This window comes from Enhydra lutris, unplaced genomic scaffold (assembly GCF_002288905.1).
Source record: "Enhydra lutris kenyoni isolate GAN:26980312 unplaced genomic scaffold, ASM228890v2 scaffoldscaffold6, whole genome shotgun sequence".
In the NCBI taxonomy this organism is placed as follows: domain Eukaryota; kingdom Metazoa; phylum Chordata; class Mammalia; order Carnivora; family Mustelidae; genus Enhydra; species Enhydra lutris.
In genome coordinates, this window is record NW_019154090.1 from 25,557,507 (window position 1) to 25,627,993 (window position 70,487).

The following is a 70,487-nucleotide window of genomic DNA, read 5'->3' on the forward strand; positions in this document are numbered from 1 at the left end:
AGTGTTATAGGTCATGCGGCTGAGGAATCTTATCTGAGAAAGAGCTCTGAGGGAAAGCAGGCTACTGGGTGAAGGGAAATGTGTTCTGGGCAATGGGGAATAAGGTCCTGGAACACAGGGAACTGAGAGGAGACCCTTGTGGCTGGAGCATGCAGGGTGAAGAAGATAGGGACCAGATCATGAAACCTTAAGAAATGAAGTCATTGGAGATTTTTCAGCAGACAGGATAGTAATGTGATCGGATATAAATAAAGCATTTTGCATAGTGTCTAGCACAATGGTAGCTGATAGAAGGCAAAAAGCCCTCCCTTCATTTGGAATAGTCTTGTATCTATAGACATAGGTAAAATTTCTGTATCTCTAGATAACATTTTATCCCAATTTCTACAGACATCAAGTGAATCAATGCTCAAGTTATTATCATTATTATTTTTTAAAAGATTTTATTTATTTATTTGACAGAGAGAGACACAGCCAGAAAGAGAGGGAATATAAGCAGGGAGAGTGGGAGAGGAAGAACGAGCAGGGAGTGTGATGCAAGGGCTGGATCCCAGGACCCTGGGATCATGACCTGAGCCAAAGGCAGACCCTTAATAACTGAGCCACCCAGGTGCCCCTATTATCATTAGTATTCATAGTGATAATAATATTACTCCTAATTTGCTTCCCCTGAATTGCCTAAGGAGATAATTTTTAAGACTTATTTATTTGAGAGAGAGAGAGAGAGAGTGGGTACACGGACGGGTGTGGAGAGGGGCAGGGGAGAGGGAGAAGCAGACACCCCACTGAGCGGAGAGCTGGACACAGGGCTAGATCTCAGAACCCTGAGATCATGACCAGAGCTGAAATCAAGAGTCAGAGGTTTAACCAACTGAGCCACCCAGGCACCCCCCTGGAGATCATTTTTAAAAGGAAGAAGACATGGTTAAGAAAACACAGCCTTGGGGCACCTGGGTGGCTCAGTGGCTTAAGCCTCCGCCTTCAGCTCAGGTCATGATCTCGGGGTCCTGGGATCGAGCCCCGCATCGGGTTCTCTGCTCAGTGGGGAGCCTGCTTCTCCCTCTCTCTCTGCTTGCCTCTCTGCCTACTTGTGATCTCTCTCTCTCTCTGTTCAATAAATAAATAAATAAAATCTTTAAAAAAAAAAAAGAAAAAGAAAACACAGCCTTGGGGCACGTGGGTGGCTCAGTCAGAAGAACATGGGACTCTTTTTTTTTTTTTAAGATTTTATTTATTTATTTGACAGAGATCACAAGCAGACTGGGGGTGGGGGGGAAGCAGGTGTGTGAAGAGTGTGTGACTCTTGATCTCAGGGTCGAGAGCTGGAGCCTCATGTTGGGATGGAGAGATTACTTAAATAGATAAAAAACTTAAATATATATATATATATATATATATATATATATATATATAGATATATATAAATATATATATATGGAGGGATATTCAAGAGTAAGACATGCTAATGCTGTCTGTTTAAGGCTCAGGATGAGGAAAGCAATCCATAGTTTAGACCCGGGACCCAAGTCAGAAGCCAAAGAGAGATCATAGACTACTTTGCAGTAAAGGCTCTTCTCACAAGGGCCACTCTGAGGGCAGTAGGCAGTAGTGCTGTGTTCTTTCCTTTTCTTTTTTTAAAGAGTGCCCAGTACCCCTCCTCCCTATCTTGTGATGTTCGTGCAGTGAGACATTCATCCATACTTGATGGGTTTCTACTTTTTTGGAAGTTCTTTGAATAAGGCTTGCATCAGCCGCTTGCCACCTCGGAGAACAGCCTCCTCGCCTGTCTGAGTTTTACTTTCTCCAGATGTGATCTGCTGAGTGTGCAAAGGGATGCCACATGCCCTCATTTGTCCTCATGCACATTGGCACGGACTGGAGTCTAGAGATCTCCCTGAAGAAACATCAACTGGGACAGAGGTGGTTACAGCAACAGCAACCAGCAACCAGGACGTGCTCACCTTTTAAACATTTTAGGCCCCAGCACTCATTCTGGTGCCATCTTCGGGGCCTCCAGGAAACCTCTTGCCCACCTCTCAAGTTCCAGGGTACCCACCCGAAGTTCTCGTCTGTTACGCGCAGGCAGATACCTAAAGGATCTTAGGTGATAGAGTCACAGTCCCCCTACTCCAGTACCCTCCAGCCTTCTTGAAACCTTCACAGAGGTTACTCTCAGTGCCCAAACCCAAAATCCTGGAGGTAGGGTGGAGGTCACATTATGTTCATGTGTGTAACGTTTATTCCTTTGCTTGGTCGACCCACATGTACAAAATGTCCATGTCAACATGTATGACTCTGCCATTCTTTGTAACCGCTGCATAGAATCTCACAGTATGAATGGGCTGTAATTTATTGCACAATTGATCTTGTTAGTAGACAATTCATTGGTTTACAGGTTTTCCCATTACAATCGGGGTTACCAAGAACATTCCTCTACATTCCTCCTCGTATGTATATACATTCCTAATTTTTACAATTAACATTCAATTGTATGAGACAAGTACATAATAATTTATTAATTACTCGTATAATTTTCCGATATTTTATTGTGGAAAATATTCTAACATTCAGCCAGGTTAAAAGAATTTATGAGGAACCCCTTAACCTACCACCCAGACTTTGCTGTTAACATTTTATCCATCCATCCATCCATCCATCCGTCTGTCCGTCCGTCTGATCTTCTGAAGCATGTCAAAGGAAATTGCAGACATCAGTACACTTCCCTCTGAACATTTCAACATGCATATCGTGAACTAGAGTTTAATATTTGTTTGTACTTTTTGGTCTTTGAGGTAAAATTTACTACATAAAAGACACAAACAAATCTTAAGTGTACACTTAAGTGTACACAAATCTTAAGTGTTACACATTCATAGGCACATACACCGAGGTGCTCATGTATCCAAACCCCTGTCAAGATATAGAACATCGGGGGGCGCCTGGGTGGCTCAGTGGGTTAAGCCTCTGCCTTTGGCTCAGGTCATGATCTCAGGGTCCTGGAATCGAGCCCTGTGTCGGGCTCTCTGCTCAGCGGAGAGCCTGCTTTAGCCTCTCTCTCTCTGCCTGCCTCTCTATATACTTGTGATCTCTCTGTCAAATAAATAAATAAAATCTTAAAAAAAAAAGATATAGAACATCGGGGTGCCAGGGTGGCTCAGTTGGTTAAAGGTCTGCCTTTGGCTCAAGTCATGATACCAGGGTCATGGGATCAAGGCCCATGTTGGACTCCTCGCTCAACAGGGAGTCTGCTTCTCCCTCTCCCTCTGCCCACCCCTGCCTCTGTTTGTGCTCTCTTACTCTATCTCAAACAAGTCTTAAAAAAAAAAAAAGATATAGAACATCATCATCACCCTGGAAAGTTCTTTTGTCCCTTCCAGGCAATCTCTGCCCCAACTACTACAGAGATAATTAGTGTTCTAATTGTTTCCACCACTGACTGCCTATTCTAGACCTTTATGTTTTTTAATGGGGGGGGGGCACACTCCCCACGTACACATTTTTTTCTTCCTTCTTTTATTTTAGTGGGAGAGAAAAAAAACCTCACTTCCTCTCCAATGCCTAAAGGGATTTTTTTTTTAAAGATTTTATTTATTTATTTGACAGAGAGAGAGATCACAAGTAGGCAGAGAGTCAGGCAGAGAGAGAGGGTGAAGCAGGCTCTCCGCTCAGCAGGGATGCTGAGGCAGATGCGGGGCTTGATCCCAGGACCCTGAGATCATGACCCAAGTCGAAGGCAGCAACCTAACCCACTGAGCCACCCAGGCGCCCCAGGGATTTTTTTTTTTTTTTTTAAGATTTTATTTTTTTGACAGAGGCAGCGAGAAAGGGAATACAAGCAGGGGGAGTGGGAGAGGGAGAAGCAGGCTTCCCTCCAGGCAGGGAACCTGATGAGGGGCTCAATCCCAGGATTGAGGACCAGGATCCCAGGACCCCGGGATCATGAGAGCCGAAGGCAGAAGCTCAACAACCGAGCCACCCAAGTGCCCCAAGGGATGTATTTCTTTCTGATCAGGTAAATTCTAATCCTCCTTTGAGTTCCAATAAGCAATTAACTTCTCATTCCCTGGGACACATATATTTAGGCTCTGAGCTACCTGAGTTCAGGGACCACATTTATCCCCACAGTAGGTGCTCAATAAACATTTGTTCCCTTGAAACCCTGGTTTATTATCTATCTTTCTCTCACTTTCAGACAAACCAAAAAACATTGGTAAGCCTTCCTTTATTTTTGGAAGCTTAGGTGTGACTCCTGAGGGAGGTACAATGGTAAAGGGAAGGTCAACAGCCAGACCTCATTCTTCCATCAGCCTGCTGAGTGACCCTGTGCAAATATTTTTCTCCAGGCTGGGCACTGGCTTCTAGCACTATCAAATGAGGAAGATGGTACAGCGTGGAACGGGGCCAAAACCCTTGGTGTCGTTTTCACTCCCTTCTCTCATGCAGGATCTATCAGCACATCTGACAGTTTTTCCTTCAACTCTGATCCCAAATCTGACCCTTACCACCCTTTGGTTGCTGGTGCCCAGTGCAAGCCACCGTCCTTACTCCACTAGACTCTTGTACCAACCCCACTTACAGGGCTCCCAGCTTCCAACCTTCCCCACTTCTGTCTCCTCTTCCAGAGCAGACTGGTCTTTGTTCAAAGCCCTCCTATGGTTCCCCATCTCACTCAGGGCAAAATCCAAAGTCCTTCTAATGACCCACAAGGGCCCCGATGACCTTGACCCAATCCCACCTTCTACTGTTTCAGCAATCACCACCGTGACCTCTGCTTGTCCTTGAACATGCCAAGCACATTCTGACCTTGTGGTTGTGACCTGTGGTTCCTTTCCCCTCTACCTGGAATTCTTCCCCCCATTCTCATGGCTCCTTTCTTCACTTCCTTCAGGTCTTTGTTCAGAAGACACTTTAGGGGCGCCTGGGTGGCTCAGTGGGTTAAAGCCTCTGCCTTCAGCTCAGGTCATGATCTCAGGGTCCTGGGATCAAGCCCTGCATCGGGCTCTCTGCTCAGCGGGGAGCCTGCTTCCCCGCCGCCTCTCTGCCTACTTGTGATCTCTATCAAATAAATAAATAAAATCTTAAAAAAAAAAAAAAAAGAAGACACTTTTATTAGAGATTTTCTTTCCTCACCTGCCTGTCAAAGAGCAAGTGTCCACCCTCCTCCTCCAGCACTCCCCATCTTCACTTACCATCATCCTATGTGCTATGTATTTACTCATTTATTCCTCCTGCCTGACTAGAATGTAAGCTCCATGGACAGCTCACCTATGTTTTGACTGCTGCTGTATTTTGTTCACTGTCCACCTACAATAGGGCCTAGCTCATAACAGTAAATATTTGTTGGTGAGTCAGGGAACATGGGCTTGGGACTTAGCTCTAGCGATGATCCTTTCTAAGGCTTGGATTCCTCCCTTAAAAAAAGCTCCCAATCTTTTCCTTCCTTCCTAAAAATTCAACTTTTCCTGTGAAATGGTTAAATGGTACAGGAAACACATGATATAGAGAGCTGCCTGGCTGACAGTACAGAGGCCCTGTGGCTTAGGGCACTCAGCCCTGACACCTGAGTGACCGGCCACAAGGTTCCCTGGCTCTTTTAGTACCTGCCTCAGAAGTTTCCGGAAGGTTACACAAAAGCCACGTGGAAAGTGCTTCACACAGTCTCTGACACAGTAATAGTAACTGTTGTTGAGGGACTAGAGAAGGATTCTACTTCCTGGATTTGCTCTGGATCTGGACTCTGCCTCCTCTTTTGTTTTGGGATAAACAGACCTGTCCTTATCTCCTCTGGGCAGTCCCTCTCCCACCAGGCTTCAGGAAGTCCTTAGATACAGCCTGCAGATAACCCTGCCTGCAGGCTGGGCTTGGGAAAGTGGTTGCTCAGTCATGCTGACCTGGGGAGTAGTGAGAAAAGGTAGGGTAACAAGCCCGAGAGACCCCACAGCTTCCCCTTGATTATTATGTTGATGCCCATGGCCAGTCAGAGGTGGACTACTTAGTCTGCTTAACTTCCGTTCACCTTTCAGGTCTACCCACAGCTGGCTTACCCCCACCAGACGCTTGCCCCACACTGAACCTGCTCACCACCTCCTCCTCCTTCCTAGCTTGGTACTGCCCTTCAGCGACTCTTCCAATCCAGTGTGTCTGCCCCGTTAGATTGTGAGCTACATGGGGGCAAAGCTGTAATCTGTCTTGTTCACCGCTGTGGCCTCAGCACCTAGCACAGAGCCTGGCGTCTAGAAGGCTGTCAAAGAGTATGGACGGCGGGAGGACCAAATGGACTTTTCCACCTTGTAGATAAGCAAGTGGTCTAGAAGAGAAAGTTCCCTTGGCAGCTCCTCCCAGGTTACACCCAGGTCGCATCTCAGCACCCTGTGGCGATTTGCATGGCCCTCCTAAAGCCCGGCTAGGCCAGGCATTCATTTTATAATTGTCCTGAGGAGGAAAAACAAAACAGACAATAGAGATCCGAGGCCTCATTTTCTCAGGCAAAGAGATTCCTACCTTGAATTTGAAATAAGAGGTGAGATTTCCCCAAAGGTGGAGGTATTATCGCCCCCACCCTCAAAACTGGGAACGGCCCAAAGGGCCCTTTAAAAAACAAATTTCTAGAGGAGACAGTTTAAAAGTCCATTGGAGCTTAGACCGAGAATCTTAGAAAGGTTTAACCTCTACCCTAGGAATTCCACTTCCAGAATTTATGTCAAAGAAAAATCTTGAGATTGAGGGAGATTTTTGAACACCTAATCAGGTGCTTCACTGCCTCCCATACAAAAATCAGAGAATTGGGATTCTCCTAGGAGTCCAACAGAGGGCTGTTGACATGAATGTGCAGATACAAGGACAGAAAACTAAAAGGAATTGACTCCTCTCCCCATGGCTTCCAGCAAACTCAGAGCCAATTTGAAAACCAATCAATAATCTCTCCACCGCTCCATATGTTGGTGAGTTTGCACCCTACCTGGTCCTGATTTTTTTTTCTTAATCCTCCTACTTCAAGTGGTTCATTTCTTCAGCGGGTAACAGCCTCCCAATAGGGAAGTTTTTGTCCAGTTCACTGCTCTGTCCCAGCACCCAGCATGATGCTCAGTAAAGACATGTTGCATGAATGGACAAATATATCCACAGGGTTGACTTCTTGGGCAATTTGGCAACTCCTACCCAAATGAAAGGTACCAACCCGGCAATTCCGTTCTAAGACCCAGTAACGCCATCCATAAGATACCTGTGTACGTGGATACCTGTGTATGTGAAAAGGCAAGTAGCTAAATGGTGTCAATGCATACAGAAGTCCATGGTTCGAAGCAAAAATGTTAACAGAGTAGGAAGCGTAGGCCACTCTAGAACGATACCGAGAGCACATTTGAGAAGTTCCAATCTCAGTCTGGCTCCTAACCAGTGTGCGACCTCAAATAGAACCTTTCCTCTATCTGCCCCATCCCCTCCTCCCACAAAAAAACAAGGATAAGAGTTAAGACCTCCTGAGGGGCTTACTGAGAGGATTAAGGAAGAAAAATGCATGTAAATGCCCAGTACTTCTAGAGTTAGTACTCAGATATATTAAAATAGAAATTTATTTCCCTTGTGACAGGATGGGAACAAAGATCATTTAACTTCTTTTGACCCCTTTAAAAATATGTAAGTAAACTCAAATTTACGAAAGAGTTGCAAGAAAACCCATATACTCTATCCATAGTCAATAATTGTTAACCTTTATCATGTTTGTGCTATTTACCACTTTTTTTTTTCTTGAACTATTTTATCCCCCTTTACCTTAAATACTTTCAGCATGTAATTCTAAAGAACAAAGACATTCTCCTACATAAGCAAAGTACAATTATCAAATTCAGGAAAGCGAACATTGATACAATATTATTATCTAGTTTACAGTCATGTTCAAATTTCATCAACTGTCCCAGTAATGGGTACCTGGGTGGCTCAGTCAGTTGAGTGTCTGCCTTTGGCTCAAGTTGTGATCCTGGGTTCCTGGGATCAAGCCCTGCTTGGCAGGAGAGTCTGCTTCTCTCTCCCTCTGCCTCTCCCCATCCATGCTCACTCTCTCTGCTCTCTCTCGCTCTCTCAAATAAATAAATAAAATATTTTTTTAAAAATTGCCCCAATAATGTCCTTTTTAAAAAATTGTGGTTAAAGAGGCGCCTCAGTGGCTCAGTGGGTTAAAGCCTCTGCCTTCAGCTCAGGTCATGATCTCAGGGTCCTGGGATTGAGCCCTGCATGGGGCTCTCTGCTCAGCAGGGAGCCTGCTTCCTCCTCTCTCTCTGCCTGCCTCTCTGCCTACTTGTGATCTCTGTCTGTCAAATAAATAAAATCTTTTAAAAAAATTGTGGTTAAAAAAAAATAAAACCCACATAATATTTACTGTCTTAACCATTTCCAAGCATACAGTTCAGTAGTGTTAAGCATATTCACGTTGTTGTGCCAGTAATATATTCTATGGCAATTGTTTCCCTCCATCCAAGACCACACACTGCATTTAGTTATCTTGTCTTAGTTTCTTTTAATCTGGAATAATTCCCCAGCCTTCTTTTGTTGATGACTTTTATGACATAGGTATTTTGAAAAGTGTAGGCCAAGTGTAATTTTGCCTTTGTCTATGTGCTTTTATACCAAAGGAGCTAGTATTGAAGGTATGATGAGGGTAATAATGGAAACAGGAGAATGTCCATAGTATTATCCACCTCCCCACCGCCCCACCCCGTGTTTGGTGGGAGGTGGATCTGGAATCTATTCCTTCTGTTATAATGCCCTGGGGCAACACACCGGATCCTGGGGGGGGGGGGTTGATGGAAACATTCTGCATCTCATCTCAATCTCAGTATACCATCTATGCCACTATCTTGCTTTGCAAGATGAGATCTGTATATTGAGGTATCTATTATTTCTTACTACTGTACACGAATCTACAATTATCTCAAAATTAAACACTGAATTTTTTTAAATGCTTTTGGCATTTCAGAGCATGAAGGGTCAACCTTTCTCCGGGGAAGAACCTGGCCCCTTCGTGAAATTCCCAGCGGGAATCCTCGTGCTTGAGAAAGGACTTCTTAATGAGCTCCTTTCACTTGCAGGGGTGGGGGGAGGTGGGCCTCCTTTGCCCTCCACAGGGACATTTTAAAGTGAATGAAGGGAGCAAGGTCCCTCATTAAGGCTGAAATGGGAGCTGCTGGGAGCGGGGCTTCTCTAGAAAGGAGGCCTGGCCCCAGGTCTGCATTTCCTGCGACAAAGTTATCGCATTAAGAGTAATCACCGCTCCTTCCTTCATCGTAGAATGGACTGTGAAGAAAAACATTGGGAAGACCGTTTTTTTACCTATTGTTTTTGTTAACTGCTAAGTTCTTAATAAAATTGAAAAACTGTAGAGACTTCAATAGGCAACCATGGGGATGAGTTATGGGCATTATACTTTCACTCAGTAGAATAGTATGCAGGGTCTTAGAAAAATGTTTGCATAGCATTGATAGTTGAAGCCAAGAATGGCGTTTCCTGAAATTTTGAGGTTTCTTTTAGAGGACTTGGGATTGTCCTCAAGGTTGAGGAGTGCTGATTTGGAAGGAGAGCAGGGTTGTTCTTAAGAGCCTCATCTGGGGAAATGAACCTGCCACCAGACCCCCTCTTCAGGGTGAAATGCTAATTTCTGGTTGTTCTCTGAGAGATCAGTCATGGTCCCTACCTAGGAAGGTTGGCCATTCTATTGCAATTTATAAGCCAAATAGTCTGAACATAACATTCCTTAACCCTTCTACGAATTTCTCGTAAAGAAATAATCAGATGTGTGTGTGGGGGGGGGATGTGTACAAGGATGCTTATTGCCATATTCTTTCTATAAGAATGAAAAATTGGAATAATAATAAGCATTTATTGAGCACTAACCATGGGCCAGTTGCTGTGTTAAGTGGTTTATGAGCATTGTCTCATTTCATCCTTTCAAGTGGGTTCTATCATTGTCTCCGTTTTTACAAATGAAAAAAGAAATGGAGGCACAAAAAGCTAAGTAATTTGCCCAAGACAACATTATTAGTAAGTGAGAGAGACAGATGTGCAAATGACAGCAATAACACAATGTGATAAACATTAAAACAGAAATAATATAAGCGACAATAGGTGGACGGTGCCAAGTATTATCATTATACCTGTTGTCTGTTCGGAAGCTTCAGATAAAGCCTAGCACGTGGTGAGCATCTAAAAATGGTTGTTATTATACACTTCAAACTCGAATGTGCCCAGGAGTCACCTTGTTAAAAATGCAGATCTTGAATCAGCAGGTCTGGGTGGGTGGATGGTACGCGTAGTCTACATTTCTAACTAATTCCCAGATGGTGTCCATGTCCTTCAAGGACCACACTCTATCAGAGATTAAATAGGTTGGGGAAGGAGGAAAGCCCTGAATATGCCAAAACAAATCACAGAAGCCCCAAGGACCTGTGACATGGAAGAAAACTAGAAGGCTAGATAGTCGCTGTGTTACTACCGTGTTGGACAGCAGCTTCTAGTCAATTTCTTTCTCTTTCCCTCTTTTCTGTCACATGGACTAATTCAGTTCCACAAATATTTATTGTGTGCCTCAGCACCAGTCACTATGGGAGCAAAAATGAAGGAAAATCCAGTGGTTTCCTCAAGGAATTTTTTTTTTTAACAGAAAAGTTGTTCTTTCTTTTCTCTCTCTCTCTCTCTCTCTCTCTCCTTTTTTAAGATTTTATTTATTCGACAGAGAGATCACAAGTAGGCAGGCAGAGAGAGAGGGGGAAGCAGACTCCCCGCTGAGCAGAGAGCCCAATTTCAGGATCCTGGGATCATGATCTCGGCCAAAGGCAGAGGCTTAACCCACTGAGCCACCCAGGTGCCCCAAGAAATTTTTTTAAAGAAGTTTTTTTTTTTTTTAAGTTAAAAATAATTTAAAGGGGCGCCTGGGTGGCTCAGTGGGTTAAAGCCTCTGCCTTCGGCTTGGGTCATGATCCCAGGGTCCTGGAATTGAACCCCACGCGCGGGCGGGTCGGGTTCTCTGCTCAGCAGGGAGCCTGCTTCCTCCCCTCTCTCTCTGCCTGCCTCTCTGCCTACTTGTGATCTCTCTCTCTCTCTGTCAAATAAATAAATAAAATCTTTTTAAAAAAATCTTTAAAAAAAATAAAGAAACACACTTAAAAGGAGTGCATCTCATTTAAGTTATACCTCAACAAAGTTAATTTAACATTTAAAGATATAGATAAAGAAACACAACGCCCCAGCAGGAATCTTTCTTAAAAGGTTGAAAATATTTTAAAATAAAAATTCCTGGATGGTGTGTCAAGGGGCCTGAATTCAGTCACTGTCAGTAACTTGAAGGTTTACTCTCTTCCAGATACCTTGGACTTGGAGAAGTGTGCTGCATGCATTTTCAAAGCACTTTGTACTTCTTGACATCAGTTAATAATTTCACACACACGTGTGAATTTCACAAGTCTCTTTCACACATCTGCTATCCTGACTAAATTCGGATTTCTCCGGGGCCAGGCACTGCATCAGTTGTCACTGTGGTGTCCAATGCCTGTCCTGGTATCCACTCTCTGGTAGATACTTGATATTATCTGTTGAATGAGTGCATGAATGAAATAATCACTAAAGGGAAGGCACTTGGCCTCTAGGTCGAAGACATTTTGTTCATACCCTTCCAGATGGATTTTTAGTGAAGGATGGAGAAGAAAGCCCACACACCATGTTTCTGCCCTTCCCCTCCCAACTTTCAAGCCTGAGTGCAGGGGTCAGTGAAGAAGCTCTTGGATTTGGGGGTCATGTCCTAGATTCCAGGGAGCACCTCTCAGTTTTCTCATCTGTTCATTGGGGATTAGGGTAATAGTTACCCCTGGCTGTGAGAGGTCCTTGGGAAGAGACAACATAGGGGTTCAAGTGTTTCAGGTTAAAGTGATTAACACTATCTTAGTCATCTCCCTTCGTGGACCTGAGCACCACCCTCCCTGGCACTATTAGTCCTTGCACTTCTTGGGGTCACTTTACTCCACTCCAGGGGTTCTCAAAGTGTGGTCCCTAGGATCTTGTTGGAAATGTAAATTCTCAAGGCTTTACCCTATACCCCTCTGGATCAGATACTCTGGGGGTGGGGCCCAGCCATCTGCACAGCAAGTCCTCCAGAAGATTCTGACGCAAGCCCAAGTTTGAGTAGTTACCGCTCTGCTCTGATGTAAGCTGTCCTGGGGCGGGACACTGGGCCTGCATCATTCACTTCTCTATCTCCTGGGCCTGGCAGAGTAGGCGTACAAGAAGTATCTGCTGAATGCATCAGAACTATGTTAATACCTGGTAGCCACTGAAGGAGGACCTCCTGTGGGTCAGGCCACACTCTAAACGTTTCGGGAGGATTACTCAGTTAAGCAGCTATCCCTGGGTTCATTTTACAGAGAGTGAAACCGAGGTTCAGGAAGGCCAAGCTCTGTGTTGTGGGATCTCTCAGAGGGAATCCCACATTCGGCAGCTCGGCTCCTCGGGGCTCTCCAGCGGTCGCGGGGGGGCGCGCGTCTGTGGCGCGGCGAGTGCATCCCGTCCCGCCCCGCCCCGCTGTCCGCGCCTGTCCCGCATCGGCGCGTGTCCGCGAGGCCGTCCCGCCCCACCGGGGCCCGCGCGTGTCCGCGGCTCCGCGAGGGCGCCCCGCCCCGCCCGGGGGAGGAGCGCGGCGGCGGCGGCGGCGGCCACCGTGGCGAAAGTGCGGCTGCGGAAGCGCGGCGAGGCAGGCGGCCGCGACGAGGAAGCTGAGAGGCGGCGGGCCCTGCGGGGCCGGACGGACGCCATGGGCCGGCTGCACTGCACGCAGGACCCCGTGCCCGAGGCCGTGGGCGGCGACATGCAGCAGCTGAATCAGCTGGGCGCGCAGGTGGGTCGGGCGGCCGGGGCGCGGGCCGGCGTGGGTCCCGAGGGCTGAGGGAGGGGAGGGGTATGGGCCGAGGGCCGCCTGGGGGCGAGGAGAGTGGGACGGGCTAGGCAGGGGAGCGTCCGGTGTGCCGAGTGGCCAGAGGGAGATTCAGGGACAGGCTAAGGAGGAATCCGGGGTCTGAGGCGAGTTTGGGAGGCCGAGGAATCTCTAGAGGCCTACGGGGCAAGCTGAGGGGGCCCGGGGCAGGGGTGGGGGGGGGCCGCTCAGAGGTGGGACTTCCGGGAGTCCTGGGAACGAGGAGAATATGTGGGGTTTTAGCGGAGGAACTTAGGTGCGTCTTGATAAGGCTGAAGGGAGTTTGGGGAACTGAGGAATTTGGTGGGCTAGGAAGGGACTGAGATGTTCAGTAGGGTGGCGGGTGAGGGAGACTGAGGGGGGTCTTGGCATCCAGCGGGGTCAGGGGAGCCTGGAGTGGAGGGGCAGTTAATCTGTGGTCACATACGGGGTTGGGTAATGGCCTGAGGCTCCGATTAGGGGGACTGTCTGGCAGTCCTCAAAGAAAAAAGCCATATTACTCTACACTGTGGAGGACCCCTCCCCCGCCCCCAACACACAGCCCTTGGTAATAGTGGAGCTGGAAAAGCTGTTTTTGCTTGTTGAAGCAGCAAATGCCAGCCAGCCAACTTCTGCTCCTCTGCCGGTTGACGTGCCCTGTTCAAAGCACCAAGGCAGCCAAACTAAAAAAATAGGTTAAAATGACACTTCTCACCACCATTGCAAAGGTACATCTATTTCCCCCACTGGGTTGTAACTTCCAAGGAGGTGGGGGGTCTCTCTCCTTCATCTCAACATCCCTCACAACTTACTGTTTTCTCATAAAGTAACACAAATTATAATGCCAGACATACTCTGAAACCCCTTTGTCCAACATAAATTGTAAGCCACATGTCTAATTTTACATTTCTGGTAGTCTCATTTAAAAATTAAAAAGAGAGTTGCAGGGCTGTGACCCTTGATTTCGGGATTGTGAGTTCAAATCCCACCTTGGGTGTAGAGATTACTTACTTGAAAATAACATCTTTAAAAAGTAAAAAAAATAGGGCGCCTGGGTGGCTCAGTCAGTTAAGGATCTGCCGTCCACTCAGGTCAGGATCTCAGGGTCCTGGGATTGAGTCCTGTGTTGAGCTCCCTGGCAAGGGGAGTGTTTCTCTCTTTCCCTCTCCCACTCCCACCCCTGCTTGTGTGTGCTTTCTCTTTCTCAAATAGATAAAAATAAATAAGTAAAAATGAAAAGTAAATAAATAAAGGGGGTGCCGGAGTGGCTCAGTCTGTTGAGCGTCTGATCTCAGGGTCCTGGGATTGAGTCCCCAAATTGTCAGACTCCCTAGGGAGCTAGAATAGGGAGTCCGCTTCTCCCTCTGCCTCTCCCCCCATTCGTGCTCTCTCTCTAATAAATAAAAATCTTTTTAAACAAAGTAGAAATGAAACAAAATTTTTTTTAGGGGCGCCTGGGTGGCTGAGTCGTTAAGCATCTGCCTTCAGCTCAGGTCACGATCTCAGGGTCCTGGGATTGAGCCAGGCATCAGGCTTCCTGCCCAGGAAGCTTGCTTCTCCCTCTCCCACTCCCCCTGCTTGTTTCCCTCTCTCGTTGTGTCTCTCTCTGTCAAATAAATAAATAAAATCTTTTTAAAAATGTTTTTTAATCCACTATATCAAAATATTACTATTTCAACATGTAATCCATATAAAAATATCAATGAGATACTTTACCTTTTGATACTAATTTTTTTTTAAGATTTTATTTATTTATTTGACAGAGAGACACAGTGAGAGAGGGTACATAAGCAGGAGGAGTGTGAGAGGGAGAAGCAGGCTCCCCACCAAGCAGAGAGCCCGATGCGGGGCTTGATCCCAGGACACTGGGATCATGACCTGAGACGAAGGCAGACGCTTAACTACTGAGCCATCCAGGTGTCCCTAATTTTTTTTTTTAAGATTTTATTTATTTGTTTGACAGATCACAAGTAGGCAGAGAGGCAGACAGGCGGAGAGGGGAAAGCAGATTCCCCGCTGAGCAGAGAGCCCGATGCAGGGTCCCAGGACCCTGTGATCAGGACCTGAGGGGAAGGCAGAGGCTTTAACCCACTGAGCCGCCCAGGTGCTTTAATACTCATTTTTCTGATTCTGGTGTGCACTTTACATCTCAAATTAGACTAGCCTTTTTCAAGTATTTAATAGCTGCATGTGGCTAGTGGCCACTGTTTATCATACAGCACTTCTAAGTGCCCCCCCTTTTTTAAAGATTTTATTTACTTATTTGAAACAGAGAACGAATGGGGGAAGGGAGAGGGAGGAGCAGGCTCCCCGAAGAGCAGGGATCCCAGGACCCTAGAATCATGACCTGAGCTGAAGGCAGACACTTAACTGACTGAGCCACCCAGGCACCCCTAAGTGCTTTTATGTATATTACTAAGCCATTGAGTCCTTAGAACCACCATAGGAGGTAGGTACTGTTATTATCCCCATTTTACAGATTAAGGGGACTGAGTCACAGAGCAGTCAAAAAGAGCCGTCAGTTTATTGAGCATGTACCATGTGGCAGGCACTGTTTTCAGTGCTTTATGTATAGCACCCCTACAAGGTAGGTGCTGTTATTATTCCCATTTTACAGGTAAGAAAAATGGTTCCAGGAAAGAAATTTACCTGTTTAAGGTAAGGCAGCCAGGAGGTTGCAGAGCCAGGAATTCAGGACCAGATGTTTGACTTTAGATTCTGGGGAATGAAACAAACAGAACAGAGCTTTGTAGATGATCTCCCCAACTAGGTAGCTTAGCTTTCACTTGTTATGTGGCAGAATTTTCTGGAAGGTTTCCATTTGGAGAATAAAAAAGATTCTGCTGCTAAAAACCTTTTTTGAAGCTGCAGGATGGTAGGTTTCCTAAGTTTACCTCCAACTTGGTATTTATAGAAAAAACATAAACCACATTCTTTAAAATCAGAGCTTGCCCTCATATTCTAACTTTTTTTTTTTTTTTTTTAGATTTTATTTATTTATTTGACAGACGGACAGATCACAAGTAGGTAGAGAAGGTAGAGAGGCAGGCAGAGAGAGACGGGGAAGCAGGCTCCCTGCTGAGCAGAGAGCCAGATGCAGGGCTTGATTCCAGGACCCTGAGACCATAACCTGAGCCAAGGGCAGAGGCTTAACCCACTGAGCCACCCAGGCGGCCCCCATATTCTAACTTTAAAACACACTCCAGGGGTGCCTGGGTGACTCAGTAGGTTGGGTGTCTGACTCTTGATGTTAGGTCAGGTCTTGATCTCAGGGTTATGAGTTAGGGCTGTATGGGGCTCCACATTGGACACAGAACCCGTTTAAAAACAAAACCAAAAAAACCCCACTCTGGAGCCTTACCTTTTTTTTTTTTTTTTTTTTTTTTTTTTTTAAGTTTTTGGCAGCCGGGGGCAGGGGGGGGTGTGTGGGGTGTGTGTGTGTGTGTGTGTGTGTGTGTGTGTGTGTGTGTGTGATTTGTTTTTTTGTTTTTTCTTTGTGTTTCTCCACACCCAGTGTTGGGGGCGGGGAGCTCAGACTCAAAACCCTGGTATCAGGAGTTGTATGCTCTTAAGGCTGAGCCAGCCAGCTGCCCCTTTACCTTTGTTTTTAACACACAAAGCTTTTTCCTGATGAGCGGGAGTCTTTCCCCCTGCCTTTTTGGATGATCAGATTTTTCCAAGTACCCACTCTATTGGTTGAGTTTATTTTGAAGTTTGAGGCCTAGGCATCTGGGAGGAAAAGAATCATTGTATCAGTGTGGGTATCCAACATTTATTGCTCACTCAATGGATATTTTTCAGAATGCCTACTCTACACCAGATAGCCACTGAACCCAGTGAGATTTACAAAGGCATGATGGACACAGCCTTTTATGCTGGGGAAGTTGTGATCTGCTAGGTCAGGTCAGAAACAGAGATCCAACACAGTACTAAGTGCACCTAGATGTGTTCTCTGATGCCTGTGGCCAGTTCTACGTAATGAGCATCTTTGAGAATAGGATTAAAAAAATAATTTTTAGAATGGTTATGAGAGAGGAAATTCAGAAAAATATGAAGAAGAAAACAAATGGTCTATGGTCTTCTCACCTACCTGTAAATGAAAGCAACACATACAGTTAGAAAATTCAAGCAGTATTCAAAGGTATAAATTTTTTTTTAAAGATTCTATTTATTTGAGATAGAGAGTGAGAGCGAGCGAGCACAAGCCTGGGGTCAGAGGGAAAGGGAGAAACAGGCTTCCCACTGAGCATGGAGGCTGAAGTGGCGCTCCATCCCAGCTCTCTGGAATCATGACCTGAGCCACGCAGGCGCCCCCAAAGGTATAAGATTAAAATAGAATACCTATTTCTCTTGTCTGCAGAAAGTCATTTTAATAGTTTCTTTTGTATCTTTGTAGAAAAAAACTCTGCATCTGCCTTTATATATATGGGTATCTGTTAAAATCTTCTTTTACACAAAAGGGATTGTGTGATACTCCTTGAAATGGATCTACCATAATTTATTTTACCTGCCCTATATATATATATATATATATTTTTTTTTTTTTTTTAAAGATTTTGTTTATTTATTTGAGAGGGAGAATGAGAGAGAGAGTATGAGAAGAGGGAGTGTCAGAGGGAGAAGCAGACTCTCTGCCAAGCAGGGAGCCTGATGTGGGACTCCATCCCGGGACTCCAGGATCATGACCTGAGCTAAAGGCAGTCGCTCAACCAACTGAGCCACCCAGGAGCCCTTACGCACCCTATATTAATAGACACTTAAGTTGCTTTCAGTTTTTTGTTTTTATAAGCAATGCTGTCAGTGAATTGCTTTGTGTAAATGTGTCTGGGTTTACTTTTTGGAACATATCTGAAGGGTATACTTCCTGCAATGGAATTACTAGGTCAAGAGATACGAGCATTTAAAAATTAGATAGGACTATCAAATTGCCCTCTGGAAAAGTCCCAGTTTAATCCTCTCATCGACAGTGCAAGCATGTCTGTTTCCTGGTACTTTCACCAGCACGGGTCTTCTCAAACTTATATTTTTGAAGATCTGATAAGTTAAAAAGGGGTATTTCCTTATTTTGCTGATTTGCATTTCTCATCTGGAATGATCTTGAACATCTTTCCATATATTTACTGGTAAGAATAGTTAAGATTTGGGGCGCCTGGGTGGCTCAGTGGGTTAAAGCCTCTGCCTTCAGCTCAGGTCATGATCCCAGGGTCCTGGGATCGAGCCCCGCATCGGGCTCTCTGCTCAGCAGGGAGCCCGCTTCCTCCTCTCTCTCTGCCTGCTTCTCTGTGATCTCCGTCTGTCAAATAAAAAAATAAAATCTTTAAAAAAAAAAAAAAAAAAAAAAAGAATAGTTAAGATTTGATTTCATGGATGATGATGAGCAGGTGAGCATTCCAGAAGGAGACAGCTATGCAGATACAAAGGCAAAGAATGGGAAAGGTGTTTAGGGAAGATTTATTCAACAAATGCTTAACTGTGCACTCTGATAACTAAGGCTCTGTGAGCATTCTAAGGCAGGTACATAGAACTTCTCTGCTAAGACAAGTCTGTGTTTCTTATCAAGATTTAGAATTCTAAGTGCCCTCAGGCAGGGTTCCAAGAGGGAGCCTCAGAAGTTAAGAATCTGGGTAGGTCACTTCTTGTTGGGAGGGTGGTGGTGTCTTGAAAGCAGGACACTGAAGGATAAAGGGGTTCTGGAAAAGTGGAGATAGGGATGGGGCTTGGCATGTCCTGCAGACCAGATTAGGTTGAGGCCTCACAGGGAGATTCAGCCTGAATGCTAGGCTGAGGTCTGGAAATGGAAAAGCCACTGGAAGGCTTCTCAACTGCTCCATTTTTCTTTTTTTAAGATTTTATTTATTTATTTGAGAGAGACAGAATGTACACAAGCAGGGGGAAGGGCAGAGGGAGAGGCAGGCTCCCCACTGAGCAGAGAGCCTGAGCAGGACTTGATCCCTGGACCCTGAGATCATGACCTGAGCTGAAGGCAGACCTTTAACGACTGAGCCACTCAGGCATCCCAGCTGCTCCATTTCTTAAAAGGCTCAGGATGACACAGAAAATACAATTAGCCAAAGATTTGACAGTCAACAGATTGCAGGGGGAAATAAAGGAAAACTCATAGTCTGAAGACACAGTGTGTAACTAGTCCCTGACTTTTCTTGTTTTTACTATATAGAATCAGCAGCTATGCAAGGCTAATACCCAGTATCATAAGTACTGCAGAAAGACAACCCCTGGTTCAGCCTTGGTTAAAGTTTTTCCAGGGAATATCCATTAAGTTTTGAGGGAGTAGACACTTCTGTGCCATTGGCAGGTGTGAGTATAAATCCATGCAACTTCTTTGCAGGACAGTTTGGCAACATTTTCTCAGATTTTAAAATGCATATATCATCTCACCTAAGATACATTTTGAAAATGTATTTTAGGGCACCTGGGTGGCTCGGTTGGTTAAGCAACTGCCTTCAGCTCAGGTCACGAACCTGGAATCCTTGGGATTGAGTCCTGCATCAGGCTCTCTGCTTGAAGGGGATCCTGCTTCTGTCCCTCTGACCTCTCCCCTCTAATGCGCTCTCTCTCCCATTCTTGTGCTCTCTCTCAAATAAATTAAAAAAATCTTAAAAAAAAAAATGTATAGACACATGTCACAAAGAAATATGTGGGAGGATATTCATTGCAGTATTTAGAATAACAACAAAGTAGGCACACACGCTAAGTCTATATAGTTGAATGCTGTGCAGTTGTTAAAAGAATTGGCTGGAGAGGTACCTGGTTGGCTGGGTTGGAGGAGCGTGCCACTCTTGATCTCAGGGCTGTTAGTTCGAGCCCCAAGTTGGGTGTAGAAATTACTTTAAAAAAAAAAAAAAAAACAAAAAAAAACTGCGTAGAGGGATGCCTGGATGACTCAGTTGGTTAAATGCCTGCCTTTGGCTTAGGTCATGATCCCAGGATCATGATACCAGGGTCCTGAGATTGAGTCCTGCATCAGGCTCCTTGCTTAGCCCACTCCTCGGGCGTGCTCTTTCTCTCTCTCTGACAAATAAATAAAATCTCTTTTTTTAGGATTTTATTTATTTGGTAGACAGAGATCACAAGTAGGCAGAGAGAGGGGAAGGGAAGCAGGCTCCCTGCTGAGCAGAGAGCCTGATGTGGGGCTGGATCCAGCCCAAGGCAGAGGCTTTAACCCACTGAGCCACCCAGGGGCCCCAAATAAGTAAAATCTTAAAAAAAAAAACAAAAAAAATTGGGTAGAATTGTATCTACTGACCAGATGAATCTCTAAGATAAAATTGGATGAAAAAAGTCAAGGTGCTGGGTACAGGTTCACTATCATCATCTCATTTCTATTTAAAAGAAATTAAATTCAAATGCAATTCTGGGACGGCCAGAGGTGTTAGCAATAACTACCTGTGGGCAGTGGGACTGAGTTGGGGGGTGTCAGGGAGAGTAATTTTATTTTATTACTAAAAAAATGAAAACAAACTTAAAAATAATAAAATCTTAAAAGAATAAACTGTTCTAGGATAGTAGATAATAAAGTATAACTTTACTGTTTTGTCATATATATAATAAGATGTTTGTTGGGGAAGAAACCCAGAAAATATGGATAGAAGAAAATAAATCACCTAAAATCTCACTACACAGAAATAACTGCTTCAAAAGACAAGATAGAGGGGCACCTGGGTGGCTCAGTGGGTTAAGCCTCTGCCTTCAGCTCAGGTCATGATCTCAGGGTCCTGGGATGGAGCCCCACATCGGGCTCTCTGCTCAGTGGGGAGCCTGCTTCTCTCTCTCTCTCTCTCTGCCTGCCTCTCCTCTCTGTCTGCTTGTGATCTCTGTGTCAAATAAAGAAATAAAGTCTTTAAAAAAAAAAAAAAGGCCAGATAGAGAAAAAGCTTGTATAGTATGTTAACATTTGTGTGGGGTGAAAAAAGGAGAAATCATATTATTTGGATTGGCTTGTGTTTGAATAATAAATATGTGGAAATATAAACAAAAAGAAAAGAGCAACTGCTGTTAATCTTCCAGTGATCTCCCTTTCAGGTCGTGTGTGTGTGTGTGTACACACACGTGTACTTGGACCCTTGAGATGTATATGTGCATGTGTGTGCATATACTCACAGTCTCAGTGTATATCTCCCAAGTGTTCCAATAAAATACACAAGTTTTTCAGACAGTATAGTAGCACTGATATATTGACACTGAATAGTGGGTGTCGTGAATATTCGAACTTGAAAATGATCAAACAGGTATCAATACCTATGTGTTCTCTCTTAAGGGTCTGTAGTTGGATGGGATGTGGGAACATTGACCTAGGAGTAGAATGTTACTGATGTTCTGTCATTCTCTTCACAGCAGTTCTCGGCCTTGACAGAAGTGCTTTTCCACTTCCTAACTGAGCCAAAAGAGGTAAAGTACCTTATGATAGGGAGAGTTCTGAGTGTGGGTCTGTAGCCCTGAGATGCTAAGCAAGTGAAGGCCCGGTTTGTTTCCTTTCTTCAGGTGGAAAGGTTTCTGTCTCAGCTCTCTGAGTTTGCCACCACCAATCAGATCAGTCTTGGCCCTCTCAGAAGCATCGTGAAAAGCCTCCTTCTAGTTCCAAATGGTGAGTAGCCTCTCTGGCAGCTGAGGCTGGAGATGTTAACTTGAATTCTTCAGTCCACAGGGTCTTCAAGCTGCTCTGGCACTGAGCCAGCGCACTCAGTAGAGAACCAGATAGGGGCGGGACTGGAAGTCTAGGAAGGGAAGAAGCCGGGTATACAGAACTGCAGTAAAATGAAATAGAGATACAGCTCAGAGTGCAGTCTGCATCCCAGCTTCTGTCCCCAGACTGCTGTCTGGTCCTCTGCACTGTAAGTACAGAAATTAAGAGTAAGCATTTAGAAGCTTTTATAGCAATTTGGCCGAAATCTTTTGAATATACTGATTTTTCAAATGGGGCTTTTATTTTTTTAAAAGATTTTATTTTTGGGGCACCTGGGTGGCTCAGTCATTATTCATCTGACTTTGGCTCAGGTCATGATTCCGGGTTGGGGGGGGGGCTTGGGATAGAGCTGGATCTGGCTTCCAGCTGAGCGGGAAGCCTACTTCTCCCTCTCCCACTTTCCCTGCTTGTGTTCCTCTCTTGCTGTGTCTCTGTCAAATAAATAAATAAAATCTTATAAAAAAAAAAAAAGATTTTATTTTTAAGTAGTCTCTACACCCAATGTGGGACTCAAACTCATAACCCTGAAATCAGGAGTCACATGTTCTACTGACTAAACCAGCCAGGCACCTCCCGGGCGCGCATGTGCATGCATGTGTTTCATGTGGTAAGATACACATAATGTAGGGGCGCCTGGGTGGCTCAGTGGGTTAAAGCCTCTGCCTTCGGCTCAGGTCATGATCCCAGAGTCCTGGGATCGAGCCCCGCATCGGGCTATCTGCTCGACAGGGAGCCTGCTTCTTCCTTTCTCTCTGCCTGCCTCTCTGCCTACTTGTGATCTCTGTCTGTTAAATAAATAAATAAAAGTCTAAAAAAAGAGAGAAGGATACAAAATATTAAAAAAAAGATATGCATAATGTAAAATTGACCACTTTAACCATCTGGGACTTATATTTTATATGCATTTTTCTAAATTTTCATTGTACTTCACAAAAATATCAGTCCACGATGGATTGAAAATAAAAAAGGTCTTTCACTGCAGATGGTTTCGGAGGTAATTAGCTTAGAGCAATCAGGAAAATCTCTAGTCATGAGGGAAGTGATCATGAAGGTTTAGCTGTAGGGATATCCATCATAGCACTGTTTTGATGATATAGAAAAATTATAAATAAATTGCCCAGAAGTTAGAGATTAGTATAATGCATGGAGGTCTGTTTTTACAGGGGAACATCATGGTGGTCAAAATTCATGGTTCTGAGTTAGGTAGATGTGGGTCTGTCACTTAGGTACCCAGTGTCTCCCAGCCCTTGGCAACAACCCCTCCTAACATTTTCCTGCCAATCTGAGCATTTTCATGGTAAATGGAGGGGGCTCATTTTCAAGATTGAGATAATGTAAATGATATGCATAACATAGTACCTCAGTAAAAGGTTGCTCTTACTTTTCAAATTCTGTAATTTAAAAAGTGCTAATGAGGAAAATGTAATGATACAGAAAATTGTTCACAATATACTGTTTAATAAAAATAATGGTTTACGGGCTCCTGGATGGCTCAGTGGGTTAAAGCATCTGCTTTCAACTCAGGTCATGATTCCAGGGTCCTGGGATAGAGCCCTGCATCGGTCTCTCTGCTCAGCAGGGAGCCTGCTTCCTGCCTCTCTGCCTACTTGTGATCTCTGTCTATCCAATAAATAAATAAAATCTTTTAAAAAATAGTTTATAAAACTATGTACCACAGTCCTATTTTTGTAAAAAAAAAAAAAAAAAAGAATGTTAACTGTGGTTATATCTGGGTGGAGGGACTGCGGGTGGTCTTATTTGCTTGTTTTTGACTGTTTGACTCTATATTATCTACAGAGTTGATAGATTTCGCAGTTTAATCAAAAGTTAATTTTATGTAAAGAGAGAAGCGACATTTGAGGCCAGTCTCAAAGAATGAATCAATGTTGACCGGGTTGAGAGGAGGTAAAACAGCGCTTTGCACATTTTACAAATTAGCAATGGACTGATCTTCCCAAGCTTGCAGCCCAGTGATGTAGTGAAAGTTGGGTGTTTAATTTATTTGTTCCTGTTGTGCTCCTTCCCATATCTTACTGCAGGTCTTTTCCTTTTGCTTGTCCTTTGCTCCTGAGGTTCTGCGGGTTCAAATCAGAGCATCCTGAGGTTTCCAACTCTGAAATTTCTCATCATCTGTTCATAGGGCTTTTGTATTTGTTGCCTTTGTGGTGGATTAAAGGCATGTGAACCAAAGGCTGGATGAGAATGTACAGTCTTTCCTAACATGGGGATACATTCTCATTGCAATACATTTTCAGTTGCAAATTGATTCAATACATTTTCATTGCAAACCTGTAACAGTGCAGAATCAGAAGTGAAAAATCCCCTTCTACTCTCACGCAACTCTTTTTTTTTTTTTTTTAAAGATTTTATTTATTTATTTGACAGAGAGAGATTACATGCAGGCAGAGAGGCAGAGAGAGAGGGAGAAGCAGGCTCAGAGAGCCCGACGTGGGGCTCAATCCCAGGACTCTGAGATCATGGCCTGAGCCAAAGGCAGAGGCTTAACCCACTGAGCCACCCAAGCACCCCCTCATGCTACTCTTGTCTCCAGACACCATCGCAGTTTAATTTTGGTATATATCTTTTTTTTTTTTAAGATTTTATTTATTTATTTGACAGAGATACAGCAAGACAGAGAACACAAACTGGGGGTATTTGAGAGAGGGAGAAGCAGGCTTCCCGCTGAGCAGGGAGGCCAATGCAGGGCTCCATTCCTGGACCCTGGGATTAGGACCTGAGCCGAACGAAGGCAGGTGCTTAACCGACTAAGCCACCCAGGTGCCCCTGTATCCTTTTATATTTTCTTGTCCACTGGCAGACATGCACATATGCACACGTGTAGTCTTGTTTTTCATGAATGGTAGGAAACCATGAAAGTGCTCTTGAACTTGTATTTTTTCCTACGTGGTATGTTGCAGAGATTTCTCCACGTTGACTTCATTCTTCTGAGGGCTGTAACGTGCCAGGCACTGGATGTCTCTTCAGCTAGTCCTCTTTCGTCCTGTTGCTGCACATCTTTGTGACCTTTCACTCTCAAACAGTGCGGCAGTGACTGCCGTCGGGACATTGAGCATGCCCCAGTGTGAGCGTTTCTGTAGGGTAGGGCCTGGGAGTGTGGTACCAGAGTAGTCTCATTCTGGCCTGTGGGGATAGGTTTGTCTGTGAGTGGAAACCTGTCTACTGGGGTACCTGGGTGGCTCAGTGGGTTAAGCCTCTTCCTTCAGCTCAGGTCATGATCTCAGGGTCCTGGAATTAAGCCCCACACCAGACTCTCTGCTCAGTGGGGAGCCTGCTTCCCCCTCTCCCTCTGCCTGCCTCTCTGCCTACTTGTGATCTCTCCCTCTCTCTCTCTCTCTCTGTCAGATCAATCAATCAATCAATCTTTAAAAAAGGAAAAGAAACCTCTCTACCAAACAGTTGTGTGGACACTGATTTTTTCAAAGAGATTTCTGTCTTCTGGTGTCCCTGCCTCCCTGCTTTCCCATCTTCGTTAGATCCGCTCCCCACCCCCTCAGTCCTGTCAGACTGCCTTCAGTCCTCCCCAACCTGGGAGCTTCTGCCCATGTTGCCTCAGAAAGCCTTCCTGACTTCAGTCCACGGTGACCTCCCTTCCTGTCAGCTCCTGAGAGATGGTTTTTATCCACAGTTCTCATTTTGGACTGTAATTGTTCACAGCTTTCTATTGTTCATGCTGTTTTACATGTGACTATTTTGTGACTTTAACAGAGAGCTTTTCCTCTGAAGTCACAGGAGGATCTTGTACTTCTTTCCTGAGCCAAGGTTGCAAGTAAAGCGATGACATAAAGCAGATGCTTAGTACATGCTGCATGAGTTGAGCTGAACTTAGGAGATCCTGTGCCCCTCCCAGGGGATGTTGGGTGTATATTTTTCAGGCAAGATTGATTGTCATTGTTTATAGCAGGTATTTACTGTTGGTGCAGAGAACCCTGAAGAACTAGCATACCATTCAAGAGGTGGGCTTTGCAGCACGTTAGTCACATTATCTATATAGCTTTTAAACCTTGGTCAGATCAGCCTCAGTTTCTTTCTTTCTTTCTTTTTTTTTTTTTTTTTTTTAAGATTTATTTACTTATTTATTTGACAGAGAGAGATCACAAGTAGGCAGAGGCAGGCCGGGGGTGGAGGGGGAACAGGCTCCCTGCTGAGCAGAGAGCCCTATGCGGGGCTCCATCCCAGGACCCCGATATCATGACCTGAGCCTAAGGCAGAGGTTTAACCCACTGAGCCACCCAGGCGCCCTCAGCCTCAGTTTCTTATCTGAAAAACAGTAATAAGAGCAGTATGGTTGTGGCATTAGGAATGCATGAGTTAATATATGCAAAGTACTTAATACAGTTTGGCTAAACTTTAGCTTTATATATATATATATCTTTTTTTTTTTTTACGTAAAGATTTATTTATTTATTGGGATAGCTTTATATATTGATAGTTCAGTTAGTTTCAGTCCTGTGCCTTCTCGGATTATGAGAACTAAGCATCTGAGGGTGTAGCTTATAAAGCACTTATTCTCTTCTTCCACCCAAAACAAGTTCTTAGTTCTTCCTACCATATTGTGGCAGTAACATCTCCATGTCGGCTCCCCTGGTTCCCGCCTGGCCTGGAGTACCTGCTGCAGCACATCCAGGATCTTGTTGCACCTCACAGCTGCTCACTTTGCATGGTGAGGTCCTAATCCTCAGCGTGGCATTCAAGCCTTTCCCAGTCTCATCTGAAGTGTAAGGGCTTCCAGGTCCTCATCCTCTTCCTTGTCCCTCATCCTGGGCCTGCCTTATAGGAAGGCCTCCCCGGAGAAGTACAGCTTGTTAGTGCTGGGGGAGCCACAGCCCTCCAGATCAGTTTTCCCCAAATTAGTATTTTTTTTTTTAAGATTTTATTTATTTTTTTGAGAGAGGGAGCAAGTAAGAGAGAGCATGAGAGGGGAGAAGATCAGAGGGAGAAGCAGACTCCCCGAGGGGTCCCCGAGGGGCTGGGAACCTGATGTGGGACTTGATCGCCTGACCCGGGATTATGACCTGAGCGGAAGGCAGTCCAATAACCAACTGAGCCACCCAGGTGCCCCCCCCCCCAAATTGGTATTTTCATCCAGAAAAGGCTTCTGTGGTCAGCCAGAAGCCAGAAATACTGCCCCCCCACCCCCAGCCTTGGAATCTTGGAGAGACATACACATTAACATATCTCAGGCTCTGAAAAGTCCCACAGTAAAGAAACTTGCTTACCCAGTATCTGAGAAACAGTTAACCATGGAACCTGTCCTCTCTTCCCATCCCCTTTCCCCTCCCCCTCTTTCTTTTTGCAGGGAGAGGGTCAGGTAAATTTTTGTAGTGTTGCTCTAGTTTAATCTTTGTCTTACAGATAAAGAGAGCTCTAGAGAAGGGAAGTGGCTTGTTTAGGATCTTACAGTGGGGAAGCTGGGGCCAGTACCTCCCATGGTTGGCATAAAGCCCAGTGGCTTTTGTTTTTGTTTTTTAATGTTTTTCTTTTACTATTTAGTATGTAATTCTTAAAAACACCTGACTTCAGTGGTTACCAGCCCATAGCCAGATTGTTGTTTCATCTACACCCCACCCGCTTCTCACTGCTCTCCAAACTGGATTAGTTTAAAGTGCATCTCAGAAGTCACATCTCAGGAGGTCATACCATTTTATTTCTGAATACCTAGTCATTATCTCCAAAAGATAAAGGGCTCCTTTTCCCCCTTATCAAGCTACAATGCCATTATCATATCTGAAATTAAAATATGCAGTCAGTGTTCAGATGTCCCCATTGTCTCATGCATTTTGTTTGTCTGTAGTGGGTTGCTGTCATCGGGATCCAGGGAGGGCCCCCACATTGCACTTGGTTCCTGGATGGCCCTTGTGTGCTTACTTGTCACCATGGCTACTTAACAGCTTTGAGATCTTGAGCCAAGTTACTGAACCTCTCTGAGAATCAGTGTCCTCAGAAAACAGCTTATAATAGAAGTTCTTACATCACTGTAAGAATAAAGGACGATACTCAATGTGAAATGCTTCAGGGAGTGCCAGTGCACTGCTGCTAATACTATGATTGTCTTCTAGATACAGATAACTCCTGGATTACAGATAACTCGGCTTTAGGGCTACTGTTTAAGCCTGGCTTTATTTTATTACTTAGCAAGATCTCTAGCCCTTGTGGGTAACTGTTATTTAAGAAAAGGTGATAATGCCCCTTCTCCTCTCCGAAGGGAGTTCTTTCTGACTGGGCAAAAACAGGGTAATCAGCAATGAACAGTAGTCACAAATGGTATTTAATCAACTGTTGAGCAGAGTTCCCTAGCACTCCAACCTCACCCCACTCTGCTGCTTTTCTCTGTGGCACTTTTCAGCCATGCTCTGTATGGCTTCCTTACTTGTTACATTATTGTTGCAGTCTTTCGCTTCCCAATAGAAGGTGAGCCTCACGAGGGCAGACATTGTGTGTCCATGGATGTTTCCCAGCAGTAGCATAGTTCTGGCACTGGCAGGTCCTCAGTAAATGCTCGTGCAGTGACTGTGACTTCTGTCTTTCCATGAGCCTTTCCATGAGCCCAGAGAAGTGGATTCAGCTGGTCAGCCTTCAGCTATGTTCCTGACATTTTATCTTTACTACTGATGTTGCTAAAGAGCTCCGCAGGTATATTTGAGCGTGCTCTCAAGAGCGCATCTGGGGGGACTTCTTGGCAGGGCAGTTGGTGACTGTGGCTTTGCCACATTTTCTCCCCAAAAGCTTAATCTTTGGGACGCCTGGGTGGCTCAGTTGGTTAAGCAGCTGCCTTCGGCTCGGGTCATGATCCCGGTGTCCTGGGATCGAGTCCCACATCGGGCTCCTTGCTCATCAGGGAGCCTGCTTCTCCCTCTGCCTCTGCCTGCCATTCTGTCTGCCTGTGCTTGCTCTCTCTCCCTCTCTCTCTCTCTGACAAATAAATAAATAAAATCTTTAAAAAAAAAAAAAAAAAAAAAAAAAGCTTAATCTTTCTTACCTTTGGTTTCCTGGTAAATTAAAGGTTTTGTTAGTAATCCCCACTTCAGAGTACTTTGGTATCATCAAGTAAAATATTGGATTTGAGCTAGATACACACTAAGGAGCTATACATTTCGTAGTCATGAATTAATTGAATTGGCTAGGAAGTGGCTATCTTGGAGGGCCTTTATGGCCAAGGTTTCCTGGTGTCTTTTCTTTTTCATTTTGCTATGGCTTCCTTGCTCAGTCTGATTTTGGCGATAAAAGATTTCCTCCCTTTGTTTACGTGGTTTATTTTGCAGGGGACAAACAGCCTTTAGGATTGTTTTTCAGGAGTGAGCTGGGGGTGGGGAGTTGGGCTCAGGGTATTACGCTAGGGCCCTCCCTGGATGGTGGTGGATGTCTCCTTATTCTTTAATTAGTCCACTTCTGGAAGACTAAGAAGTGGAAAATTTTAAGGCGGTTGCCCAATTGTGACTCTAGGCTGTAGCCCGAGGTTAAACATTGAGAAGCCCAGATTGCTGGCAACACTTTGTTTTCAGGAATTGGACCTCGCAAGCAGAACAAAGCAGCCCCCACAGGGGAGTGCTCTTAGGGCTTGTGAGGGGAAGCTTTGTCTGCCCCTCTGGAAGTGACTTCGGAATTGTAGAAGCCAGCTGTTACTCCATCTTCGTTTACCTCCTGAAAACTGATTTTCTTTGGCAGCTCTGTCCAGTAGAACTAACTAAATAGGTGGAAATGGTTTCCAGTCCACATTGCCCAGTACCATGGCCACCAGACCCGTGTGGCCATTGAGGACGTGAAACAGTGCGTCTGAGGAGCAGAATTTTAAATTTTTTTTTTTTTTCAGAATTTTAAATTTTGTTTAATTTTAATTAATTAAAATTTAAGGGGGTGCTAGGAGAAAATAAAATTTAAATGACCCCCCCCCCCCATCTTTAGTGGTTCTGGATGGCACAGCGCAGCACTAGGCTGTTGCCCTTATTGCCCAGCCTGACATTGAGCTCCCGGGCTTGGCTCCAGGACTCTGTGGCCTTTTTTCCTTGCTCACATAGGGTATCCTCAGCCCCAAGCCCATAAAGTCCTTCTTTTTTTTTTTTTTTTTTAAGATTTTATTTATTTATTTGACAGACAGAGATCACAAGTAGGCAGAGAGGCAGGCAGAGAGAGAGGAAGGGAAGCAGGCTCCCCGCTGAGCAGAGAGCCCCATGTGGGGCTCGATCCCAGAACCCTGAGATCATGACCTGAGCCGAAGGCAGAGGCTTTAACCCCCTGAGCCACCCAGGTGCCCCCATAAAGTCCTTCTTGCTTTCTAAGTTCTTTCATGCTTTCGGAGGGGTAAACACTTGCTTTGTACAAGAAACAAAGCATGCTGTCCCATTCTCCAGTTGCTTCCTCTGTGCTTTTTTTTCCCAGCCGGATTGAGATTTTCCTGGAGCTAGCCCCGTCTTTTGTGTATCCCCTCTGTCCTCTCTGTCGTATCGGTTGTTCTATTAATACTTACTGCCAGTTGATTAACTGATACGTCCTTTTTAATTGATTTCTCCCATTTCCCAGGTGCGTTGAAGAAGAGTCTCACAGCGGATCAGGTCCGGACTGATCTCATAACTCTTGGTAGGTCATTGCCAAGGTTGCTCAGGGCGACAGGCCTGGCAGCTCTTCATTTTGTTGAAGTCTCTCTCTGTTCTCTTATAGGTCTTAGTGAGGAGAAAGCCACTTACTTTTCTGAAAAGGTATCATAATTCCTCTTAATCAGAGTTAATTAAGATTGTTTGCTTTTATTTCATGAAAAGAAACAAGTGAGAAATGCCGACTAAGGAAAAGCCATCAATCAATTCTGTGTCATTTTCCCAGCTTAATGGGTTTCATGCAAATGACATACATACAGTGTTTAAACGGCGGCACTGTTCAGTGCATCTCTGATGTTTTGCCTCTGATTTGACTGACTAGCTGTTGTGCCGTTTTTGTCCCAAATTGGGACTCCATCTTGGAATGAAAGAAAACATTTATGTGGTCTTCTGCCGGTCTTTACTGCCCCTGTCTCCCAGATCTGTGCATATAGGCTGAGCCCTTGGTTCTGCATTCTTCCCCTTGTCTGTATAAATACTAAACATGGCTGTTTTGGGGTACAGAGTGAAGAGGGGGCATTTTCCCCATTGTTACGACTTCGGCTTTTTGCTTTTGTTCTAGTGGAAGCAGAGTGCCCCCACCCTTGCTCGATGGGCCATAGGACATACTCTGATGATTAACCAGCTTGTAGATATGGAGTGGAAATTTGGAGGTAACTAGTTAGAGCTAGTTCCGGGTCATTTGGGAGGTGTAGGGTGGGATTGCAGAGGCTTTCACATAGTTTCCATGGGGAGCACGCGTCCTCCGTCCTCACAGACTGAGGGCTCACAGTTGGGGCTAGCAACTGCTTCTCTGTATTGCTGCTGGCATTTGGCAGCTGGTTTTGTATCCATGGCTCTTGGTAAGTTGACTTCCTGAAGAGCACATCTTGCTGTCCTCATGTTCGTCCCTGCATGGCTTCGGCTGGACGGCCTGTGAGATTGAGGTGTTCAGAGTATGTCTGTTGTCAACCCATCACTTAACGAATTTTCTCTTTTGTGTCACAGTGACATCTGGGAGCAGTGAACTGGAGAAAGTGGGAAGTATTTTTTTGCAAGTAAGTCTTCTGATCTGTGAAAATGGGTAGATTTTTTACTTGGTTAAGAATTATTAAATTGTCATTGGATTTTTTTAAAGACCCAATTAAGTGGCTGTTCACTGAAGTGCCATGTATTTCAGAGCCGTGTGGTCAGCCAAAAATGTGGTCGCTAACGTCCCGACTCTCAGATTAATAGGATCTTCATATTTTTCTTAAAAGCTTGATTGTTTTATAGTCATGAGAATTGTTAGAAGTTTTGGTGATCATGGATCCAGATTGCTTCTCTTTGATGCTCAAGTCAGAAGCTGGATGCTTTGATGTTTAAGTGAAAGGATTTCAAGAATTTCTTTGCCCTGTTGTCATCATTTTAATTTAAGTTTTTATTGCCTCTTTTTTTTAATCAGTTAAAGTTGGTGGTTAAGAAAGGAAATCAAACTGAAAATTTGTACATAGGTGAGTCTGAATTCCTGCTTGAGCCTTTTCACTTTTTCCATGTTCTCTGCAATCAGTGGGCTTGTGAAACACCACAAATCATTTCTTCTAGGAAAAAAGCCATACCCGAGCTGTGGAGTAGCCATTCCACTGCCTCTTCTCTCATAAATAATAAGCCATCAGCAGGTTGGAGACCCCACAGTTGAAGAGCCTCTTTGAAAAAGGGAAAGCTCAGGGAGAAGGGACAGCGAAGATTGAAGAGCAAGCAGCTCTTGCTGCAAAAGTCGTGCTGAACATCCTGAATAATGCCCTTTCATCTCTTTGTGCTGTGAAGTTATGCCATTTTTAAATTCTCCACTTTTGTAGGGAACCGAGAACCTTTCTGTGTTCAAGGCTCTCAGTTCTTTATTGTGGTCAATTACCCATCAAGCGCTGCTTAGATGTACTAAGTCGAAAAAGAAAAAAAAAAATCTCTAGGTGGAAATTCATTTTCTTGGATGATTCTGTGGAGTTGGAAACATTTACCTGAAGCTGAATTTTCTCTCCCCAGAATTAACCCTGCCTCAGTTCTACAGCTTCCTGCACGAGATGGAGCGAGTCAGAAGCAGCATGGAGTGTTTGAGCTGATTTCTGGCCCCTTCCCTCTTCTCTTCCATGGGTGGCTGCTCTGAGAGGCACCTCACTACAGGCCTGTAGGGTGCTGATAAAGGCCCTGCTTGCTTCTTGGGAGCCCATGTGCAAAGTTTTCTGGAAAACGACAAGATTAAGTACTGAAGAGCCCTATACGATTACTCTGAATTCTTTGTTAAGGGAACAGCAACTGTCTAGCACCTCTCCAGCACCTGTCTCCCAGGACACTTTTTAGGTATTCATACAGGCTATTATTGCATCTCAAATTCAGGGGAGGAAATAAATGGTTACCTCCCCATCAGAATTCCAGAGTAAACAGATGGTGCCATCACTCAAGATGCACGCTAGTCACCCTTTCCTCAAAAAAGCAAGGGCTTATTTATGGCTGACACATGTGGGGAGCCCCCAGCGATCTCTCTACGCACTCTGCATTTGTGGGGTGGTGGTGCATTACTAATCAGTTTTTAATGGGGCACCTGTGTATAAATACTTGCTTGGTCTGCTCTGAAAAGAACTGAGGCCAACCTCTGTCCTCATTTTGGGTTGTGCCCTGTTGTGTTGTAATGAGGCTATTTTAGCTTGTTTTGGTTCAAGCTGACCTTCTCTGTTGGTTAGACGATGAATAAAAAAAAGCTTCTAAAGAAAAGGTCTGAATCCAGTTGTCTCTATGAATGGATGAAAGAGTCATCTGCCTTGCAGAGCGCTAGTGCTCTAATCTTCAGTAGTTATCCTGGTTTTGGTGAAGGCCATGAGTCTTCAGTGAAATTAGCTGTGGTCCAAAGGTAGAATTTGTAAGAGCAGTTCAGGGCAGACTCAGGTTAAAAACATCAAGAAAAGCATGAGCGCTTTGTGTTCCGATGACTTTAGGGCCCCACCTAGCATGTGATTTCTCTTCCTCAGGAATTTTTTTAAAAATTCTGAATAGATAATACATCCCCATGGTTTAGAAGGTACATTGTGAAGTAGTTCCTTCTCATCCCCATTCCCCAGTTACCTAATTCCTTTCCCCTAGTAACCACTGTTACAGTTTATTCTGTGTTCTTCCAGACATATTTCTTGCATTTGCAAATTCATAGGCATAGAGTTTAACTTACTTCCCACACAAGTGCTAGCATAGTGTACACACAGCATCCTGTGTCTTGCTTTTTTCTGCTTCACCTGGAAATCATTCCACATCTGAACAGAGAAAGGGAAAAACAAAAACAACAGAGCAACCTCCTCCTTTGTAACAGATGCACCACGTTTCTCCAAATGGATGATTTTTTTTTTTTAACTGGTTTCCTCCTGGTAGGTGTTTAGGTTGGTTCCGTTCTTCTTCTCCTATAAATGATGCTGCATCTGAGTGTTTTTGTATGTATGTCATTTTGCATGAGTAGAAGTATAAATATATGGGTGTGGAATTGCCAGGTCAAAGAATATATGCACGTAGAATATAAGAAGGAATAAAGTAAAAAGATCCTTCTCTCATTTACTCAGTTTCCTCCAAGAGATAACCTCTGATGTTTCTTAAACGTCCTTCCTGGGGTGCCTGGGTGGCTCAGTCGGTAAGGAGTCCAACTCTTTTAAAGATTTGTTTGTTTGTTTAATTTGACAGAAACAAGTCAGAGAGGGAACACAGGGTGGGGGAGTGGGAGAGGGAGAAGCAGGCTTCCCACTGAGCAGGGAGTGGGACGTGGGGCTCCATCCCAGGACCCTAGGATCGTGACCTGAGTGGAAGGCAGGCGCATAATGACTGAGCCATCCAGGTGCCCCAAGTGTCCAACTCCTGTTTTCAGCTCAGGTCATGTTCTCAGAGTCGTGAAATCTAACAGGCTCTGCAGTCAACAGGGAATCTGCTTAAGGATTCTCTCCCTCTCCTTCTGCCCCTCCCCCTGCTTGCACACATGTGCTTTCTCTTTCAAATTAATAAAATCTTTTTTTTCTCTAAAGATTTTATTTACGTATTTGACAGAGAGAGAGAGACAGTGAGAGAAGGAACACAAGTGGGGGGCGGGACTAGGAGAGGGAAAGCAGGCTTCCTGCTGTGCAGGGAGCTCGATGTGGGGCTCCATCCCAGAACACTGGGATCATGACCTGGGCCCAAGGCGCCCCAATAAATAAAATTTTTTAAAAGGATTTTATTTATTTTTTTGCCAGAGAGATCACAAGTAGGCAGAGAGAGAGGGGGAAGCACCCCCCCAATAAATAAAATATTAAAAAAAAAAAAAAACAAAACCCTAGGATGGGTGCCTGGCTGGCTTAGTCAGAAGAGCATGCAATTCTTGATCTCCAGGTCATGAGTTCAAGCCCCACATTGGGTGTAAAGATTACTAAAAAAAAATAATAATGGGGTGCCTGGGTGACTCAGTGGGTTAAAGCCTCTGCCTTTGGCTCGGGTCGTGATCCCAGGGTCCTGGGATCCAGCCCCGGGCTCTCTGCTCAGCAGGGAGCCTGCTTCCCCCTCTGTGTCTGCCTGCCTCTCTGCCTACTTGTGATCTCTGTCTGTCAAATAAAATCTTTAAAAATAATAATAATAATAAATTAATAAAATTTGCAGGAATGGCTGTCAGGCTAGAGACTCAGGAAGGAGTTGGGTCCAAAGACAGTCCACTAGAAGAATTTCTTCTTGCTGGGGGAGGTAGGGGAGTCAGTCTTTGTTAAGACCTTCAACTAATTGGATGAGGCACACCCACATTATGGAAGGTATCTGTTCTGATATAAAGGTCCACCAGTGGGGCATCTGGGTGGTCAGTGGGTTAAGCCTCTGCCTTCAGCTCAAGTCACGATCTCAGGGTCCTGGGATCAAGCCCCGCATTGGGCTGTCTGCTCAGCAGGGAATCTGCTTCCCCCTCTCCTTGCCTCTCTGCCTACTTGTGGTCTCTGTCTGTCAAATAAATAAATAAATCTTTAAAAAAATAATAATAAAAAAATAAAGGTCCACCAGTTTAGGGGCGCCTAGGTGGTTCAGTCTGTTAAGCCTCTGCCTTGGGCTCAGGTCATGAACTCCAGGTCTTGGGATTCAGCCCCACATCAGGCTCCCTGCTCCGTGGGGAGTCTGCTGCCCTCCCTCTCACTTTGTGTGTATGCCCATTCTCGCTCTCACTCAAGCCAAGATTAAATAAATAAAATCTTAAAAAAAAAAAAAAACACAACAGCAACAACATTGGCCATCGGTCTGGTAATGTTAAGGATGCATATACTTTATTTATTTATTTATTTATTTATTTTTAAAGATTTTTATTTATTTATTTGATAGAGAGAAATCACAAGCAGGCAGAGAGGCAGGCAGAGAGAGAGGAGGAAGCAGGCTCCCCGCTGAGCAGAAAGCCCGATGTGGGGCTTGAACCCAGGACCTGGGATCATGACCTGAGCCGAAGGCAGTGGCTTAACCCACTGAGCCACCCAGGCGCCCCAAGGATGCATATACTTTAAAAAATAAAGATCTGCCAGTTTAAATGTTTTTTTTTTTTAAGATTTTATTTGTCAGAAAGCAAGTGGGGAGTAGGGGGGGCAGAGGAAGAGGGAGAAACAGGCTCCCCTCTGAGCAGGGAGCCCACTGCTGATGCCAGACTCTATCCCAGGACCCCAAGTCCCCAGGACCACAACCTGAGCCAAAGGCAGCCACTCAGCTGACTGAGCCACCCAGGTGTCCCCACCAATTTAAATATTAATCTTATCCCCCCAAAATACCACTTTCACAGAAACATGCAGAATAATGTTTGACCAAATATTCGGACGTAGCAGGCCAGTCAAGTTAATACACAAAATTAACTATCACAGTGCCCGACTGACTTAGAGATTATTCCAATTTATGAAGGATTACCAGATTAATTTTACAAACACCAAAGAAGAGCAAATTGATGCTTTTGGACAGTGTCCAAATGTGTGAGGTTTCTGAGGGCCTCATGTGCCTACCAGGAAATCTAAGATGAATTCACAGAATGTGAATTTTAGGAAGACACCTAAAATACAGTCTAGTTAAATCCACTTATATTTACATATAGGGAAATGGAGTCCTCAGTCCTAGAGAATGAAACTGGTCACTGGCCAGAGGTCAGTGCTACCCTGTGAGTCATGGGTATCCTGCTTTAGTTCATTCAGAAGGGATCCTGAGAGACCAGAAATGGATTCAGCCTGGCAAGCAATCCAGCCCTGGTCTTAGGATAATCCGTAAGAATTGTACCCACCTGGCCACTGGACAGATTCTGACCAAGGAGCTCTGTGCCCTGCCCAATTCAGGCGTTCCTGTCCCACCCAGATCACAACAGTGGCTTCCTGATGGTCCCACCCGTTTCCAACCTCCTAGCTTCCACAATCTGAACTGTTCCTGCGTGAGCATTCTTACGGGCAAGTCTCATGTCAGCAGACAGATCCCGATACTCATGACTCTGCCTGGTATCTAGGGTAAAGCCCAAACCTCTTAGCACACCAAACCCCCACAGTGTGGCTCTGCCTATACCTTCTACCCCTCCCTCTCCCTTGTGTCTTGGCATGTAGCCTCTCCACGAGTGTCCAGTCCTACCAGACTGCTGACAGCTGCCAAGCCATGAAGCCATCTGCCTCTTCTTGGGCCTACAGTGCTTGTCCATGCTTCAAGATGCAGCATCCAGGGCACTTCTGAGGGCCTCTCCTGACATGTCCAGGCCATAATGAGATCTCTGGTCTCCAGTAATGTATCCACTACAAAAGCCAGGGGTGTAGGCTCTGGAGCCAGAATGCTTGGTTCCAGTCCTGGCTCCTCTGCTTTCCAATTGTGTGACCTCAGGCAAGCTCCCGACTTCTCAACTTGAGGTAGCTCCTTTGTCAAATGGGTGTAGTTCTTCCCTCACTGGACTGTTGAGCTGGTCACAATGCCTGCTCAACTAATAGTGAGCTATTCATTATCAAGTAATTGTCATTTGTTTCCAGGATTCTCTTCCACACCAGCCCGTGAGTTTCTTGATAAGACTTGTTTTTCAGCTCAGTAACCCTAACATGAGTCAACTCCACACCCCCACCTGGTCACAGGTCCTGTTGTCAGTTGAAATGAAATGAAGCTGTGTGTAGATCCTCACTGGCAGGACTGTTAACAAACCTACCTAGCTTTAGGGAAGTTAGTTTGATCATTGCTTAGTTTCAACAGAGATCATAGATAGAAGGCAGCCGGTGAGGCTGGGAACCCATCTTGCAAGGGCCGTCTTCCACCAGACACTGAGCTTCTTGCCGCATGATTCCAAGAATGCTCTTGGAGCGCCTCCTGTGGGCCAGAGCTCCGCTGGTTCCTGTGGGAGTGGGAAGCTAAGCTGTGTGCACAGGTAAACTGACAATTTTGTATTTTCAGCACCTCTTTTTCTATGCAGGAGGAGAGTATATCCTCACTCCCATTTGCTCTAGTTCAGATTTCATTATGAACTCTAGGAACCCCTCCAGTCACTTTGTTGTATTGGGGTCTTGTCACAAGTATTACCTATTGAATCAGGAGCATTGATCAGAGCCTGTAGACTGTTAGGGATTTTGCTGCAATGCTGGGGGATTTGAGCAGGGCCTTCCTTACTGTATTTCATCTTTGCATCGATTCACTCTTGTTACTATCCTGCTTAGAAATCTGCTCTCTGTTAACCTAGTTTTTGGCTGCAGGTTATTCTTATTTTGTATTTTATTTGCTATTGGAGCATAGTATTCGTTGAGATGGCAGTAGTCAAGCCAGGAGAAGATCAACCAGAAAGATCTGTATTCTTCCCTGGAGGAAAAAGAACTGTCCTGGTTGGGGTGGGCAAACATTCACTGTTTGGTTCTGACACAGAGTTTCTTTTTACTCGGGTGATAGAAGAAAGAAAAAAACAAAAGAAACAAGCTGGTGATGACAAGGAAAATCCCCAAACAGTCCCAAGTGGTCAGCTGCTCCACAGTGGGACCAGCTGCCTCACACACGAGCATTTGCTGGAGTGTAGAAATGGCCTTTCCAAAAGCCAGATAACCCAACCACAAATATCTTCCTGAAGATATTTGGTCTTTTCTGGGTTGCATTTTTTTTGCATTATATTTCACAAAGGTATTTCAGAATTTCTGTGAAAATTATTATAGGTAATGTCTGATGGAGGATACCTTGTATTTGGATGGCACTGTAGTTGTGTGTTTGAGTGTGTGTGTGTGTGTGTGTGTGTGTGTGTGTGTGTGTGTGTGGAGGGGAGTCAAATTTATTAAGACATAACTTACATGTGGGACGCCTGGGTGGCTCAGTTGGTTAAGCAGCTGCCTTCGGCTCAGGTCATGATCCCAGCGTCCTGGGATCGAGTCCCACATCGGGCTCCTTGCTCGTCAGGGAGCCTGCTTCTCCCTCTGCCTCTGCCTGCCATTCTGTCTGCCTGTGCTCGCTCTCTCTCCCTCTCTCTCTCTGACAAATAAAATCTTAAAAAAAAAAAAAAAGACATAACTTACATGCAATAAAACTCTTCTGGGGGGCACCTGGGTGGCTCAGTCCCCCCACTTGTGCTCTCACTCTCACACTCTATCAAATAGATAAAATCTTTAAAAATTCACTCTTTAGGGGCACCTGGGTGGCTCAGTGGGTTAAAGCCTCTACCCTCGGCTCAGGTCGTGATCCCAGGGTCCTGGGATCGAATCCCACATCCATCGGGCTCTCTGCTCAGCGGGGAGCCTGCTTCCTCCTCTCTGCCTGCCTCTCTGCCTGCCTCTCTGCCTACTTGTGATTTCCGTCTGCCAAATAAATAAACTCTTTAAAAAAAAATTCACTCTTTATAAGTGTGCAGCTGCGTTTTGATAAATGTATGTAGTCATGTAACCATTACCACAGTCAGGGTATAGAATATTTCCATCACCTCCAAAAGATCCCCCATGTTCTTTATAGGTAGTCCTTTCCTCTTACCCCTAATTCAGGTGACCACTGACCTGATACCTGTCTTCATAGTTTCGCCTTTTCCAGAATGTAAATAGAGTCATTCAGGGTGAACCTTTTGTGCCCAGCTTTTTCCACTTAGCATAATGTTTTTTCAGATTCTTCTATATTATTGACACATCAGGAGTTTTTTCCTCTTTATACCTAGCTTGTATTTCGTAGTATGGGGCCTCGATCCCAGGACCCTGAGATTATGACCTGAGCCAAAGGCAGAGGCTTTAACCCACTGAGTCTGTTTTATTTTTGTCCATTTACTGCTGACCAGTGGAGTGGGTTGTTTCTTGCATTGATGATTTTAGAATCAAGAACACTAGTATAGTTTCCAGCATTCATTCCTTCACATCCATCATCTCCTCTGAAGCTCAGGACACTCTCAGAGTTGGGAGTTGTTTCACCAGTCTGGGAAAAAGGACACCCCAAGGGTTACACTTGCATGGGGTCACAGGGTGATATTTGGAGCCTTGGTCATCTAACTCCCAACTAGAAAGGGCTTTTGTTTGTTTAAGAGATAAACACATTCCATAAAATTCCATAAAATTGGAAAGGTTTTAACAGAACTTAAATAAACTAGGAAGTATTTATTACACAAGCTACCCCCCACTGAAACATCTCCAATAATATTTTCTTTTTTTTTTTTTAACATTTTATTTATGTGAGAGAGAGTGAGCGAGAGAGAAAGAGAGAGAGCACTAGAGCATAAGCTGGGGGAAAGGGAGAGGGAGAAGCAGGGAACCCAGGAACCCTAAGGGCTCCATTCTAGGACCTGAGATCATGACCTGAGCTGAAGTTAGACGCTTAACCAACTAAGCCACCCAGGCGCCCCAATAATATTTTATTTCTTCTTCTGTGTTAAAGTAGGAAGAATCTTTAGACACTTCTTTTTTTTTTTTTTTAAAGATTTTATTTATTTATTTGACAGAGAGAGAGAGACAGAGAGGGAACACAAGCAGAGGGAGTAGGAGAGGGAGAAGCAGGCCTTCCGCCAAGCAGGGAGCCCAATGTGGGACTCGATCCCAGGACCTTGGGATCATGGCCTGAGCCAAAGGCAGACGCTTATCCAGATGCCTCTGGATCACTGAGCCACCCAGGCACCCCTTTAGACACCTTTTTTTTTTTTTTTTTTTTCCCAAATTGGGCTTTTCTTGAACAGTGGGTGATCCTATGATGACTAAAAGGTAATAGTCCAAAAATAAACCAAAATTCATACTAGCAACTAATTGAGAATAGTCTAGAATTAGGCAATAGGAGATGAGTTATATACGTTATGGTATGGGTATAGAATGGATAACCTGCAGCCACTGAAGCTGACACTGAAGACGACAGTATTATGAAAGGGATCGTGGTCATGATGTAGAGGCAAGCAAATCAGGTTACAAGACAAATCAACGTGAACCTACTCTTGGAAAAAATGTTTACATAGAATTACAGGTTTTTAATTTTTTCTTTCGCTTATTTGTAGTTTCTAAATTTTTCAATATGCACATAAATTAGTGTGCTCTATTTATAAAGATAATATGTGAAAGGTGCACAATCAAAAGTTCAAACAGAACTGAAAATGGTAAAAATTAAAAACCAGCCTCTTCCCTGCCCCCAAGATTGCAAAGAACATCTATTATTTTTGTAAAAAATGTTTGAACCAAAACAGTTAACTTCCTCCACACCAACTACCTGAATTAATTCTGGATGCCTTGTCCCTAACAAGGCCCTGATGATTTCCCAGGGCTGGCCTGACCCATAACCTGGGAGTGTTCCTTTCTTCCAGCTGGTAGTCCCACTTCTCTCCCATGGACTCTCTGGAACCAGCTCCTTACCATTCCTTTTCATTGTCAGTCCCCTAGATTCAACCCTGTACATTTTTTTTTTCTTTTTAAAAATTTTTATTTATTTATTTTAGAGCACAAGTCGGGGACGGGGAGGGACAAGCAGACTCTGGGCTGAGTGTGAAGCCCAGTGTAGAGCTCTATCTCAAGACCCTGAGATTGTGACCTGAGCGAAAACCAAGAGTCAACATGTAACTGACTGAGCCACCCAGGTGCCCCTGACCCTGAACATCTTGACAGTACATTTGATTCAGAAAAGCTTTAGTGTAACACTACTATTATAAAATCAAGAAGGAAAGGCAGGAAGGGAAAAAAAAAAAAAGGCAGGGAGGGAGTGTAAGACAGAGAAGCTTTAGTCCTTTGCCTCCCAGAGCTTGCATGGCCTTTGATGGGATAGAATGAGTCTGAGCTATGGAGTCAGAGTTGGGTTCAAATCTACCTTTTTTTTTTTTTAAGATTTTATTTATTTGACAGACAGCCAGAGAAGGAACATAAGTAGGGGGAGAGGGATAAGCAGGCTCCCCGCTGAACAGCGAGCCAGATGCAGGGCTCCATCCCAGGACTCTGGAATCATGACCTGAGCTGAAGGCAGATGCTTAACGACTGAGCCACCCAGGCGCCCCCCCACCTTTTTTAACATTTTATTTCTTTATTTGAGAGAGAGGGAGAGAGATCACGGAGGGAGGGAAAGAGGGAGAAGCAGACTCGATGCTGAGCAGGAAGCCTGATGTGGGGCTCTATCCCAGGAGGGAGCCACCCAGGCGTCAGATCTGCCTCTTGTCATCTGTGTTCATAGATACACTTGTTCTGTGAGAATATGTTGGCCACCTGCTGTGCATCTGCTCAGGTGTTGAGCTGTGTGTGACCTTGAGGTTTGCTTCACCTATGTGCACTTTTGGGTTCATCTGTAAAATTGAGAGTGTCTACCTTACAGGGTAATTGTTAAGGACTGAATGAGGTGGTCTCTGTAGGGCTCTAAGCCCAGTGCCTGCTTCAGAGAGGTTGGTGTATTGTCAGCACTCTCACCCATCTTTGGGTTGTTAGTATTCGGAGAAAAAAGGAAGTAAAATCATCGGCACTGGGTAGCTACACCCCTCCCCTAAAATTTCCATCCCAGGCCTGAAGGACTGGTTAGACCAGTGGTTCTCAAAGTGTGGTCCCTAGACCAACAGCATTAGCGTTACCTGGGAACTTGCTAGATGTACAATCTAGGGGCACCTGGGTGGCTCAGTTGGTTAAGCGTCTGCCTTTGGCTCAGGTCATGATCCCAGGGTCCTGGGATGGAGTCCTACATCAGTTGGGCTCCCTGCTCCACGGGAGTCTGCTTCTCCCTCTGCTCCTTCCCCCACTCATTTTCCCTCTCAAATAACTAAATAGAATCTTAAAAAAAGATGGGCGCCTGGGTGGCTCAGTGGGTTAAGCCGCTGCCTTCGGCTCAGGTCATGATCTCAGAGTCCTGGGATTGAGCCCCGCATCAGGCTCTCTGCTCTCTCGGGGAGCCTGCTTCCTCCTCTCTCTCTGCCTGCCTCTCTGCCTGCTTGTGATCTCTCTGTCAAATAAATAAATAAAATCTTTAAAAAAAAAAAAAAAAGAAAAAAAGACCGTGCTCTAGTCCTACTGAGTCAGGAACTCTGGGGTGGGACCCAGTGATCTGTGTTTTAACCAGCCTTTGGAGTGTGATTGTGATAAATGCTCCAATTTGAGAACCACAGGATTACATACACCATCCCCTCCCTTTCAGAGACCCTGAATACATCTCTAACAAACACAGAAGATGACCAGCCTAGTAGGGACCCTGCCAACAGTCTACCTCTGATAGAGATGCCTCTGGATCATGGGTTGTGGAGCCTTGAAATGTAGGGACATCCCTTAAAACAGCTTGCTTGGCTTCCTCCAGGAATATCTTATGACTCAGTCACCCTTGAATTTAGTGAAGAGTTTCATCTATTGGATTAGGGGCTTCTTCGATTTTTTTTCATCCTGCTGTATGAAACAGGGCGGATTTGAGACTTGTGGTGTGCTTTGTCTGGATGTCAGAGGGAGGGAGAGGCAGACTCTTCCCTTTATACCTTTCTATGTGTAGTTAATCAGTGGTTCTTTTAGCTGCTTGCTGTGTATAGGGCAGCCCCAGTTTCAAAATTCTGCCCCCTTGTCCCTTTGGGAGCCCTTAAAGTTTGTGAGATCTTTTCCATGCGTTTTTGGTTTAGAAGTAATGGCCCCTGTAACTGTGTACAAGGGATGGCAGGGGCACAGTGAATGAGGAGACCTGTCCTCTCATCTTTGAGGAACTTGAAATCAAGTTCAAGAAACCCAGGCAACACACAGGAAATCGTAAATCCACGTGGACAGGCTACGCAAGGTGGACAAGGGGGAGCACTGGCCCCAGAGGAGAGGCGGTGGGTGGTTGGGGAGGCCTCCTTGCAGGCTGGGCCAGAGTCAGGAGCCCAAGGAGGAGGAGTCCCAGGGCCACACTTACCCTTCTCCTGGCCAGCTTGTTGAGGGAGATCAAGAAGCTGCCTCTGGCTTCTTCGGAGAGAGAGAGACTGTTTACCTACTGTTGACTAAATAAAGGCTTACAGAGGCTTATGGGATAAGGCGGCTTTCACATCAAAGGGCTCTTACAAAACAGCTTGGTGATGAGTTAAGTACAAATGAATCAGAAACAGATGGACTCAATTTCCTAGAAAATACCCCTGGGCTTCAACAAGAAGAGGAAAAGTGCTCAGCCAAAGGCATTGTGGGTTTTTGCTGATCCTAAAATATGCTCAACGATTTTGCTGGAAACAGAGCCAAGATGTTGGGACGCTGATGGGCTCCAAGTCATTGAAAAGTCTGGGCTGGGATCCTGCCAGCCCATCAGGTGATTCCTGGCAGCCCCCACCAGCTCTCACCACTCTTCCAGTGGTCTGGGTCCTGCTCTGGGTTTGGGAGGGCTGGACACAGCTCTAGCGGGACCTTCCTCCTTCCTGCCTTAGTTCCAACTATAAAATGTAGGAGTTCATTTAGATCTCTAAAGGCCTTTTCTACACGGGTGTTCCATGAGTAATAATAATAATTGCCCACATTTACTGGGTGGTTCTTTACGCCAGGCACTGCCTTAAGTGCCTTATATATGTAGGCTTCTTTTACAGCTTTTAAGCAACCTGACTTAGAGCTATAATGATCTCCATTGGTTCAGAGAGGTTAAATAGCTTGTCCAATGGCCCATGGCTGGTACAGAGTCCAGATTTTAACCAAGTGGTAAAGTAATTGGTAATTCCTAGCCTGTCAATTTACAGATTTCCATTCTTGTGGCAACCTTCTAGTTTTGGGTTGGTACAGAGTCATCTCTTCTCTGACTGCCTGCCTGAGGCTTTCTGTTCTCTAAGAACCTGGCCAAAGTATCCTGAAACTACATCTTGCCCCTGCTTACCCTCTGCTCTCCCAGGGCCCTGTGTGCCTGGGTGGGTTGCTGGGAATGCCCAGCTTTGCTTTTACAGACAGTGACCCCAGGGCTGTGTCACAGATGCTCGCCTGAGGAAGCATGTGGGGCACGCCCTAGAAGCCCCAAAGGGGCAGGTCTGACTCAGACTGGGGAGAGGCACCATCAGGGGCCAGGCAGGCCGGCAAGATGGGGTGATGGTACTGCTGAGGGCAACAGTGTAGGGAGGTGAGAAGGGGCCTGACCCTTGTGGACAACTAGCCACAGTTTAAGATGACAGAGACCCAGGTTAATGTTGGGCTGGGAAGAGATCCTACCAGGGCTGCCTTAGAACTTGGTCCTGAAGGGAGTCACAGCTAGGTGTTTGGCAGGAGAGTGACAGGAGCGTCTGTGCCCTGCCCTCTGGTCTGACCCTTATCCCAGCTGTCTCCTAGCTCATGTGGGCGTGAAAGCCTCAGGGCAGGGGATGTGTCCAGCACAACCCGTAGGAAATGTTCAGTGTTACCAAAAGTGCTGGGCATAGCAGTTGGGTGACGTTGACCCTGGACATCCATCTCCCATGAGATGATCCAGGTCCTCTGACTTGGGTCAGCTGGAATAATCTAGAAAACAAGCATCTAGGCAGTGGTTCTTAACCTGGCTGCATCGCAGAATCCCCCGAGGAATGTTTGAGAACACGCATGGCAGGTCCCCAGCCCTGAAGTCAGATCTCCGGTGGCAGACGGGCTGGCAGCAGTGTTTTCAGAAGCCCCTCAGGTGGTTCCAGGGCACCGCCAGGGTTTGAAACACCGAGAGCCTCCCTCGTGCATCAGAATCCCCTTGGGCGTTTGCCTCGCCCCAGCGCGGACTTGTGAAATTGGCGTGGGATGGGATGGAGAGGGATTGGGGTATCTGCATGTTTTTTTTTCTTAAAGATTGATTTTATTTATTTATTTATCTATCTGTCTATCTATCTATTTATTTATTTATTTATTTGACAGAGAGAGAAACATGGCAAGAGGGAACACAAGCAGGGAAAGAGAGGGAGAAGCAGGCTTTGCGCTAAGCAGGGAGCCCAATGTAGGGCTTGATCCCAGGACCCTGGGATCAAGACCAGAGCCAAAAGCTTAATGACTTAATGACCGAGCTTAATGACTGAGCCACCCAGGTGCCCCTGTGTTTTTTTAAAGAAGATTTTTTTTTTTTTTGAGAGAGAGAGAGAGATCATGAGCAAAGGGGAGGGTCAGAGGGAAAAGCAGACTCCCTGCTGAGCATGGAGCTGGATGCAGGACTCCATCTGAGGATCCCGGGATCATGACCTGAGAGGAAGGCAGATGCTTAACCAACTGAGCCACCCAGGCCGCCCCCACCCCCACCCCCGGGGAATCTGCATTTTTTTTAAGTTTTTTTTTTTTTTTAAGATTTTATTTACTTATTTTTTATTTGACAGAGAGAGATAACAAGTAGGCAGAAAGGCAGACAGGGGGAAGCAGGCTCCCCGCTGAGCAGAGCCTGATGTGGGGCTCCATCCCAGGACCCTGAGATCATGACCTGAGCCAAAGGCAGAGGCTTAACCCACTTAGCCACCCAGGTGCCCCGCATTTTTTTTTTTAAAGATTTAATTTATTTGACAGAGACATAGCCAGAGAGGGAACACAAGCAGGAGGAGTGGGAGAGGGAGAAGCAGGCTCCCAACTGAGAAGGGAGCCGGATGAGGGGCTTGATCCCAGGACCCTGGGATCATGATCCAAGCCGAAGGCAGACGCCTAACAACTGAGCCACCTAGGCACCCCGGCATCTGCATTTTTAACAGGCTTCCTGGGTGATTCTCCTGTACATATAATGTTCAGAACCCTTGATCCTATCATTTGAATGTATTTGCTTTGGCTTCTAACGTAGGTCTGAGTCCTGGTGGATTAGAGGTTGATCAGAAGGATGATGCAGACACAGCTCAAAACCTTCTCATGAAGCTGTGGGTGTTTCATGACTCTCTGCCACTCTTGGGGCCACAGAGACTAGAATAACGGCAGTTCACAGAGTGGCTTACAGAACACACTAACATACCATCGTTCACAGGCTCTGCTGTCCAGTGCTTGCCTGAGCGGGTGGGGCAGAGCAGCCCTGGACCTGGGCTCCAAACTCCTGGCTCCCCCACCACCCTCTTTTGAACAATGGGGGTAAGGGGTGCCTGGCTCAGTTGGAAGAGTGTGTGGCTCTTTTTTTTTTTTTTTTTTAGAGATTTTATTTATGTATTTATTTATTTGACAGAGAGAGACACCAAGAGAAGGAACTCAAACAGAGGGAGTATGAGAGGGAGAAGCAGGCTCCCCTGAGAGCAGGGAGCCTGATTCAGGGCTCAATCCCAGAACCTGAGCCAAGGCAGACACTTAACGACTGAGCCCCCCCCCAGGCACCCCAGAGTGTGTGACTCTTGATCTTTGGGTTGTGAGTTGGAGCCCCATGTTGGGTATAGAGAGTACTTAAATAAATAAACTAAAAAAAAAAAAAGTTTAAAAAAATAACAGTGAATGAAATGGACATATTCATTTGACTGGTCAACTTGGTGACATGGTCAGATGGATAGAAGGACTTGAGTGTAAGCCTGAGGGATTCTGACCATATACAGTAAGTCATTTAGTTGTTCATACAACAATATTTTCCAAGGGTCTGCTTTGCATCAGGCATAGGAACACCATGGTGAGCAAAATTAACCCTATAGGCTGACTCTGCATATGGAGACAGACAGTAAATAGGTAAAGAAAATGTAATCATAAAATGGGTTAGGAACTATGTTCATGCAAGGATAGGGAATAATGTGTGTGTGTATGTTGGGGGGAGGTTTCTTATGGTGGTCAGGGAAGGTCCCTTTGAGGAGGTGACAAGGAACCTAGTACTGGAGGATGTTAGGAAGCCTGGCAAGTAACTTACGGTAGACAGAAGGGGTGGCCTGTGCAAAGGCCCTGAGGCATGGTTGGTGTCGTTTGAAAAATGAGGAGGCCAGGGTGGCTGGAGAAGGAGAGCAAGAGGGAGTGTAATGAGGGCAGAAGTTAGCAGGGCCCAGGCACACGGGGCTGTGATAAGGAATTCAGTTCTTCAGAAAAGCAACCTGCGTTTTATGTCCCAAGTAAGGGTACATTGGGATTTGAGTGATGGGAAGTAAGAAGAACAATATGAATATCATCTCCATTTGAGAGACATGGGCCTAACGTCTGAGCGCATGTGTGACCTGGGGCAAGTCCCCACTGTGGACCTCAGTTTTCCTTTGTGGGAGGATTGGCTCAGGATCTGTGCCTGTCGAGGTATCCTGACAGCCTCTAGCTATCCATACATAAACTGAAGATAAAGAAGTGTCCACCACTGGCGTGGCTGTGACAGTGAAAATCTTTTGGAAGCCATGTCACTGATGTTTGTTCATAATTGAGTGAAGTTGTTGCTGTTCTTGACTCTGCTGTTGTTCCCAGGGCAAGCAACCGGTAAATACCGATTTACCAAGGCTGAGCTGGCCTTATTTCATGCTGGTCTCATTCGTCTTTAACCCAGGAGGAAAGTGTAAAGCGGGTGGGAGGGAGGCAGGAGGGAGGAGGCTGGAGGCAATGTCGTTGTGTAGCTGGCTCTGGGACAGAGGTTGGGGTGAGGCCAGGAGCTGGGCACTGGGAAGGTGTCATTTTTTATGAATGATTTCCTGACAGGTAGAGAGGCTGACTCAGCGGGCAGCCTCCCGCAGGCTGGTGTGTGGGGCCTGCTTTTCCGGAGCCCAATACTAATCTGCCTGGGGCAGCTGGCTCCTGGGAAGGAAGGGCCCTCCCGCTCGGGTGGGGAGGGCAACTGTGCATCTTTGGCGGTTTTTCTACCCCAGAGCTTTTCTTAGCCCGTCCACTGTGGGCCGTGGGGGAAGCAGCAGGACCCACCAGTCCTCTCTCCTCCTCCTCCTTTCTTTTTCTTTTCCTTCCCCCGCTCCTCCCCATCGTGCTCCTCCTCAGAGGCCTGCCGTCAGCAGCTTTCAGCTCCAGTGCCCGCCTCGCTCCCTTGCCGCTCTCAGCAGCCTTGTGTCTGTGGGCGGTGGGGCGGGGGTGGAGGGGGGAGGGGGTTGGGGAGAGGAGGGCTTCTCCCCGAGAGCCCCTCTGCCCAGCAGGCCTCTACAGCCCGGAGGTTCTTGGGGGTACAGGAGAGAGGGGGCTGAGCTCTCAGGAAGCCAAAGAGACAGAGTGAGGAAGGGATTCTGCCTTCACATCCACACGCCAGCCCTTGGGAGCTTTCTCCTTAGAGAATTCCCTGACAGACTCTGTCATCTCCCCGAGGTCAGAGAAACCATTCCAGAGAGAAGCCCTGTGCTCATGGCCAGCGTGGGAGGATTTTCAAGCCTGCCTCAGAGCCTGGGCAGAAGATGCGTGTCTCTGAGCTTGGGAAAATGAGGGAGAGGGGGAAGGGAATCTGTGGAATGTCTGACCACCTACTAGGCACCAGGAAGGACTGCCAGGGGCCCAGGTAGAACATTCCATCCTGTAGACATTAAGAAGCAGTTGTTATCCCCCCCCCCCCATTTTACAGATGAGGAAACAGGCTCAGAGAGGGGAATTCATTTGTCGAAAGACACACAGTAATTGAGTGGGGAAGTGAGGCTTCAAACCTGTCTGCCTAGCCCTAAAGCCATTCCTTATACCTCACTCCCTCTGGGAGGGAAGGCCTGTGAAGGTGAATTTGGAGGAAGAGCCCCTCCTGCTGGGTGCCACAGAGGATGGGATGGGGGGAATTGGGGATTTGTACCTAACTTACCGTATGATCTTGGGCAAACTACGCCTTCTTTCTGTGCCTCGTTACCCCATCTGTATCAGAAAGGGTTTAAACTAGGTGTTGTTGAGATCCCTGCTAGTGCCAGCGTTTTCTTTTTGAAATCACCCCGCCAAGGCCCAGAGCTTTGCAGAGGGCCAGACACTAGCTACTAGAGTCCCTTCTCGTGAGTCTTCTGCTCTTCCTTCAAGACTTGTTCAGCTCAGGAAGGGAAAGGCACTGCTGGTAAGTGGAAGCGGAGTTCTAACCACCCCGTTTGCCTGAAATGTCTGCATGACCTTGGGCAAGTCACGAAGCCCCAGCCTCAGAGAACAGGGTCCATGACCCACATCCAGCCTCCGTCCTAAAGGCTCAGGGGAGGTAAGATGCCAAGTGCTCTGGGACCCTCTGGAAGGAGGAGCCCCCGGTTCCTCCCTCTCAGGTGTTGATTAGATCGGGCCTGCTGTAATTACCAACATTTGGAAGCAATTTGCAGCCGGCCGCAGGCAGTGGGGGTGGAGGGAGGGGGCAGCCTCTGGAGGACCTAGAAAATCTAGTTGCTGAGGAGCATCTGGGTCAAGGTCTTCTCCTCCCAGGCTTGTCTGCAGGCTGAGTCAGGCCTGCCCCCTCCTCCTGGTCTTGGTGGCACACCCCTGAAAAGAGGCGCCGCCTTGCCAGCTGAGAGGGGCTGGAAGTAGCAAGGGCGGCTAGTGATGCTGGAAACAAAATGGAACAAGCTCGCAAGTTTAAACACTTCAGTTTCCTGGAAGCCCTGGTCAGTGGGGCTGTACTTGGGGGGAACATCTCTGGAACCCGAGTGCCAGCTTCCTCCTTCCAGACCTGCCCTCACTGCCTGGGGCCCCATGGGCAAGTTGCTCCTTTCTATGTGCCTCAATTTTCCCATCTCTAAAATGGAAGCAATTCCAGGGCCCTTGGCTGGCTCAGTCAGTGGAGTACGTGACTCTTGATCTCAGGGTCACGAATTCAAGCCCCACCTTGGGCATAAAGCTTACTTAAAATAAATAAAATAGGGATGCCTGGGTGGCTCAGTTGGTTGGACGACTGCCTTCGGCTCAGGTCATGATCCCGGAGTCCTGGGATCGAGTCCCGCATCGGGCTCCCAGCTCCATGGGGAGTCTGCTTCTCCCTCTGACCTTCTCCTTGCTCATGCTCTCTCTCACTGTCTCTCTCTCAAATAAATAAATAAAATCTTAAAAAAAAAAAAATAAATAAAATAAATAAATAAATAAATAGGAGCAATTCCTACTCTGGGGCTGTTGGAGACATACATGAAGCCAGGTGTGTGTGCTTGGCACCCATAGTGAGCCAGCCAGTGACGGCACTCGCTGCTGAGGGTGGCTGTTCTTGTTGGCGTCATACCCGTCACATTACGCTGGACTCTGTCCCTGGATAGAGGCGGCTGTCTCCTTCGCCCCCACCCGCAGCACCTTGATGGGACTTCATCTGATCAGCCGCACTGCACTCATGGCTGTAAGCGTCTGTCTCCCAGCTAGACCCTGAGTTCCTGTAATCACAGCGCCAGGCACCTCACAGCTGACACCCATTTTTGTTGGATGGATGCTTTGACAGTCTCTGCAGGAGGAGGTGGGGAGGCAGGGCTCTTCCCCCTGCTTCTGAGCCTCAGAGGGCCTTGGGAAGGAGCCCGGCTGCAGATCGTGCACTTCCTCTTCATTCACACCTGCCACATCCTGAGCTGGTGGTTTCTGTCCCTCTGTGGGAGCTGATAAACTGGGGCTGTGGGGTGCCCAGAGCCACTCCCTATCACACCCCTCCCCAGCGTCCTAGAAGGCCCCAAACCTACAAGGTGCTTGGTATGTGGTTGCTGGATCTGTGGTCACGGGTGAGGTTTTCTTGCTCAGGCATGGACTGATAAGGTAGATAGGAGAATATGTAAGTAACATCCTTCAAATTGGAAAGCCCGGGGTGGACACAGGACCCACATCAGGTGACTCAGACCTGTTTGAACAGAGGGTTGGGTGGGTTGGGTATCTAACTAGCTTCAGGTCCATGTGCAACTCACCTAGTTCTGTGCCTTGGTTTCTCTATCTGCCTGGCAATCCTGCACAATCCAGCTTCCGCTTCCGCTTCTCCTCTTGCTTCCGGTCCTGCCAGCCTCTCCATCACTCCGTCGGCTGCCCTGGTGTCCTGTGGCCACCCAGGCTACCTCCTCCTCCTTAGGCAGGCCTCAGCTCTAGTGTTCCTTTCCCCCAGGAGGCCTCCGCATCTCCTCATTCCCCATGGCTCTTTATGTTACTTGACATCAGGTGCAACAATACACTTACGTGTTCCCCCTTCGCTGTCTTTCTTCCCAGCCCAGGATTTGGTGCTGGATACAGTTTGGTGAATGAATGAATGAATGAATGAGCAGGTGTGCTAGATCCCCTGGGGCCTTGCTCACTACAAGTACTGCACCTGGAAGATGGAAAGGCTGGAAGGATTTTTTTTTTTTTTGTCATAAGACCTTCCTGTCATGCCTCTATGAGGGGTGAGGAGAGAGGGAGGCAGAAGACCAGAATAGAGGCTGTCACTGCCTCTTTCCTCTCTGCCTCCCTCTCCTCTAGGTCTCACCCCTTCCAAAATGGAGTGTTTTCAGCTCTGAGCCCAATTCCTCATGAACTGTTATTATAAACAGCCTAGAGGCCAGGAATAAGAACGATTCTTTATTCTTTCTTCCTTCTTTTTTTTTTTTTAAGATTTTATTTATTTATTTGACAGACAGAGATTACAAGTAGGCAGAGAAGCAGGCAGAGAGAGAGGAGGAAGCAGGCTCCCTGCTAAGCAGAGAGCCCGATGATGCAGGGGTCGATCCCAGGACCCTGGGATCATGACCTTAGCCGAAAGCAGAGGCTTTTAACCCACTGAGCCACCCAGGCACCCCTCTTTTTTCCTTCTTAAAAGGAATGTAGCATGGGGAAAATGCTGCTGAATAGAGGGCAGGAAGGAGTGGAACATGCCTGAGCTAAGAGGGGCATGGGGTTCTCAAGACTGGGGGCCAAGGCCCACAGAGAGACACCGCCAGAGCCCAAGAACCTTGATAGCCAGTGCAGCCGAAAAAGCGAATGTAGTGGGTGTCCTCTTTCCAAGCAGTCTGGCCCAAACTGGAGGGGAAGGCACTGCAGGAAGCACATGGAGCCTTTGCAGGGGGAAGAGGGAGCGGTGGGAGGAAAACCCAGAGCCTCTCTAGAAACTCAGAAGGAGTATCTTGTGGGAGATTGGGTCCTATGAGGAGGCATCCCTACTCCTGTCACTGGTGGGGATTCGGCTGATTCCCGGCGCTAGCAGCTGGCGCCACTGTCAGCTAACTCATCTCTGAGCCCAGGGCACCAGGGCTCTGTGGGGGGCGGGGTGGGCAACGGGGGGGGGGGGGTCTGCTGCAGAGGGTGCAGGGGTGGGAAGGAACCTGTTATCTCGGTGCTTCTGAGGGAAGTGAGGAATCCTTGCCTCGCACTCCCTGGGGTAGAGACATAATGATGTATGCCCTTAGGGACTGGGTGATGGGAACTGTAGCCCTCGGGGAGGGCCCCCTCACCCGAGGCAGACAGAAAATGCACAGATGCTCTCCCCACCAGGGAGAAGGATAGAAGGCAAGTTCACACAGGACTGGAAAGAAAGATTGCATTTACAGACATGGAAATGGGTGAAAAAGCAGGGCACAGGGGAGGCAGCAGAAGAGGTTCGAGGGTTGAGGATGCACCTGGAGTCTGAGGTCAATGCTTTATTTAGGCTACTCTGGGCCCCAGGTTCTCTTCTCCTCTCAGCCGTCGCGCAGGGCCATGGTTTCGCCACCTGTTCGTAGAAATCAGATTTATAGCATCCGTTTGCCACAATATCCCATGAAAGACCATGTACAAGTCGAGTTCCAAATTCTTATGGAGTGAATTCTGACCAAGGAGTTTTTGGTTTTGTTTTGTTTCCTTTTGAAGTAAACTCTATGCCCAGTGTGGGGCTTGAACTCACAGCCCTGAGATCAAGAGTCGTGTGTTCTACCGACTGAGCTAGCCAGGCGTCCCCTGACCAAGGAGTTTTGAGAGACAGACTTGGACAGAATTCATCCCAGCAGAACAATATACTATACGGGTAGAAGAGTAAGAATTTCTTTCTGTTTGTTTCTTTGGGGTCAGGGGCATTGTTTGTGAGGAAGGACAGAGAGGACGCGTAGATATTGTCATGTAGATACTGTCAGTAACAAAAGCTTCAGGGCTAAGATGAAGCAAGGCTGGCCTGTCTTTTGAGAAGGTCTGGGAATTGTCATGGGTGTTTATCACTGAAGTCCCGGCACTGTGGGCTAATCCAACGGAGCCCCTGACCCAAAGGTGCCTCCTGGTGGTTGGTTCTAAAAATACTCCCATGTGTTCTGGCTTGCTCTTTCTTATTATAACAACATACCAAACAAATAAAACTGAGTTTTTTTTACTGAGTCCCAAACAAATAAACTCACTTACAACGTAGTTTCTATAGGATAAATTCCTAGAAGCACACAGTGCAGGATTGGTGGACACAAGCATTTTAGATGTAGGCAAGTTACATCTAAGCCTTTTTCCAAAAAAAGTTTGCACCAGTTTGCACTCCCTTTTTGGTTTATTTAAACTTAAATGAGACTGGGTAGATCACTTGCCTGAAGTGTCCTGTTCCTAAAATGAAAAGGCTGGATTAAAAAAAAAGTGTAAAGGAATCAGTCTTATTGGACAGCATGGCTCCTGCTCGACACTGAAGAGGTGGGTATCTTAGACCCATCTACACTAAGCCAAGCTGGCAAATACTGGCAGGCAGTGACCCAGCCAAGGTCACACAGCTAGTGCGTCTCGGCTACCTTTGCTTCCCAGCCTGTCTGATCTCCAAACCCTTTGCTGCCTCCACTCCCTCCCTCCCCCAATACTTCATTCATTCCACCAACAAACAGCCCTACGTGCGCGCGACTAAGGTGACCAGGCTCTCTGTTTCCTGTTGGGGGTGCCACAGTGAGCAAAAGCAGATGCACCCCTGCAAATATGAAAAATTTCACAAAGAAATGTATTCCCGCAAATGGAGCCAAATGGCCAGGGGAAGAGGCACAGATGGGAGCAGAGTGAGGAGGGGAGCCTGTAGACCGCCCAGCACGCCTCTGTCTTTATCTTACAAGCACAAGGTGACCCTGAGGGGTTTTAAGCAGGGGTGGGTGACTGAGGGAAAGAGTGAGCGGAAAGATCACAGTGTTTTTGAAGTAGCTGTCTGAGTCTCCCTGGCCTTCCCATGTCCCCTGGAGCCCCATCTGGGCCTCTGGGCCCTTGGGACCTTTTGTGGCCGGGGCTCCCCCGGTGTGGGGGCGCATTGCCGTTGAGCCCTTCTCCGGCAGCTAGGTCTGAAGCCCAGGCCACTTCCGCCCTTTGCTCTCCCTATGGTTGGCTGGTGGAGCTGAGGCATCTCGGGCCAGTGTTGAGGGGAGCAGGAGGGGCAACTGGACCGTCCCAGGAGGGGCTGCGGGCCTCCCACCTCCCACAGTTTGTCTGCGGTTCTGAGGGCCCACTTCAGCCTCTTCCTGCTCTTTGTCCTAGCCCTGGGTCCAGTCAGGAGGATCTCTCTCCAGGGCTCCTTCCCACCCCCGCCCCACTTCCCTTCCCCACTTCCTTTCCCCACCTTCCTCCTAGGCTGTGAGGTGGGACTCTTTGCTACAGAGGGGTGTTGGGGCGACCAACTTCTTTTCTGGACACTCCCTTTCAGCCCCTTATCCCTGCTGCCTTCCACTCTTCCCCTTCTCTGATCCTTTCGTGGTCTCCCAGGCCTGACGCCAGCTTCACCTCTCAATGTCAGTCAGAATCCATTTCCCACCAACAGGATGTATGGGCTCCTCCCCGGTGCCGGTTCTGGGTAGATGAGGGGTACAGAGAGCAGGATGCACCCTGCCCTCCGGAGCTCACAGCCCAGTGAGCAGACACAGCAGAGCCAGGCCTGCGTGAGCAGAAGCAGCTTTCTGCACCTGTGTGTGCAGAGTGCTGTGGACCTGGGAGAAAAGAGGGAGGGAAAGGTAGTGGTCAGAGTCCCTGGTGTCCTCTCCGGGGTTTCCAACTAGAAGGCCTAGTGTGATGAGAAATTGTTGACAGGTCAGTTTCAGGAGAAAGAGAGAAGAGATTAAGACACACACACATACATCCTGGTTATTTAAAAGCTATTTAATTTGAAGGACTATTTATTCTGAGACGATGACCTTCCTGTTCTTTGGGGTTTTAGTGTCCTTTCCGGGAGATACTTTGTTGTTTCTTTGTTTTTTTACTGTGATAAAAAGCATGTAACATGAGCCCTTTCCTCTTAACACATTTTTAAGTGTGTGGTACAGTATTGCTAACTACATGCACGACGCTGTACAGCAGATCTCTAATACTTACTCATCTCATGTAACTGAAACTCTTACCCATTGACCAACAGCTCTCATTCCTCTTGTCCCCCGTCCCTGAGAATCTCCTGTAAGTGGGATGGTGCAGTATGTGTCCTTCTGTGACTGGCTAAATTCACTCAGCGTTATGTCCTCGAGATTCATCTGTGTTGTAGCATGTGTTAGGATTTCCTTCTTTTTTGATGGCCGAATTATGTTCCCTTATATGGGTGGACCCCATTTTCATTATCTGTTCATGCGTTGATGGACATGTAGGCTGTTTCCGTCTCTTGGCTGTTGTGAATAATGCTGCAATGAACACGGGAGGGAAGATACCTCTTTGAGATCCTGATTACAGTTCTTTTGAATATATACCAAAAGTGGAATAGCCGGATCATATGGTAGTTCTAGTTTTAATTTTTTTCTTTTCTTTCTTTCTTTCTTTTTTTTTCCCAGAGAGGGAGATGGCTTGGTGGGGAGTGCAGAAGAAGAGAGAGAGAATCAGTATAGAGCCTGATGTGGGACTCAATCTCACAACCCTGAGATCATGACCTGAGCTGGAATCAAGAGTCAGATATTTAATGCACTGAGCCACTCAGGCGCCCCTATTTTTAATTTTTTTTGAAGATCCCCCATACTGTATTCGCTAGCAGCTGCACCACCAACAGTGCACAAGGGTTTTTTTTTCTTCACGTCCTCCAGTGTTTGTCTCTTGTCTTCTTGATTATAGCCATCTAACACGTGTGAGGTGATACCTCACTGTGGTTTGATAGTCATTTTCCTGATGATTACAGACTTTGAACATCTTTTCATGTGCCATTTTTTTTTCATGTGCCATTTTTATGTCTTCTTTGGAGAAATGTCTATCCAGATCCTTTGCCTATTTATTATTATTTTTTAAGATTATTTACTTATTTATTTGACAGAGAGAGAGAGAGTGATTACAAGTAGGCAGAGAGGCAGAGAGAGAGAGGGGGAAGCAGGCTCCCTGCTGAGCAGAGAGCCCGAAGCGGGGTTCAATCCCAGGACCCTAAGATCATGACCTGAGCTGAAGGCAGAAGCTCAACCCACTGAGCCACCCAGGAGCCCCATTCTTTGCCCATTTTTTTTTTTAAGTTTTGTTAATTTTCAAAGAATCCTGCTTTAGTTTTTTTTTGTTTTTTTTTAATAAAGATTTTATTATTTATTTGTCAGAGAGAGAGGGAGAGAGAGCGAGCACAGGCAGACAGAATGGCAGGCAGAGGCAGAGGGAGAAGTAGGCTCCCTGCCGAGCAAGAAGCCTGATGTGGGACTCGATCCCAGGACGCTGGGATCATGACCTGAGCCGAAGTCAGCTGCTTAACCAACTGAGCCACCCAGGCGTCCCTCTTTGCCCATTTTTTTTTTTTTAAAGATTTTATTTGTTTATTTGACAGAGAGAGATCACAAATAGACAGAGAGGCAGGCAGAGAGAGAGAGAGAGAGAGGGAAGCAGGCTCCCTGCTGAGCAGAGAGCCCGACGCGGGACTCGATCCCAGGACCCTGAGATCATGACCCAAGCCGAAGGCAGCGGCTTAACCCACTGAGCCACCCAGGCGCCCCCTCTTTGCCCATTTTTAAAAAAAGATTTTATTTACTTATTTGGGAGAGAGAGCATGCATGCACAAGTAGAGGGAGGAGCAGAGGGAGAGGGACAAACGAGTCTGTGCTGAGCCTGAAACATGATGTGGGACTTGATTTCATGACCCTGAGATCATGACCTGAACTGAAGTCAAGAGTCAGACCCTTAACTGACCGAGTCGCTCAGGCACCCCTTTGCCCATTTTTTTAATAAAAGATTTTATTTATTTATTTGATAGAGAGCAAGAGAGCACAAGCAGGGGGAGTGGCAGAGGGAGAGAGAGAAACAGGCTCTTCACTGAGCAGGGAGCCTGAAGCAGGGCTCCATCGAGGACCCTGGGATCATGACCTGCGCCAAAGGCAGACACTTAACCAACTGAGCCACCTAGGAGCCCCTGCATTTGCCCATTTTTTAATCAGGTTTTTTGTTTGTTTGTTTTGCTATTGAGTTGTTAGGAGTTCCTTTTGTATTTTAGATATTGATGGTTTGCAAATATTTTCTCTCATTCTGTAAGTCATCTTTAATTTTGTTGATTCTTTCTTTTTTAAAACAATTTTTTTATTTTTTTATTTATTAAAGATTTTATTTATTTATTTGACAGAGAGAGATCACAAGTAGGCAGAGAGAGAGAGAGAGAGAGAGAGGAGGAAGCAGGCTCCCTGCTGAGCAGAGAGCCGGATGCGGGGCTTGATCCCAGGACCCTGAGATCATGACCTGAGCATAAGGCAGAGGCTTAACCCACTGAGCCACCCAGGTGCCCCTTAAAAAAATTTTTTTAAAGTAAGCTTTATATCCAGCATGGGGTTTGAACTCATGACCCTGAGATCAAGAGTCATATACTCTACCAACTAAACCAGCCAGGTGCCCCCAGTTGACTGTTTCTTTTGTCTGGCAGAAACTTTTTATTCTTTTTTTTTTTTTTTTAAGATTTTATTTATTTATTTGACAGAGATCACAAGTAGACAGAGAGGCAGGCAGAGAGAGAGAGAGAGAGGGAAGCAGGCTCCCTGCTGAGCAGAGAGCCCGTTGCGGGACTCGATCCCAGGACCCTGAGATCATGACCTGAGCCGAAGGTGGCAGAAACTTTTTAGTTCGATTCAGTCCCATTTGTCTATTTTTGCTTTTGTTGTCTGTACTTTTGGTGTCATATCCAGAAATCATTGCCAACACCAGTGTTATGAAGCTTTTCTCTTATGTGTTCTTCTAGGAGTTTATAGTTTCAGGGGCTACATTTAAGTCTTCAATCCATGTTGAATTGGATTTATCTTTATTTTTATTTTAGAGAGAAAGCAGGCAGAGGGAGGGGCAGAAGGAGAGGGGGAGAGAGGATCTTAAGCAGGCTCCATGCTCAGTGGGGAGCCTGATGCAGGGCTCAGCCGCAGAACCCTGAGATCATGACCTGAGCTGAAATCAAGGGTCGGACACTACGCAGACTGAACCACTCAGGTCCCCCATGTTGAGTTGATTTTTGTGTGTAGTAACATAAGGGCCCAGTTTCATTCTTTTGTATGTGAATATTTGGTTTTTCCAGCACCATTTGTTATTCGGTTTTAGGGCCTTCCTTGGCAGAATAACAAATGTTCAATCCTTTGCAGGTTCCCAGTGTTTCTTTAGAAATGTTACTGGTCTGTGAAATCTTGTGAACCAGACTTTCATAATTTGTTATAATGTCCAATTATAGTTTACAAGTTAGGATGTGTGATCCAGTGTGCTATAGCTCTTATGAGATGAATGGGTCAGTCTAGAATATTCCAGAAAACCTGGGCTGTAGGGCCCATGTCCTTGGAGGCCACATCCCAGTCTGACTGACAGTTGTTTCCTTTTCCTCACCTTGAAGTTGGTTTTACAGAGTAGGTGCTCAGTTAACATTTGTTCTCTTCTGTGCACAGCCAGGGGTGCTGAGATCAGAGAAGTAAAGCCCTCTGCTCACATCACAGAGCAAGGCGGGCAGGGCAGGGAGGGGCTCCCCCAGTTCTCAGGCCAGCACTGTTTTGACTCTGCTATAGTTGACCTGTGGCTCTGCCTATGCTGAATAACGTTTTCTTCCCCCGTGGGCCAGAGTGGTTGAGAAAGAGCTTTTTCCGAATGGGAAAGACTCAATTTTGTAGAGATGAGGCTTGTACCATCTCAGTGTCCCCCCACCCCCCCGCCCCCCAAGCTGTTAGCATGGCATCTGCCATGTGGAGAGGACATGGCAAGTGTCTGAAGGAAGGGATCACCGGCAATTTCAATTGTGGGTCAGCCTGAAGAACCAGAGAGTAGAACATTTAGATTCTGCTTCCTGCCCTGCCTTAGGTTAGATGTGATGTTGAACAGGTCCCCTCCTGTCCCTGTGCCTTAGTTGTCTCATCTGTTCACGACAAGAATAATAACAGGATGACATGTAATGAGTGCTTCCTACGTGTCGGGCACTGCTCGAAGCTCTGTTGTAGAGTGTAGACCCATTATCTCCTCCCGGTCACCCCTGGGGATGGAGATATTTACACAACCAGTGTGTGATGAGGAAACAGAAGCCCAGAGGGGTCAAGTATCTAAACCAAGGTCACACAGCTAATTAGAGGGCAGCAGGGATTCGAACCCAAGCTGGCCAGCCCCAGAGACTGCCTAATTACTGTATGATACTGAGCATCTAGGAGCTTTATCTTTTCTTGAGCAATTCTACGAGATGCAGAAAGCGGCAGCCATTGGGAGTCTGGGCGGCCGGCAGAAGGTTTCTGGTTGAGCTTCTTCAGGCTTATGTTAAGCAGCAACCATGCATATCTCTTCCTGGAAGGAAGCAACTGTCGAGACAAGGTTACTGGGAAGAATTTTGGCAGAGAGAAAAAAAAGCAGATGGCAAGGCCTGTCTCCCTGTCTCGCGGCCTCTCCGTGGCCTCTTCTGTGCTCCCTGAAGCTCCCTGTGGCTGCCCGCACCAAGGCACAGGCCACCTGTGGCCCTGACCTGCGCATCTTTCTGGCCACCAGTCTCATCCACTCTGGAGCCTTCTACGTGGCCAGAGTCAGCCTCTAAAGGCAGCAACGGATCACATGGCACCCCTGCCTCAAGCCCTCCCGTGGCTTCTCAGAGCTCTCAGAATTAAACCCAGTGTGACCCCTGTCCACCTCTCTGACTTCATCTCCCACTTCCCCTCTACCCAGCACCCTGTAGCCCAGCTGTGCTGTCCCTGCCAGTGGCCACTGGCCACATGGGGCTGCTGAGCTCTTGAAATGTGGCCAGTCCAAATTGAGATGTTGCTTGTCCATATAAAATATGCACTGGCAGGGCGCCTGGGTGGCTCAGTCAGTTGAGCACTTGACTTCAGCTCAGGTCATGATCTCAGGGTCCTGGGATCGAGCCCCACTGTCAAGCTCTATGTTAACATCCGGCCCCTCTATCTATCTAAGCCCCTCCCTCTCCCTGCCCCTCCTCCTGCTTGTGCTCTCTCTCTCAAATAAGTAAATAAAATCTTTTTAAAAAATGAAATAAAATACACACTGGCTCTCAAAGTAGTAGTCCAAATAATTTTATATGGATTATATGTAGAAATGATAATATTTTTTATAATTTGGGGTAACTAAAATACATTATTAAAATTAATTTCACTTTTTTAAAAAAGAGCTTATTTATTTATTTGACACAGAGCAAGAGGTGCAAGTAGGCAGAGGGGCAGGCGGAGAGAGGATGAAGCAGGCTCCCTGCTGAGCAGAGAGCCCCATGTGGGCTCGATCCCAGGACACTGAGACCATGCATGACCTGAGATGAAGACAGAGCCGTAACCCTCTGAGCCACCCAGGCACCCCTCACTTCTATCTTTTCACTTTTTTATTGTGACTACTTGAAAATTGTCAATTCCATGCGTGGCTTGCGTGTTATTCCTGCTGCGGCCCCCCGCCGGCCTCCAGCCCTTCCCAGCCTCAGGCAGGCAGGGCCCATGTATCCTGCTGCTCTCCGTGGCCCCCTACAACTGCAGTCTTCCTCATGTTTGCTGTCTTTCTTCCCCAGGTCCCCCAGGGCTCTTGGTCTGGTACCTGACTCTGGGCTGGCCAGGAAGAGCCTGCGGTGGGTCACATGCCTCGGGGGAGGGATGGATGGGAACTGGCCCCCCATGTTCCTCAGCCTGGAGCCGTGGGAGGGGGCGAGCTGGAGCATGTAGCTGGAGCAGGCGTTCAGCATCCTCAGTGGCTCTGAGCAGAGCACACATGGGCTGTAATAGAGGGGTTTTGGGCTTTGGGTCTTGTGTGGGGTTTTGGGAACCTGCTGTGTCAGTAGGACCAGGGGCATGGAGCCTCCCCAGGCTTCATCACAAGAACTCAGTTGGCACAGGGCACCTGGGTGGCTCAGATGGTTGAGCGGCTGCCTTTGGCTCAGGTCATGATCTCTGGGTTCTGGGATGGGGCCCCACATGGGGCTCCTGGCTCAGCGGGGAGCCTACTTCTCCCTCTCCCTCTGCCTCTCTCCCTGCTCATGCTCTCTCTCTTACTCTCTCAAATGAATTAAAAAAAAAAAAAATCTTAAAAAAAAAAAAAAAAGAACTCATTTGGTAGCCTGGGTCAGTGGCCATGTGCCAGGCCCTTGGGAAGTGCCAGAGCAGCCGACGTGGATTTGGGCTTTGCTGGGGCACCCCAGAGTCCCTCACAGCCTAGCTGCTAACCACACGATGACCTTCGGAGGTCATGCAGTTCCCCTCTAAGTGGGGACTGGCTCCCTGCCCAGAGCCTATGAGGACCAGAGGGAGGGCTCTCTGTCCAGCATCAGCGGGGTACAGCACAGGCCATGTAGGTATTCGGGTCATCCAAAGGTCCTTGTGACCAGCTGTCAGTCACCTTTGCAAGACCCTGGCCACAGTGGGGATGGAAACAATGCATGGCTTCAGCTCCTGAGCCAGGGCCCCCTGCTCCGGGAGGATCACCAAGCCATCACCTCACACTGTTTTCACCCTGAGGACCCTGACTTGAGCAGCATCTGGAAGAGGAAGAGATACCACCATTTCTGTGAAAAGGGCCTGTGGGTTTTAATTGACCGCAGGCTCAGAGTGAGCCAACGGGTGACCTGATTGCTAAAATAGCCCAGGAGAAGGGCGGAAGCTTCCAGAACAGGGAGGGGGAGGCTAGGATCTCAGCTGGAAGGAAGTGAGGGCACCATTCTTGGAACCTGCCCAAATCCACAGCCCCAGTGAGCAGGGAGGCCCCTCTCTGGAAACTCTGCTTTAGTCCAGCTCCTTTGGGTGAGAATGGGGCGAGGTGGGAGGGGGCACCAGAGGAGGTAGTTCCTAGAGCACAGTCGCCTGGGAGGGTGAATGCAGGCCAGCACCCTCGGGCTTCACCCCACAGGTTAGAAGAAACCCCAAGCCTGGAGGTCAGAAGCCCAGGGAGACTCGTTGGGTCTGGTGCTCCAGTCCCACGTGGGGAAGCCGAGAGCCCACCTAAGGCCACGGTGGGAGGGTGACACAGGTCAGCACTCCTCCAGCCTTCCTGCTGCACTCAGCAGCTCTGAAAGAAATGCAAAGAACAAAGAAGATGACTTCTCTCATGCAGCAGATAATGAATGTTCTGATTCTCAGCCCCTGAGAGCATCAAATCCCAGTGTCCCTGGCCAGGAAATTTACAGCCTGCCATTGACCCTTCTGAAGGACCCCGGGCAGGGCAGTGTCCCCTTGCTGGTTCCTCCACAGGCAAAGATGGCCAGTGAATCCCACGACCTCTGTGCCGGCTGTCCTCAGTTCCGGTGGCCTAGCCAGGGTCCCTCAGCTCTGGTCAGTGCTGGACTGGTCAGTGAGGACAGAGCCCAGAGGCTACCTAGCTCTGTGTGGAGGGTGGGCGGAGGTGGAGAGAATGAGCCTGGGCAAGGGCAACCCCTGCCCTGCCTTTCTCTTTTATGTCTAATGATAAAAGCAATTCATACTCACGTAAAATTTGGAAACTACAAAAAGGTGCAAAGGAGAAAATGAAAGTCATCTGTCATCTCACTGCCCAGAGATAACTGTCATTGCTATTTTGTTGTATTTCTCTCCAGTAATGTTCTTCTATGTGGGTCATACATATGCATATAAGTGTATATTTTAATTGTAATATTCTCTAAAGCCGGCTCCCCCCTCCCCCGACATTATATGGTGAATATTTTCTCACAGTGTTAACATTTCCTTTAAAGTTACTTAATGGCTTTATAATATTGTCTTAATAATTTATTTAGCTATTCTCCTATTTTTCTTTCATTCTCCTACCTAGTTTGACTTTTTTTTTTTTTTTTTTTTTTTTTCTTTCGGGGTTTTGTTTTTTTTTTTTTTTTTTTTTTTTTAACCAAGGGGATTTGGCAGTTTTTAAAATTCCACTTAGTGGCGACTGGGTGGCTCGGTTGGTTGAGTGTCTGACTCTTGGTTTCTGCTCAGGCCGTGATCTCAGGGTCCGCACTGGGCTCCACGCTAGGTGTGGAACCTGCTTAAGATTTTCTCTCTCCCTCTGCTCCCCCTTCCCCCCATCCCACCACCCCACACGTGCACACTCTCTCGTGCTTTCACTCTCTGTCTCAGAAAACACCCCAACCATTTAAAATTCCACTTAAAAATATAAATCCAGCTTTTTGGCTGCTGAGATGGAGCAGTTCTGAGGTACCCTCTCTGCCATTCACACTGAGAGGGGCCCGTCAGATTCACAGCTCAGGTGACAGCAAAAGTCTAGCATTTGGAAACACAAACGCAAAAACAAAACCAAGTTGGAGGTTGCTTAGGAAAGGAGCTTCCCTCTGTGGGCTGTAAACCTACCTCTCCTTATGCGTGTGAGCCTGGCGTGTGAGCTGGTGGAGAGGACCGACCATTCCTGGTTCCCATTTTGCCTGTGCATGAGCTGGGGTGATCTTGGGCCATCCTTCCACTGCCCCATTTCTCCCTTTCCCAGGCTGCGAAATGGACCTAATGTCGGAGGCGCTGGACCCAATCGCCAAAATGCTACCTCTGAGCTGGGACTGTCAGTAGGGAGCAGAGGGACAAAGGTGTGGTGAGGCCTGGGTCTCCTTGGGCAAGTGGCCTCCACTCGGTGAGAGTTGTTGTGCCCCCACCCCCGGGAGTTGGTGGCTACACCCTGAATGGGTGGTCCCTGTTGGCTTTCCAGTTGTCCAGACCCCTCCGAACAGCTCTGGCCTGCCCAGGGCCTTGATTTAGTTCGTAGGGAAGGCACTAGTTGGGTTTCCCTGCCCTTTTCTGGATCCCTGCTCAGCAGCCCAGAACCAGGCCTAACTAAGTAGACCCTGAAGAACCCCTGGAGAAATTTCCCATTGTGTTCAGGGCTGAAGGGGGAAGCAGGCAGGGTTCCTGGAGGTCTGGGGCTGGAAACCACTAGAACCTAGGCTCCAGGAGGGCAGGAGCCTTGTGCTTCTCATTACATGCTGCCCTCAGCTCCCAGCCCTGGGTCTGGCCCACAGTGTGCCCTTAGCAAATACTAGTACACCCCGGCAAGTGGTGGCCTATTCCTGCCTCAGCTTCCCTTTCTGTTCTGCTAGGCCAAGAGCTCTGTGAGAGCACAAATGGGCCTGGTTTGCCTGAGTTCTCAGTGCCTAGCAAGACACTGGCATGTGGAGAGGGTCCATGAATGCATGTTCATAATTGATTGATGAATAAGTTATGCCTGAAGACAGTCAGAGCTCAGGAGGCAGGCCCTCCCTTCTTTCCACCTCTTCTCCATAGTAGGTCCATACCCTCCCTCTGAAGGGTCCCAGATGATCCCTTCCTCTGTCCTTCCTTGGTTGAAGTTGGCCACCAGGAACCTCTGGCTGTGTGACTTTGGGCAAGTCACTCCACCTCTCTGAGCCCCAATGCCTCTTCGATAAAATGAGGCAGATGTGATGTATTGAAAGGGCTTTGTGAGGGTCGTGCCAGATTACATAGCCTAACTGATGCCCTGGCAGGTGGTGGGTACCCAAGAAGCAGCCACTTACATTGCCAGTGGCCCAGCCCTGTATCCGTGATGAGCTCCCCGACATGGCGACCACCTGACTATTGGAGGGGCCTTGGCTAATCTTGGACTGGGGCTAACTGAGGAGGCCTCGGAGTGTTACAGATCCCCTGAGACCCCAGCAGCTGTCCCTGGCATTTTGCCCTTGGCTCTGTCATTCACTGTCCTTTTCCCGGCTGGGAAGATACACGCTGTAGCTGGCGGGCGGGGGGCGTGGGCAGGGGTGGGGGGCTCTGCTGGGAGGCAGGCCCGCTGCTCTCCTGACGCCCCTGGGATGGGAAGGGAAGCTGACTGTGCTGCCAGGAGAGCTTTCCCACCTGGCTGCCCTGGCCCATGCAGGGCAGGCCCCCAGGGTCTTCTTGGCCTGCCACTCAGCTCTCTAGATCTCCAGTCTCCAGGCTTTAAAAGGGGGAGAAGACTTACAGGTTTGATGAGAGGCACAAGTGAAACGGCGCACTTTCACTGCTGCTGTGCACGCTCCCAAGGTTGCAGTCCAGTAACTACTAACTTGACTAGGAGCCAGTCCGTGGCCTTGGGGGTGGGGGGAAATGGCGGGGGTGGGGCGCATGCCTGTGGCCTCTTGCAGCTGGGAGGGGCCACCAGCTCTTGCTGCTGAGCCTCTCTGGCTCTACATCTGGCCCTGCCACATAGTCGCTGTGGGACACAGACAGGTGACTTCCCTGTCTCAGCCTCAGAGTCCTCTCCCACAGAATGTGGGCAGCCACCCTCCTGGATTCCTGGGAGAACCCCTGCGGCTACGCATGCCAAGTCTAGCCTCAGCTGCTGTGATGGCCCCAGGCACCTGGGCTTCCCAGCACCTGGACGCAGTCACCTGGGCTCCCCGGACCTCAGTTGGCCCATCTGTGCTATGAAGATGATCACACCCATGGCTTCAGATCATTGGGATGGTTTCGTAAGCCAACCACGGAACCCACCTAGCACAAGTGGTCAGCCTACAGAAAGCACTCATTAGCTCATTATCATGGGGTTCTGTGCTGCTAGTAGCAAAGCCAGCCAAAGGGGACCCTGCTCCTTGCCCAGGGCTTCTCCCTCTGGCCTGCCATAGGGGGCTGGTGTGGATGGGAGCACAGTGACCTGCCTCAGGTTTGCCAGGCCAAAACTGCAATCCCAGTGTCTAGAGCACAGAGTGGTGGTGGTGGTGGTCGGGGCGGGGGGGGGGGGGATGGCTGAGTCTCCAGGAAGCTGTGGTGGAGGCTGGGCCTTGGGGATTCGGCTAAAACCTGGGGAGGCCAAGCAGACGATGACTCTTGGGCTTGTCCTGAACATGCCTCTGTGTCATCTCCCCGTGCCCCAGGTCCACCGTCCTGCCCACACAATGGCAGAACTCCAAGGGGTTGCCCCAAAACAGACACACAGCTTTATTGTGTTTTTCTGGCTGTGAAAGTATTTCTTGTTCACTGCAGAAAAAAAATTGCAAAAATTCAGAAATATGTAAATTAAAAGCACCCCAAATCCCAAACTTCCAGAGGTTTTTGTGCATATATACATATGGATATCGATTGTTTTTACAAGAATTGAATCTTATGATGCTTGCTTTAAAACTTGAAATGAGTATACTTGATTTTTAACTATTTTGTTACAAAATATGACACAGAAAGACCATATAAAATAATCATTCAGTTGGAACCACTGCCCAGTGAAGAACTCTGCCAGCCACCCTAGCCCGCGGTATGCCCCCTTCCCCAACCTCCCCACAAAAAGTTACTGTGCTCCTGACTTTTTTCTTTTTTAAATAATTTCTTCTCCCAACATGGGGCTTGAACTCATGACCCTGAGATCAAGAGTCACATACTCTACTGACTGAGCCAGCCAGGTGCCCTCCTCCTTTTTTTTCTTTTTTTAAAGTAAGCTCTATGCCCAACATGGGGTTTGAGCTCACGACCCAGAGATCAAGACTCACAGTCCACCAACTGAGCCCAGCCAGACACCCCACCGTTATCATGATTTTTAAGGTCATCACTTACCACCCAGTGTGAAACCCTAGATACTATAATTTTGTCAAAAAAATCTGTCTTTTTAAGTCCCTTTTAATCTATAGATTTTTTAAAAATTTCATTGATTTTTTAAAAAAGATTTTTTTATTTATTTGACAGAGAAAGAGAGAGCACAAGCCGGGGGAGCAGCAGTTTGAGGGAGAGGGAAAGCAGGCTCCCTGCTGAGCAAGGACCCCCCGGGATCATGACCTGAGCCGAAGGCAGACGCTCATCCTATTGAGCCACCCAGGTGCCCCTATAGATTTATTTAAAAAAAATTTTTTTTAACTGGAAAGTATATCATAGACCTTGTTCATATTAGTAAATGTGACTCTTGTTTTTAATCTTTTTTTTTTTTTAATGATTCCATGATCCCAAGGTTGAACGTAATTGACTGGTTCCCCTACAGATGGACACTTGGGGGTTACTCTCACACTTTTGCTGTTATGAACAATACTGTGATGGAAATCTTGATACATAAGTTTTTATGCACTTGAGTAATTCCTAGAAGAAATTTCTAGAATTAGAGTCATGGGTCCAAAGAACAGTGTTTTTTATTTAAAACTTTTTTTTATTATTTTTTTAAAAGATTTTATTTATTTATTTGACAGAGATCACAAGTAGGCAGAGAGGCAGGCAAAGAGAAAAGAGGAAGCAGGCTCCCCACTGAGCAGAGAACCCCATGCAGGACTCAATCCCAGGACTCTGGGATCATGATCTGAGCCGAAGGCAGAGGCTTTAACCCATTGAGCCACCCAGGTGCCCCAAGAATAGTGTTTTTTAAAATTAATTAATTATTTATTTATTTAATTTTTTTTTTAGATTTTTATTTATTTATTTGACAGACAGAGATCAGAAATAGGCAGAGAGGCGGGCAGAAAGAGAGGAGGAAGCAGGCTCCCTGCTGAGCAGAGAGCCCGATGTTGCGGGGGCTCAATCCCAGGACCCTGAGATTATGACCTGAGCTGAAGGCAGAGGCTTAACCCACTGAGCCACCCAGGTGCTCCTATTTATTTACTCTTAAAGATCTTATTTATTTGAGAGAGAGAAAGAATGTGAGGAGGGGAATAGTGGGGAGTGGCAGAGGGAGAGGAGAAGCAGACTTCCCACTGAGCAGGGAGGCGGTGGTGGTGGTGGTGGTGGTCCTTAATCCTAGGAACCCTGAGATCAGGCCCTGAGCCACAGGCAGACACTTAACTAATTGAGCCACCCAGGCACCCCATTTTTTAAAAACACAATTTTATTGAGATTTGACTCGCTTGCCATACAATTCACTCATTTAAAGCACACAATTCATTAGTTTCTAGTATAGTCAGCATTGTGCCATCATCACCACATCCAATAGCATCCTATAAAGAACTCCGCACCCCCATCTCTCCCTAGTCGCCTCCTCCTAGCTCTAGGCAGCCACTGCTATAAAAGAGTCTGCTTTCTGTTTGTAGAGGTTTGCCCATTATGGACTTTTCATATCAATGAAATCATATAATGTGTGGTCTTTTCTGAATGACTTCTCTCACTTAGGGTATATTATCCATGTCATAGATTGTATCAGTATTTAATTCTGGGTTGTTATTTTATTTTATTTTATTTATTTGAGAGAGAGAGAGATCGTGAGAGAAAGCACGAGCCCCTGTGGGGGGCGAGGGAGAAGCAGACTCTACGCTGAGCAAGGAGCCAGAGGATTTGGGACTCAGTCCCAGGACCCTGAGATCATGACCTGAGCTGAAGACAGATGCTTAAATGACTGAGCCACCGAGGCACCCCAGTATTTAATTCCTTTTTGTTGCTGAATAATATTTCTGTGTGTGGATAGACCACATTTTATTTATCCATTCATCAGTTGATGGGCACTTGGGTTGTTTCTACTTTCTTTTTTTTTTTTTTTAAAGATTGTATTTATTCATTTGACAGACAGAGATCACAGGTAGGCAGAGTTGCAGGCAGAGATGCAGGCAGGCAGAGAGAGAGAGGGGGAAGCAGGCTCCCTGCTGAGCAGAGAGCCCGACGCGGGGCTCGATTCCAGGACCCTGAGATCATGACCTGAGCTGAAGGCAGAGGCTTTAACCCACTGAGCCACCCAGGTGCCCCTTGTTTCTACTTTCTTAGCTATTACAAACTATGCGTCTGTGAGCATTCATGTAAATTTTGGGGTAAACGTATATTTTAATTTGTCTTGGATCTCTACCTCCCAGGTATGGAACTGCTGGGTCACATGGTAATTCTATTTAATCTTTTGAGAAACTCCCAGACTGTTTTTCAAGGCGGCTCCAGCATTTACCTTCCTACCAGTAGTGTGGGACGGTTCTGACTTCTCCACATCCTTGCCAGCACTGTCTTTTTGAGGATAGCAAACCTAGTGTGCGCAAAGTAGCATCTCCTGGTTTTGCTGCATTTCCCTGATGGCTAGTGATCTTTGGCATCTTTTCATGAGCTTATGGACCATTTGTATTATTTTCTTTGGATCAATGTTTATTCCGATTTGCCCATTTTAAGTTGGGTAATTTTCTTTAATCATTGAAAGAATTTTTTTTAAAAGATTATTTATTTATTTATTTATTTAATTTATTTATTTGACAGAGAGAGAGACACAGCAAGAGAGGGAACACAAGCAAGGGGAGTGGGAGAGGGAGGAGCAGGCTTCCCGCTGAGCAGGGAGCAGGACCCTGGGATCATGACCTGAGCTGAAGACAGATGCTTAACTGGGCCACCCAGGCACCCCGAAAGAATTATTTATGTATTTTGGTTACAGTTCCTTATCAGATACATGGTTTGCAAATATTTTCTCCCATTCTATGTTCTTTCACTTTCTTTCTTTCTTCCTTCCTTCCTCCTTCCCTCCCTCCCTCCCTCCCTCCCTTCCTTCCTTTCTTTCTTTCTTTCTTTCCTAAAAAGATCTTATTTTAAGTACTCTCTATACCCAACATGGGTCTCAAACTGACAATGCTGAGATTAAGAGTCACAGGCTCTACCAACTGAGTCAGCCAGGCACACTGTCTTTTCACTTCCTTAACAATGTCCTTTGTAGCCCAGAAGTTTGTTATTTTGATGACGTCCAATTTACCTGTTTTTTTTTTCTTTTCTATGCTTTTGTGTCTTCTTATTGGCTGATCCTAGGTCATGAAGATTTAAGCCTATGCTTTGTTTTAAGGGTTTTATAGTTTTAATGCTTATATTTGAGTCAAAGATCAGTTTCGAGTTAATTTTTGTGTGGGGTGTAAGGAAGATGCCCAGACTCTTTTTTGCATGTGGGTATCTAATTACCCCAGCACCGTTTGTTGGAAAGCCTGTCTTTTCCCCACTGAATTGTCTGGGCACTCTTGTTGAAGATCAATTTTCTGTAAGTGTGAGGGTTTATTTTTGGACTCTGATTCCATTCTATTAATCTATGCATCTATCTCTGTGCCAGTACCACACTGTTTTAATTAC

General features: G+C 46.7%; 2 protein-coding genes across 5 annotated transcripts in view; both read left to right on the forward strand.

Annotated features, from left to right (window-relative positions):
- Window positions 1-12,737: 12,737 nt before the first annotated feature.
- LOC111141828 (COMM domain containing 7) lies at window positions 12,738-32,991 on the forward strand. Of its 4 annotated transcripts, none has more exons than XM_022494660.1 (9): window positions 12,738-12,874; window positions 21,281-21,334; window positions 21,428-21,530; window positions 30,165-30,221; window positions 30,303-30,340; window positions 30,798-30,888; window positions 31,223-31,272; window positions 31,659-31,707; window positions 32,237-32,991. In XM_022494660.1, the coding sequence occupies exons 1-9, from the start codon at window positions 12,791-12,793 to the stop codon at window positions 32,311-32,313; spliced, it is 603 nt and encodes a 200-aa protein (XP_022350368.1). In that variant the 5' UTR covers window positions 12,738-12,790; the 3' UTR covers window positions 32,314-32,991. The 4 variants fall into 4 exon arrangements, with proteins under 4 accessions (XP_022350368.1, XP_022350369.1, XP_022350366.1 ...); XM_022494661.1 differs by having other exon boundaries at window positions 21,284-21,334; XM_022494658.1 differs by lacking the exon at window positions 32,237-32,991 and having other exon boundaries at window positions 31,659-32,230.
- A 26,818-nt stretch (window positions 32,992-59,809) lies between these two features.
- Window positions 59,810-70,487, forward strand: part of LOC111141548 (uncharacterized protein C20orf203) — a 14,251-nt gene continuing 3,573 nt past the window's right edge. Inside the window, 2 exon segments of the mRNA XM_022494167.1 lie at window positions 59,810-59,854; window positions 60,038-60,142. Coding sequence (XP_022349875.1) covers window positions 59,810-59,854; window positions 60,038-60,142 — 150 coding nt within the window.

What these genes read in the sequence shown, in the direction of transcription:
- LOC111141828 (XM_022494658.1), top strand. Translation starts at nt 12,791, where the DNA reads ATGGGCCGGCTGCACTGCACGCAGGACCCCGTGCCCGAGGCCGTGGGC. An exon ending in TCCTAACTGAGCCAAAAGAG is followed by an intron (nt 21,335 to 21,427) that starts GTAAAGTACCTT and finishes TCCTTTCTTCAG; the next exon opens with GTGGAAAGGTTTCTGTCTCA. An exon ending in TGGGAAGTATTTTTTTGCAA is followed by an intron (nt 31,273 to 31,658) that starts GTAAGTCTTCTG and finishes TTTTTTAATCAG; the next exon opens with TTAAAGTTGGTGGTTAAGAA.